General features: G+C 39.0%; 3 protein-coding genes across 5 annotated transcripts in view; 2 read left to right on the top strand and 1 right to left on the bottom strand.

The window, feature by feature from the left end:
- Positions 1-23,020, bottom strand: part of ELOC (elongin C) — a 24,928-nt gene extending 1,908 nt beyond the window's left edge. Inside the window, exons 1-3 of one of the 3 annotated variants that reach the window (XM_025923036.2) lie at positions 22,921-23,020; positions 11,179-11,232; positions 6,692-6,835 (exon numbers count right to left, since the gene is read on the bottom strand). In XM_025923036.2, the coding sequence (XP_025778821.1) occupies positions 6,692-6,835; positions 11,179-11,182 (148 nt within the window). In that variant the 5' untranslated portion in view covers positions 11,183-11,232; positions 22,921-23,020. Of the gene's footprint in view, positions 1-6,691; positions 6,836-8,139; positions 9,434-11,178; positions 11,233-22,744; positions 22,896-22,920 lie in introns of those variants that run through there. The other 2 variants (XM_025923035.2, XM_086695765.1) reach the window with 2 other exon arrangements.
- A 3,793-nt stretch (positions 23,021-26,813) lies between these two features.
- Positions 26,814-33,804, top strand: TMEM70 (transmembrane protein 70). The gene is made up of 3 exons (XM_025922623.2): positions 26,814-27,133; positions 28,317-28,422; positions 33,159-33,804. Exons 1-3 carry the CDS (start codon positions 26,924-26,926, stop codon positions 33,614-33,616), a joined length of 774 nt encoding a protein of 257 aa, XP_025778408.1. The 5' UTR covers positions 26,814-26,923; the 3' UTR covers positions 33,617-33,804.
- Positions 33,805-39,337: 5,533 nt separating this feature from the next.
- On the top strand, positions 39,338-67,366 carry LY96 (lymphocyte antigen 96). Its single transcript, XM_025922745.2, has 5 exons — positions 39,338-39,580; positions 49,693-49,782; positions 57,346-57,474; positions 66,216-66,268; positions 67,237-67,366. The coding sequence occupies exons 1-5, from the start codon at positions 39,469-39,471 to the stop codon at positions 67,333-67,335; spliced, it is 483 nt and encodes a 160-aa protein (XP_025778530.1). The 5' UTR covers positions 39,338-39,468; the 3' UTR covers positions 67,336-67,366.
- The last annotated feature ends 4,577 nt before the right edge of the window (positions 67,367-71,943 follow it).

The following is a 71,943-nucleotide window of genomic DNA, read 5'->3' as shown; positions in this document are numbered from 1 at the left end:
TCCACAATTCCCATGTTGGGAAGTTCTAACCCTCAGTACTTCTGTGACTATATTTAGAGATAGGATCCTTTTTTCCTCTTTTTTTATTTTTTCTGTGCAGGAAGTATTTTTAAAGAGATAATTAAGGCCAAACAGGATTATCAGGGTGGACCCTAATCTAATGACTGGTATTGTTATAAGAACAGGAAGTTATAGATCAAAGATGCACACAGAGGGAAGACAATGTGAAGATACAGAGAAGACAGCCATCTACAAGGCAAGGAGAGAGGCCTCAGAAGAAACTAACTCTACCAATACCTTGATCTCAAATTGCTAACCTTCAGAATTATGAGAAAATAAATTTCTATTGTTTAAATAACACAGTCAATGGTACTTTGTTACAGCAGCCCTAGCAAACTAATACAACGTGAGAAGAATAAACCCAACTAGCATCACATGAAATAACTTATTCTGATTTCTGAGTATAAATATAAAAAAGAAATCTTTATTAAGATAGTATTTGAGATTAATCAAGACTAATTTTAAAATTCTAATTTTCTTCCAAGGACTTTGGAAATTTTAGCTTCTCCTAAGAATCATGGTGGGGGCGCCTGGGTGGCGCAGTCGGTTAAGCGTCCGACTTCAGCCAGGTCACGATCTCGCGGTCCGTGAGTTCGAGCCCTGCATCAGGCTCTGGGCTGATGGCTCAGAGCCTGGAGCCTGTTTCCGATTCTGTGTCTCCCTCTCTCTCTGCTCCTCCCCCGTTCATGCTCTGTCTCTCTGTCCCAAAAATAAATAAACGTTGAAAAAAAAAAAAAAAAATTAAAAAAAAAAAAAAAAAAGAATCATGGTGGCATGATTAAGTAAAGGCGAATAGTATATAAAAAAAGACAATCTTGGGGCGCCTGGGTGGCTCAGTCGGTTAAGCGTCTGACTTTGGCTCAGGTCATGATCTCGCGGTTTGTGAGTTCGAGCCCTGTGTTTTGGGCTCTGTGCTGACAGCTCAGAGCCTGGAGCCTGCTTCAGATTGTGTCTCCCTCTCTCTCTGCCCCTCCCCCGCTCATGCTCTGTCTCTCTCTCTCTGTCAAAAATAAATAAACATTAAAAAAAAATTAAAAAAAAAAAGAGACAATCTTTTCGAAGATTCAGTTTAGGGAATCAAGTCTTTATGTATCATCAGGAGCCCTGTGCTATAGTGAATTGCCATATAAAAATAAATAATAAATGTCTGTTTCCCCCTTTAGTTTTTAAAAGTATGATTATGTTCATGAGATCTCCTCATAAGTTACTTTTCTTTGTTTTAGTAACACTTTATGAACTGTTTTTAATGATCTCTCAAAATTTCTTTAGCTATATAAAGGTTATAGCATTTAGCATTTACTATAGGGATAAAATAGTTTCTTACCAGTCTAGCACGAGTACTGAATATAAAAAGTAGAAAAATATACTTTGAGAATGTAGTAGTATTTTAAAAGTTTTCTAATAATTGTTGCTTGGGGGTGGGGTGGGAAGAAAAGAGAGCAGGATTGAATGAGTAATTCACAGCAATGAGGTAAATTTTGCTTTGTCAATGACTAAAATTCTCTTTCTTGAATATACGTATGAAATACTACCAATAGACACTTATTAAGCCTTTGATACTAGACAAACATTAGGGTTTCTTTTTTTGAGGTGAAATTCGTATAACATAAAATTAACCACTTTAGCGCATACGATTCAGTGTACATACACAATGTTGTGCAACCACCACTGCTATCTAGTTCCAAAACATTTTCAGTATCCCAAAATAAAATCCTAAACCCTTTAAGCAGTTATTCCCCATTTTCCCAACCCTCAGCCTCTGGCAAAAACCAATCTTTCTGTCTCTATGGATTTATCTATTTTGGATATAAATGGAATCCTACAACATGCGACCTTTTGTATCTGACTCCCTTCACTTAGCATATTCTGAAGGTGCAAGTATCTGTAGCTCATTCTTTTTTATGCAAACATTAGTTCGGGGCTGCAGATATATTAAAGGAGACCACACTTACAAAAAACAAACATCCTTTAATCTTAATTTTTAGTTAAAATTTGTTGGCACCCATGATTTTATTTTTCTAAAGTAAATCCTAGCTCTATCCAGTAGAAAAGTCTAAACTTAATTCATCTCACGAGCAAGGAGTACTGCTAACAACCAGATTGGGGTCCTTAAGGCCCATTTTCCATTAGGAGAAAATGGCTCTTTGGAAAAATGGCTCTTTTCCAGACTGGAGAATTATGTACCAAATGAGCCTAGGAAATCTTGTCATTATAGAAAGTAGTACAGCTATCCCAGATTACCAGAGCCAGGTCAAAAGGACACAGAAGCCAACCTGATGTGGCTCCTTCTGAATAAAAATGGAGCAAATGGGGGCAATTTGAGCATCAGTGAGAAGGACTACACTAGATTAAAAAAAAACCTTAAATAATAAAAAGTCACAAGAAAATGAAACACAAAAAAACAAAAAAACCCCAAACACTTTTTGCTACTGGAGGATGCTGAAGAATAATTTCATTATTCAAAAATTATATGTAAACAGAAAAAAATCAAGCACTTATTTTTGCTATACAGAGTATATTTCAGGGTAACCAAATATTTCTTCATAGGAGAATTCTAATAAATGCACAAGAAATGATAAGAATTAGAAAGTCACTGTTTTGTAATTCCAAATGAAGTAAATCTCAGCAGTAATCACAATGAATGCTAAAAGCATATGAAAATCTAACTGCAGAACTGTTCAGAGATGAATCAGCTTACTAGCCCTGTAACCTACTAAGCTATCCTGACATTGCTAAAATATTGATACAACAGAAATACAGCAGTACTGCCTATAAAGTATACTTGCCTAGAAAAATGAGCTGGATTCTAATCAAGCCTCTAGAGTTCTAATTTATAAGCTTACAAAATGAAACATTAAGTCTAATCCAGATGTGAACATTTTACAAATAACTTGGTTCTCCAAAAAGTTCATGGTCTGCAAAAAAAGGGAGAGTGCAGGGGGGACTATCATAGATTCTGCAAGTGAAATGACACTGGCAGGATATATTTGCTTGAAATACTCTTTAAAAAAGTGAGGATGATAGGGGTGCCTGGGTGGCTCAGTGAGTTTAGCGTCTGGCCTTTGATTTCAGCTCAGGTCATGATTTCAGAGTTCAGGAGTTCGAGCCCTACGTCGGGCTCTGCACGGGCAGGGTAGAGCCGGCTTGGGATTCTGTCTTTCTGCCCTTCCCTAGCTCGCGCTCTCAAAATAAATAAACGTTAAAAAAAAAAAAAAAAAGTGAGGAAAATAGATGAAATGAAATTGGCAAAATATTGATAAAACTGAAGCTGGAGATGAGTACATGCAAGTGTATTATACTAATCTCTCTGTATATGTTTTAAAATTTCCACAGTAGGGGTGCCTGGGTGGCTCAGTCGGTTAAACATCTGACTCTTGGTTTTGGCTCAGGTCACAATCTCACGGCTTGTGAGTTCAAGCCCCACATTGGCTCTGCACTGACAGTGCAATGCCTGCTTGGGATTCTCTATCCCTCTATGTTTGCGTCCTCTGTCTCTCTCTCGCTTAAAAAAAAAAAAAAAAGTTAAATAAATAAAAATTTCACAGTAAAAAATATGGAAAAGGAATTACAAGTGACCTTAAATAGAAACAATCAAGAAAACTAAGGGGCGCCTGGGTGGCTTGGTCAGTTAAGCATCCAACTTCGGCTTAGGTCATGATCTCACGGTCCGGGAGTTCGAGCCCCGCGTCGGGCTCTGGGCTGATGGCTCAGAGCCTGGAGCCTGTTTCTGATTCTGTGTCTCCCTCTCTCTCTGCCCCTCCCCTGTTCATGCTCTGTCTCTCTCTGTCTCAAAAATAAATAAATGTTAAAAAAAAAATTAAAAAAAAAACAAAACTAAAAGGCAACCTATGGAATGGGAGAAGATATTTGCAAATGACATATCTGATAGTATCCACAATATATAAAGAACTTATAAAACTCAACACTCAAAAACTGAATAATGTAATTAAAAATGGGCAGAAGACATGAATAACATTTTCCCAAAGAAGACATAGAGATGGCCAACAGACACATGAAAAGATGCTCAACATCACTCATCATCAGGGAAATGCAAATCAAAACTACAATGAGATATCACCTCACACCTGTCAGAATAGCCCAAGTTAACAACACCACAAACAGGTAGCTGGCAAGGATGTGGACAAAGGGGAACGCTCGTGCACTGTTGGTACAAATGCAAACTGGTGAAGCCACTCTGGAAAACGGTATGGAGTTCCCCAAAAACGTAAAAATAGAACTACCCTATGATCCAGCAATTGCACTGCTAAGTTTTTACCCAAAGAATACAAAAATACTAACTCAAAGGGATACATGCACCCCAATATTTACAGCTGCATAATCTACAACAGCCGAATTATGGAAACAGCTCAAGTGTCCATCAACTGATGAATGGATAAAGGAGATGTGGTGTGTGTACGTACACACACACACACATACTGGAATATTAACAATGAATGAAAGAAATGAATGAAAGAAGAAAGAAATGAATGAAATCTTGCCATTTGCAACAACCTGGATGGAGCTAGAGTAATACGTTATATGAATTAAGTCTGAGAAAGACAAATACCGTATGATTTCACTCATGTGGAATTTAGGAAACAAAACAAATGAGCAAAGGGGAAAAAAAAGAGAAAGAGGCAAACCAAGAAACAGACTCTTAACTATAGAGAACAAAATGATGGTTACAAGAAGGGAGGTGAGTGGGGGGGATTGGTTAAATAGGTGATAGGGATTAAGAAGTGCACTTGTGATGAGCACTGGGTATTGTAGGAAAGTGCTGAATCACTATATTGTTCATCTGAAACTAATATTACACTGTGTATTAACTAGAATTTAAAGCAAATCTAAGAAGACCCAAAACAAGTGACCTCAAATAGCCAAAATAATCTTGAAAAAATAAAACACTTCCTCATTTCATAACTTACTACAAAGCTATAGTAATCAAAATACTGTGGTATTAGCATAAGGACAGATCAATGCAATGCCACCCCCCCCAACCCCCGCCCTGGTTCAGCGGGTAGAGCATGCGACTCTTGATCTCAGGGTTGTGAGTTCAAGCCCCACGTTGGGTGTAGAGATTACTTTAAAGAAAAAAAAAAAGATCAATGGGGGAGAGTTGAAAGCCCATACATAAACCCATGTGGCTATGGTCAACTGATTTTCAACAAGGGTGCCAAGACCATTAAATGAGGGAAAGAACAGTCTCTTCAACAAATGGTACTAGGATGCCCATATAAGAAAGAATGAAATTGAATCATTACCTCACATCATATACAAAAATTAAGTGAAAATCAAAGACCTAACTGTAAGAGGTAAAATCAGAACTGTTATGGGGCACCTGGGTGGCTCAGTCGGTTAAGTGTCCAACTTTGGTTCCAATCATGATCTGGTGGTTCACAAGCTCGAGCCCCATGTTGGGCTCTGTGCCGACAGCTTGGAACCTGGAGCCTGCTTCAGATTCTGTGTCTCCCTTTCTCTCTGCCCCACTCCTCTCCCTGCTCGTGCTTTGTCTCTCTCTCTCTCTCTCTCTCTCTCTCAAAAAAAATAAATAAACATTAAAAAAAAAAATCACAACTGTTGTAAGAAAATATTTGCATATCATATCTGATACGGGTCTACTGTCCAGAATTTATAAAAAAAAAAAAACACTTACAACTCACTAACAAAAAGACACACAACTGAATTGAAAAATGTGGGGCGCCTGGGTGGCGCAGTCGGTTAAGTGTCCGACTTCAGCCAGGTCACGATCTCGCGGTCCGTGAGTTCGAGCCCCGCGTCGGGCTCTGGGCTGATGGCTCAGAGCCTGGAGCCTGTTTCCGATTCTGTGTCTCCCTCTCTCTCTGCCCCTTGCCCGTTCATGCTCTGTCTCTCTCTGTCCCAAAAATAAATAAACGTTGAAAAAAAAATTTAAAAAAAAAAAAAAAAAGAAAAATGTGCAACAGATTTGAATAGACATTTCTCCAAAGACGATATACAACTGTATAGAAAACACAAGAAGTGATGTTCAGCACCGTTAGTCCCTACGGAAGAGTTAATCCAAACTATAATGAGAAACCACTTGATACCCATTAGAATGGCTAGAATCAAAAAAAAAGGGAAAATAAGTGTCAGTGAAAATGTGGAGAAACTTGAATATTCATACAATGATGGTAGGAATATAAAATGGTGCAGCCACTGTATAAAGTTTGGTGTTTCCTCCAAAAGCTGAACACAGAATTATTGTGTGCTCCAGAAATTCAAATCCTCAAGAAAAATTTTAAGGTAAAAAAAAAAAAAACAAACCAAAAACCTCTCAAGGGAAAAAAAAAAAGAAAATGGTAAGAATAGATGTTTGGGAAGTGGTAAATTTCTAAACATAAACTTTATACGTAGTTAGGAGCACACATCACCATCAGAGTCCTACTGTGGTGAAGAAATTAAACATGGAAACTAATGTAGGGAAATGATCCTATTAGGGTAAATAACTGAAAACAGGAAATGGCAGGAACCAATTTTTCCAATGCAACACAATCATGAAATAATGTTAGAAAAGTTACTGTCTCTTTCCTTTAATGTTATGAATCGCTTAATTCAAGTTAAGAACATACTGAAAGTAAAGATTTATTAACAGAAAATAAAGAAATGTACCTACCTGGGCCACTCAACATGGCTTTTATTGTTCCAGATGTTAGTGCGTGTTCTCTTTTTACAATAAATTCATGACCATCCGAAGATATCAATTTGACATACATGGCATCGGGGCCTTCACAGCCGCCATAGGTTTTCTCTTCTCCATCTAAAGTAAGTAGTAAAATGATTTTTGAATCACAAAATTAAAATAAACAGGTTTACCAAGGTTAATTTTTGAATAACTCAGACCCAAAACATTTCTGGATGGTAAGATCTACCAAGATTTTAGTTTTTTTTAATTCCTTGTTTTATCATTCTCTAAACATTTTCCAATGTCAGAATAAACTACATTTAAGAATATTATTTTAGATGAAAATTTACTAGTATTTTTCAAAGAAGTATTAACAATTTTTTTGTGAACACAGTAGCACATTCAAATTTAAAGTCTCAAATAAAATAAGCAAATAGTAAAACTTTAAATCACCTGAAATACTCATCTTAAAAATATGACACATTGTGTGTTTATGAATGAATGTTTATATGTCATGTGAATTCAACTTCCCTGATAAGCTCCTAATTCTAAAAGTTAGGGCTTCCTTTTACTCAGCATCTTGCTCTTGGTCCGTATTAATAATCCAAAGATTTTACTGCTGAGTTTAAATTACTGCACGATTGAAGTAATGAATATAGACAAATACCAGTCTTTGAAAATTCCAAGTGGAGGTGAGGACACAGAGCACGTAGATGTTACTCCACTGCCAGCTATCCTCATTGCCACCACAGCTTCTGCCACAGTAGCTAGCTCAATATAACTTTTCTGGGAGTATGCATTTTTGTATATCCCCATAAGATCTTTCTAACATCTAGAATTCTCACAGTATTGTACTGACAGAATTATTTTTATGGTTACCAATATCTGAAAGAAAATATCTTAAGGCTTATTCTAAAAACTTACGAAGCCCAAGAAAAAGAGTACAGAGGATAAAACTGGAGTATTCAAGCTATAAACATCCATTTATTTATTCATTAGTAGTTAATTTAAAAATCCTTCCAATTAGGATTAATAAATAAAAAAATCATTAATGTTCATCTGCTGTCCAAAATGTTTAATCTGAATCTAATCAGGAGTAAACAACCCAGACAAATCTAAATTTTAAATGGTCATCAAAGACCTCACTCCTCACACCCCCAAAAGGAGGGAACTGTTTAGATGAGATTAGAGAGACAAATTAATGCAATACGTGATCCCTGACTGGATATAAAACACAGGCATACCTCAGAGATAACTGTGGGTTCAGTTCTACACCACCATGAAAAAGCAACGCAAAAGTGAGTCAAATCAATTTTCTGGTTTCCCGGTGAATATAAAAGTTTGTTTACAGTATACCATCGTATGCAATAGCATTATATGTAAAAAAAAATGTATATTATCTTAATTAAAAATACTTTATTGCTAAAAAAAATGCTAACCATTGTCTGAGCTTTCAGTGAGTAGTAATCTTTTTGCTGGTGGAGGTTCATGCCTTGATGTTGATGGTCACTGACCGAGCAGGGTGGTGGTTGCTGAAGGCTGGGGTGGCTGTGGCAATTATATAAAATCAGACAATGAAATCTGCAGCATTGATCAACTCTTCCTTTCAGGAACGATTTCTCTGTAGTACATGATACTATTTGACAGCATCTGACCCCAGGAGAACTTCTCTCAAAATTGGAATCAATCTTCTCAAACCCTGCCACTGCTTTATCAACTGAGTTTATGTAATACTCTAAATCCTTTCTTGTCATTTCAACAACTGTCACAGTATCTTTACCAGGAGTAGATTCCATCTCAAGAAACTACTTTCTTTGCTCATCCATAAGATGCAACTCCTCATCTGTTAAAGTTTTATCTTGAAATTGTAGCAATTCAGTCACATCCTCAGGCTCCACTTCTAATTCAAGTTCTTGTTATTTCTACCACATCTGCAGTTACTTCTGCCACTGAAGTCTTGTACCCCTCAAAGTCATCCATTAGGGTTGGAATCCACTTTTTCTACACTCCTGTTAGTGTTTATATTTTGACCTCTTTCCATGAATCACACGTGCTCTGAATGGCATCTAGAATGGTGAACCTTTTCCAGAAGGTTTTCAGTTAACTTTGCCCAGATGCATCACGAGAATCACTATCTATGGCAGCTATGTATTTCTTAAGTAACAAGACTTGAAAGTCAAAGTTACTCCTTGATCCATGGGCTGCAGAATGGATGCTATGTTTGCTGGCATGAAAACAACATTAATCTTGTTGCACGTCTCCATAAGAACTCTTGGGTGATCAAGTACGGTCAGTAAGTAGTAGTATTTTGAAAGGAATCTTTTTTCCCTGAACAGGAGGTCTGAAGAGTAGGCTTAAAATATTCAGTAAGCCATGTTGTAGACAGATGTGCTGTCATCCAGGCTTTGTTGTTCCATTTGTAGAGCACAGGCAGAGTAGATTCAGCATGATTCTCAAGGGCTCTAGGATTTTCAGAATGATCAATGAACATTGACTTCAACTTAAAAGTCACCAGCAGCATTAGCCCCTGACAAGAGAGTCAGCTTGTCCTTTGAAGCCAGGCATTGACTTTTCTCTACAACAGTCCTAGATGGCATCTTCTTCCAATACAAAGTGTTACATCTCCACTGAAAATCTGTTGTTTAGTGTAGCCACCCTCATTAATTACCTTCGTTGGATCTTCTGGATAACATGCTGCAGCTTCTACATCAGCACTTGCGGCTTCACCTTTACAGTTTTATGTTATAGAGCCAGCTTCTGCTAGCTTCAGACTTTTCTTTTATAGCTTCCTCCCCTCTCTCAGCCTTCACAGAATTGAAGAGTCAGGGCCTTGCTCTGGATTAGGCCTTGCCTTAAGGGACTGTTGTGGGTGGTCTGATCTTCTATCCAGACCACTCAAACTTTCTCCATCAACAATAAGGATGTTTCGCTTTATTATTTGTGTGTTCACCGGAGTAGCACTTTCAATTTCCTTCAAGAACTTTTCTTTTGCATTTGCAACTTGGCTAACTGTTGCAAGAGGCCTAGCTTTCAGCCTGTCTCAGCTTTCGACATGCTTTCCTCACTAAGCTTAATCATCTCTTGCTTTTGACTGAAAGTGAGAGATGTGCAAGTCTTCCTTTCACTTGAACACTCAGAAGTCATTGTAGGGTTAATAACTGGCCTAATTTCAATATTTTGTGTCTCAGGGAATAGGGAGGTCTGAGGAGAGAGAGAGAGATGAGGGAATAGCTAGTCGGTGCAGCAGTCAGAACACACACAACATGTATCGATTAAGTTCCCTGTCTTATGTGAGCATGGTTCATAGTATCTCAAAACAATTACAACAGTAGCATCAAAGATCACTGATCACAGATCACCGTAACAGATACAATAATAATAATGAAAAAGTGAAATATTGTGAGATTACCAAAATGTGACAGAGACATGAAATGGGCAACTGCTGTTGGAAAAATGGCACCAATAGACTTGCTCCACACAGGGCTGCTATAAACTCAGTTTGTAAAAAAAACAAAACAAAAAACAAAACCAAAAAACTGCAGTATCTGTGAAGTGCAATAAAGTGAAGCACAATAAAATGAGCTATGTCTATAATGTACCTGCTGTAAAGAACACTACTGAAATAACTGAGAAAATTCTGAATATGCAATGAATTAGGAGATGCCTACTCAAGTATTTGGTGTGAAGTGATACTGCACAACTAAATAAATGGTACAGAAAAAAGCAAGCATGTGTATGTGGATATATAAATACATACATACACATACACACACACACACACACACACACACACACACACACACACAGAAAGCAAATGTGGCCAAACATTAACAATCACTGAAGGCTATGTAGTGTATGACTCTCACAATTTTTCATAATAAAAAGCAGGGACATTCATAAAGATGCAAGTAACTTTTAAATTATAGACTACTCAAGCATACAGATATTTAGCAGGTGTTATCAATCCCTTAGAACAAAAATAAAAACAATTATTAATTATTTAAATTTGCAATTCTTGTGGTTTTTTTTGCAAGCTAAAGCATTTTATATGCTTGTTGGGAAAGTTTCTAATTTCTTAAGGTGCTATTTCTTACTAGCGATCACAAATATATTTGGCACAAAAACATTACTTATCTGCCTTTCAAAAATATGTACAGGCATACCTTGTTTTTAGCAGGTATTATGTTGTGTTTTGTTTTTTATACATAATGTTATTGCACACTTAACAGACCACAGTATAGTATAAACATAACTTTTACAAGCACTGGGAAACCAAAGATCTCATTTGACTAGCTTCATTGCTGTGGTCTGGAACCAAACCCACAATATCTCTGAGGTTTGCCTGCAGTAAGCAGATGCTGTAGATTTAAACAACTGATTTCAGTCTATTCTGATTGCATTCACCAATGTCAAAGGCCTATCTTTGAGAAGACCAGCTTCTACTATTTACAATAAAAAATGACTTTTATGTAACTTACCCATTATGTTCTTATGAAATTCTACTTTACTTCCACAGGAACTTTAGTAGTTTCCTGAAAATATAACAATGCTATTTTAAGATTAATGCTGGAATAACATGTTTTCGCCCATTACTATTTAATATATCCTTGGTATTACAAGTTTAAAAACTCTCTCTCTGCTATGCAGGAGTTTCCCAGCCACCATAAATGGAACAGTATCAAGTTTCTGAACATGGGAGGAAAAGATGATCACCTTCAGAATGGTGGGCTGTATAAATACAGATTTGATTTTTTCCTTCCCTTTAAGGTAGCTATTCTGACAACAGTTTAAAAATACAGATGTTGTTCCTTAGGAGTTGAATTGAACTTGAAGGAGATCGTTGACCTTAATCATCTTTGTATACTTGTATCTACTAGATACTAGCAGACACTAAAGCACGTATTTGCTAAATCAATGATAACATGATAAATCCAAGGACATGAAGTAGCCTTCAGAAAAATGAAAAAGATAACGCTTGCCCTCCTCTTATGTAATTGTGCACATTTATAATACATTTCACTGTGGCATCTTTTCTGCAGTCTATGGAAGTTCTAAAGTTTAACAGTGAAGTTGTAGAAAATCTTTAATATTCTGACAAATCTTAAATTTTACAAAGATGAATGCTAAAGGAAAAGGGTTCATGTTTTGAGTAACTTTTTATTTTTATATCATTTCTTCCAGATTTCATTTATACCAGTATTTTTATGTTATTAATGGGAAAACATCTGTTCTCTAAGAAATTCCTGACCAGTATTTTATCTAGCCTTAAGGGAAGGGCCAAGAAAATGAACCATAACATTTTATAGCAGGAAAGAAACTTGGAGATAACCTATGCAATTCCTCATTTTAAAAAATAGTAACATCACTGATGTAATAAGGGAGTTGAATGATTTGTTCCAGTAATGACAGAGTAAGAGTAGGAATCAAATCTATTTGTTAGTCTAGAATGCTAAGCATGGATATGTAAGTACCATTTCTAATACGAGATAAGGGCAACAGGGGCAATGTCATATTATTACCAACAAGTTGTGGGCCTGATAAGTGGTAAACATTGCACTACATGCTTTACATACATTATTTTAAAACAACACTTCCACAAGGGTATTATTATTCTCATTTTAGAGATGAAGAAACACTAAGAAGCTGCTACTTGCTTAAAGCTTCTACAGCTCAAGTGGCAGCAAGAGGATTTAAACCTAGGTAGGTCTGCTTTAGGGCCTGCACTCCTTTCCATTATTCCATGCTGCTATGGTAAAAAATTCTGGCTCCCATTAAAACTTGTTTTCCACTGCTGCTAGGTAAGAGCTGCTGATAGAAATCCTTAGATACTTATTGAAAGTGTAAGTACTAAAAGCAGTACTCTGCCACTTTATGGTAATAATAGCAGATAAAAATTCATTGGTCATTATTACTGTATTCTGTTCATACTGCTTTGTAATCATTCTAAGAAAACAAAAAAGGAAAAAAACGATAGAAAAGCTAGAACAAGAACTTCAAGTGCCAACTTCCTATCTGGAAAATCTCCAGAGCCAAACATCTAGGATGTTTACTTAACTAGCAGTAGCTATGCAACCATGCAGTCACATTTTAGAAGCCCTTTGTGTAGCAACAGCTTCTCTATAGACTTCTTAATATAGTAAATCAATTTCACCATTTATTCAAGGATTAAAGATGGGTGGGTGGGGGAAGAGAAACTCCCCATCACTAACAACAACAACAACAAAATCCACAGTATATTAACACTAATAGTTGAGTAAATCCTAATTCTTAGGTAGAAGTTAAAAATATTTAAAGTGTGATTAAATTGGGATGTAACCTACAAATTACCTACATAAGTCTAAGTTTGGGTTTACAGAATTCTCAGGGTAAACACTTGAGTGTCTATTCCATAACTGAGCTTAGTTCTGGAAATATGAATTAGGTAGGTAAACACACGTGGTTGAGCAGTAGGTTGAAAATATTTCTAGGCAAAAGACACAGTATGAACAAAAAGTCCTCAGATATATTGTGCTTTTAGTGTTATATATAAACATTATTCTTTTATAGTTTTTTATTTTTTGGGAACCAATAGAAATTCTAGGTGAGCCTAGCACCCACAATCAGTTTTGAATCTAGTATTACTGAACATTGAAAAGATCTTTGAACAGCCAGCCCATCCTTCAAATTTGAAATGTTACTGCATTTACTATTAAAGGAATTTCTAGACTATACTCTATCTCACTAACCTGTTTAATACCTAAGATATCTACTGTTTTCATTACAGTCAGTGTGATAAACATGTTCTAAGTGGCCAGGCAAGTCCCATTTTATCAATACACATTTCTTTTTACGTGGACTTTTAGATACTTTATAGTTTTTATTATGAATTCTGTCTGTTTTCCTATTATACTTTCTGAAAGATTATTGCTGGTGTTTTAAAGAAAAGCTTTTAAATCCATTAAAAGTTGATTTGTATCCCATCACCTATGCAGAACTCTCTTATTAGTACTAATAGTTTTTCAACTGATTGACTTAGGTTATTAAGTAGATGACAGCAGCAGCTACAAATCTATTTTTTGTATGCCTCTTTACATTCACTATTTACTTGGAAAAAGTAATAAGGTTAGGGGCGCCTAGGGTGGCTCAGTCGGTTAAGCGTCCGACCTCGGCTCAGGCCATGATCTCGCGGTCCATGAGTTCGAGCCCCGCGTCAGGCTCTGTGCTGACAGCTCGGAGCCTGGAGCCTGCTTCCGATTCTGTGTCTCCCTCTCTCTCTGCCCCTCCCCCATTCATGCTGTGTCTCTTTCTGTCTCAAAAATAAATAAACGTTAAAAAAAAATTAAAAAAAAAGTAATAAGGTTAGACATCTAACTGATACCATTCATAAAAAATATGCTACAGATTAAAGAAACAAAGATAATAAAACTCACTGAACTCTGGAAAAATAACAGAAGAAAAAAATAAAAATAGCTCATAGACCTGTACAAAAAAAATGTTTGATCCCAACAGTAATCACCAAACACCCAAACTAAAACACCAAAATGTGCTAAGAATCAAGTGGTACAGAAGAGGAAGAGGATAATACTAAATATATAGCACAACAGTTTTTGGAAGGCAGCAGCACAATCATCAGGAGGCTAGCAATAATTCTCCTTCTTGGTATCTATTTTAGAGAAACACTAGCTTGTGCACAAAGGCAAGGAGAAGAATATTGACTATAATACGTGCACAAATGAAACATTGGAAAAACCCCTGAAAAGTTCCCAATTAGGGAATGACCTAAATAAAAATAGTATATCTACAATTATTGATAGTTATTATGGGCAGTGAAAGGGAATAAATTAAATCTATGTATGTATGAAATACCACCAAGATTAATTTTTTATTTAAAAAAAAAATTTTTTTTTTAATGTTTATTTATTTTTGAGACAGAGAGAGACAGAGCATGAACAGGGGAGGGGCAGAGAGAGAGGGAGACACAGAATCTGAAACGGGCTCCAGGCTCTGAGCTGTCAGCACAGAGCCCGACGCGGGGCTCAAACTCACGGACCATGAAATCATGACCTGAGCCGAAGTTGGATGCTCAACCGACTGAGCCACCCAGGCACCCCAAGATTAATTTTTTAAAAAGCAGATTAGAATGATAGGTATAGTTTGGTGCCATTTATGTAAAACAAGTGGCTTCCTGCCTATTATGTTTTCTGCAGAATAAATAAAATGCACAAAAATACATGTTCAAAGTATAAATAACTAGGAAACTGTAACTTTTTTAAAAGAAAACTATGGTTTAAATTTGTTTTTAAAGTTTATTTTGAGGAGTGCCTGGGTGGCTCAGTCAGTTAAGCGTCCCACTTTGGCTCAGGTCATGATCTCATGGATTGTGGGTCTGAGCTCCAGGTGGGGCTCTGTGCTGACAGCTTAGAGCCTGGAGCCTGCTTCCAGTTCTGTGTGTCCCTCTCTCTGTGCCCCTCCCCTGCTGGTGTGTGAGCAGGGAAGGGCAGAGAGGGAGAAAGAGAATCCCAAGCAGGGTGAGCCCTGTCAGTGCAGAGCCGGACCAGGGGGCTTGAAACATGAAGTGTGAGATCATGACCCGAGCCAAAATCAAGAGTCACCAACTGAGCTTAACCAACTGAGCCACCCAGGCGCCCTAAATTTGATTTTTTAAAAAGAAACAAATAAACGTATGGAACCAAACAGCTCATAAGGGAACAATGGTCAGCCTGATGATTAGTTCCTAACTATATGTAAAAATATGATTAATTTGGAAAACAAAGTAATACAAATTGACAGAAGTTAGAAGGCAATTCCAATTTGTAATAACACATCAAAATATCCTGCCCGAATGTGCTTATAGTGTCACTGGATGTATGTCTCTCAAGAGGAGTTAGAATTTCTCATTCTGGCCTATTTAACTTATAACGATGCTCCTATATCTAATTCTTGCATAGACTCTCCTAATACTTTTAGCAAATAGTACTACTCCTCTCCCATTTTTCCTCCATTGTGGAATTTATAGTTTTCTTTACTATTAGATGCAAATGCTTCAAAGTGTGTCTTTTTAGATACATTTTGTCTTGCTTACTAACCTTAAGTTTCCACAAGGCAAGATTCTCTCTTTATGACCCAGGTATCCAACACAATGGTAATTCTGTGGTAATGTTAACAGGGTGAAACTTCATACAATAGTGTATCTGGCCAAGGACACAGATATTCCTATTCTGAGCTTTCTGACAGAATAAAGTTATTCAAAGGTACAATTCTTTTGACCAAGATTAATTACTTTTATGTTTTCCCATGATGTTGGCATTGAATCAACTTACAGAACTTTTAGACAAGCATCATGAAAACTATTCTATTTAAGTTTATTGAAACATTTTGGGCTATACTGAGGGGAGGGGGTGACGAAGGAAGGAGATGGTATTCCATCTTTCACAATAAAATTTAGTCAATATGAATTCTTGGTTCTTAAAATAATTTTTATTTTAAAGACTTCAAGGACATAGGTCACAGCCACATTTTATGAAATTACGATAACCAAAACGCCAGTCTCACAATTTTGCACTGACTACCACAAATTGTTAATTATAAATGCAAGTGTATGAAACATATATTTCTGTACACGATCTCCAGAATTTTATGTTTCCTGGAACGAATTCAGTTATCTGAAAATGTTGTGTTTGATAATGTCCTCAAATCTCCTGGGGTTAAAATGTGCTTCCAAACATCCCTGAGTTTAAGAACAAGTTTTGTTCTCAGTGGCTGTCTACACACACCAACACTAGCTCAAAGAGGGTAGTTCTTTGCCTTTACTAAGGGAATCTATTAGGTCATTTAAAGTAAAAGCACTGACCTCAATTTTCAATCTATTTCTGATAGTTAACAATTAGTCACAGCCTAATTGTTGTCCTAAATGGTCAAGTTTTTACTATTAAAATAATAACTCACCTAATAATACTCAGTAATCAACTGCATTATAATATTCCATCAGCAGGGCTTCATTTCTAGAAACAAACCCTCACAAATGTCTGCCCTATGTTCTGCCTGTTGTGAACTATGGGCCTTTAGGAATCTAGATTAGAAGAGATCCTTCTGATATTTAAGAACTCTATTTTAGACTCGCCCCAAATGACCAATCAGAAATATTACACAGGGTGATGCAGACCACAGCAATCATTACAGTGATGTTAAGTGGACTTCAGATCACTGTGAATGATGGTTCTCAGTTACTTATGTTTTGGTAAGTTATAGCTTACTAATTTACAAGTGGCAAACTGATAAACAAGTCTTTCCTAAATCCTCACACTTGATTTCTAAGTATTCATCCAAGAAATAACTTGCCCACAAAATAATTTTGTACAGAGCGCCTGGGTGGCTCAGGCGGTTAAGCGTCTGACTTGGGGTCAGGTCATGATCTCGTGGTTTGTGAGTTTGCGCCCAGCACTGGGCTCCGTGCTGACAGTGTAGAGCCTGCTTAGGATCCTCTGTCCCCCTCCCTCTCTACCCCTCCCCTGCTCGTGTATGCACACGCGCTCTCTCAAAAATAAATAAACATTAAAAAAGAAAAAAGAAAAAAATGTTTTATGGAAGTGTCTAGAGCAGCTTTATTCAAAACAAATGAGAAACTATTCTGATGACACATAAGCCGTGATATATTTGTACAGAGGAATACCATTCGTAACAACAAGCGATGATCTACTGGTACACAAGACATAGGTGAATACTAAAAATATTATACTAAATGGAAAAACAAAAAAGTACATACTGCATTATTCCATTTATATGAAATTCTAGAACAAGCAGAATGAATTATGGTGATAGATCAGTGGTTGCTTCTGAAGGAACATGAGGCAACTTTCTGGAAAATTAAATGGTACACTATTTCAGGGTATGTCAATTATATCTCAATTAAAACAAGGTTAGAGTAAGATGTTTTTAAAAATTTATTGATTTTTCTTAAATTTAGGTATTTTTCATTGTAAAGATATCAATCCAGAATGGTTTTGTCTCATTAACCTTTCAAAAGATACTGATGCTGATAATAAAACTAATCCAAATTCTCTAGATTTGCAGATGCTAATAGAGAAGGAGTAGGACTATGGGAGTCCTAAAGAAGTAAATCTTGGACTATGAATCTCTTAAGTGAATGGCCACAAAAGGAAAGTAGGTTTTGATCTGGGTCTCAATGTAAGGAGGTATTTTTACCAAGCAGAACTGGAAGGAGATCCAAGCAAAGTAAACAGTATAAGCCAAATCAGGAGAGAGGTGGGAAAGGCCTTCATACAAAGTAGAAGTGTCACTGGAAGTCCACATCTAAATTTCTGCTCTCCAAATTTCTATCTTGAGACCCTGATAAATTAAAGTGATAATACTTGTTTATCTCCCAAACACAATGGGCTAAACTGTGTCTAAAAGTGCCTTCCAGAGCCACTATTTCATGACTATACCCATCTGAAATTCTTCATCCCTCTACAAATGCCTGTAACTCCAATTTCCCATCTTTATTCAACAGAGTTGTTGCGGTCATACACCAGAGCACTTAAGGACTCCAGAGCGCTACGTGCTTCGACGGAGTCTGTCTTCCTCACTCTTGTAAAGTACCTAAACTCCCTCTTAGACAATGATCTCCAAACTCCTTTGTTTTGGTTTAAAAAGGTTTGAGCAAATATTCCCACTATATACTCTCTAATTAGATTCTACATATTATAAATTAATTTAAAAGAACCCTTAGAATAATGGGCCAAAAACAAATATAAAAAACAAATAGAAAACAAGTTCTGACCTTGCTTAATCCCACTGAATTCATCAGGATTGGCACCATGCACATCTCACAGTCTTTATACCCTAAGTCCCTGCCCTCCCCTCCCCTCTGATGTATATGCCCACCCACATCCCAATCCCGGGCAAACCCAATTCTCTGCCTAGCTCAAGCCTCAACCAAGAGATGGATGTGGCTGGAAAAAAGACACAACCATTTTGACTGACCTCAACTTTAAATTTGTGACCACACACTTTAAATATGCACCTGGCATTGTAGTGATCCTGGTAGTAACTGGCTTTTCTACTCTGAAAAAAAATCCTAGCTTCTCCTAAACCTCCAACACCTTCTCCTCCCTGCCCTGACAATTTACTTATTTTATCAAGAAAACAGAAAGATATCACTTCAATTACCTTGTCTTTCTACCTTCATTCTACTTGCATGTATATACCATATCTTCTATCTACCCTCCTGTTTCAAAAGCTGAAAAACCATTCTTCCTGGGGCACCTGGGTGGCTCAGTTGGTTGAGCATCCGACTCTTGGTTCAGCGCAGGTCATGATCTCATGGTTCATGGGTTCAAGGCCCACACAGGGCTCTGTGTTGACAGGGTATAGCGTGCTCGAGATTCTGTCTCCCTCTCTCTCTGCCCCTCCCCCAGTGGCTCTCTATCTTGCTCTCAAAAATAAATAGGGGCACCTGGGTGGCTCAGTTGGTTAAGTGTCCCACTTTGGCTCAGGTCATGATCTCAGGGTCTGTGAGTTCAAGCCCTGTGTAGGGATCTGCGCTGACAGCTCAGAGCCTGGAGCCTGCTTGGATTCTGTCTTCCTCTCTGTCTCTGGCCCCTCCCTCACTTGTGTACATTCTCTCTCTGTCTCTCTCAAAAATAAACATTAAAAAAAAATCCTTCTTATCTAAGGCCAACCCTTCCATGTAAGCACACCTCTCCAAGGACTTTGTTCTATTAGTCCTACCAAATTCCTATTATTCCTATACACATCAAAATGCTGTAACATCATTACTACCATCCACATCTCCTTAACCTACTCTGATCAGACTTTTGGCCCACTAATCCACTCAAAGGGCTCATCACATTTCAATTACTTTACTTGTCATCTCTTAGCAGGGTTTTACAGTTGGCTACTACCTCCTTCCCAAAACAGTTTCTTCCCTCAATGTTAGAGATGCCACATCCTCCTGCCTTTTCTGTTTCTATCACTGTTTGCTCCTCTTCTGACCAGAGTACTCCCAGTCATCTGCCCTCTTCTCCATTAACACTCTCCACTTGATGTCCTCTGGTCCACAGGTTTAAATATTACCTATAAGACTCTGCCCCCACACAATAGTTGTACATATCCAACTTGCCTACTTGCACACATTCTGAGCTGTACAATAATTATCAAACTCCTGACTTATTCCTTTACAGAATTCCAAGTTTATTCCTCAGAAACCAGTGTACCCTCTTGTCTTCCTCATCTGAGTAAATGGCACTACTGGTCACACAGATGCTCAGCAAAACTGTTGATTCCTCAATTTTTTTTCTGTCCTAGGGTGAAGGCAAGACCCACCTGGCTCTGTCTTCAAATGATATTCCAAATCAGACCATTTCTACTAACTTCCACACCACATCTCTAGTTCAAGGTACCATATCTCAGTTGGACTACTACAAGCCTCCTTAGGAGCTGGTTTCCCCACTTTCCTCCAACTTGGTCTATTTGCCACCCAGTAACTAGTTATCGAAAGCCTAAGTCAGATGTTACTCCCCTGCACAAAATCCTCTAATGGCCTCTCATCACAAACAGAAAAAGGACCATAAAGTTGCATCTTATTTAATCTTTACTATTCTGATTTTCATCTTCCATCATTCTTGCTTCACTATGCTCCAGCTATACTGGCCTTCTCTGTATTGTAATAGGTCAAGTTCATTCCCCTCTTAAGGTCTTTGCATTTTGCAGTTACTGCTATCTTAAAAGCTCTTCCCTCAGATTTTCCTCATCATTTAGGTTGTCCAAGCAAAACCATCAACTCCTCAGAGAGGCAGATCTTCCTTGCTGACTCCCCTATCAAATTCGAAACCCTTACCCTGGTCACCTAGTTTACCCTAACTCTAATCTTGATATAATCTCTTCACATCTATCACCACTTGAAACTATATTTCCTTATACATATACTTATTGTATCTCTGCTTTCCCCAAGCTCCATAAGGGCAGGACTATAGCAGGCCTGGCGTATAGCAGATGCTTGATAAATATTTCTTTCTTTTTTTTTTTTTGATAAATATTTCTTGAATGAAAGGTAATATTGTTTTCTTAATTTCAAGGCTTGAAATTTCAGGTATGACTATATGGGCTTTTTCTGATCTTATTTAAAATTTTTTTTTTAATGTTTATTTACTTTTGACAGAGAGAGAGAGAGAGAGAGACAGAGCATGAGCGGGGTAGGGGCACAGAGAGAGGGAGACACAGAATCCAAAGCAGGCTCCAGGCTCTGAGCTGTCAGCACAGAGCCCGATGCGGGGCTTGAACTCACAGACCGCAAGATTGGACGCTCAACCGACTGAGCCACCCAGGTGCCCCTTTCTGATCTTATTTAATAATGGAACAGTAAACTTTTTTTTTAAATTTTTTTTGGAGAGAGAGACACATGCAAGAGTGGAGGTGGTACAGTACAGGGAGAGAGAATCTTAAGCAGGCTCCATCCCCAGCGCAACACAGGGCTCGATCTCAGGACCCTGAGATCACCATCTGAGCCTAAATCAAGAGTCATATGCTTAACCAAATGAGCCACACAGGTGCCCCTGGAACAGTAAACGTTTACTACAAGTGAGCCAAAATGCATTTAGACAGATCAATGTAAATGCAGAGAGTTTCCAGATTATTTTATAGTACTGAAAAACCTATTTAAGGAAAAAATACCAAAGAAAGTACCTTATAAGGTACACTCAAATATTACTTTAAAACTTAAAAAAAAGAAAAACTTGATATATAGGGGTGTGTAGATGTGTCAGTCGGTTAGGTGTCTGACTTCAGCTAAGGTCGTGCTCTCACAGATAGTGAGTCTGAGCCACGCCTTGGGCTCTCCACTCTCAGTGCTGAGTCGGCTCCGGATCATCTGTCTCCCTCTCTATCTGCCTCTCCTCCACTCACCCTCTCAAAGATGAATAAACATAAAAAAGAAAAAAAAAAAAAAAAAAACAACCAGAACTTGATAAATAGGGTTGACTATAACCTCTGGCTACTAACTACTAATTACATTACACAATTACCATAATGTAATGAAACCGGCAGCTGAGTTGAAATAAACTTAAAAAAATATGTATATATATTTTGAAATCGTAGTTACTAAATACATTTCATACTTAAGGGAAAAAAGAATGACCATTTGAAAACTAATAATGAACCCCAAATCATTACTTGGCAATTAGCAATAAATATCCACGATGACAGGGATCATAGCTGTTTTCTTACCACTGTATCTCTAGAATGAATGAATCCACCTGTGATGTTTCAACATCATGAATTATAATGTAAGCAAGATCAGCAATTTATCATCTTAGTCTACTATACACTAAAGGAAACAACTTTTGGGGGGTCAAAAAGCAAATATGGCAGTTTTCATATAAGGATTTAAAAACTCAAACTAAAGGATTTCGGTTGTTCCGTACACTGAAGGTGATGCAAAGTAGAAATGCTCGCACTAATGACATGAATTCCACAGCTACAGATTACTAAAGAGATTTTAGTTCCGTAAGAGAAATTCAGCGGCCGCCGTACTAAACACGTTTCAGAAAAACTGAAGGTAGATGCACGACAGTTTCAAACTATCAAGTCGGGTAGGGATCGACCGACAAGTTGCCCAGAAGGTAAACTTGTCGGGGTCCTGCAGCTGGAAAGAGGGGGACGGTGACTGTGAAAGACTGTGAGAGTCACTCCTGTGACTGGGGACGGACTCCAAGAAAAGGACTTATCCGAGTGCACCCGGGGAAAGCAAAAAGGGAAAGAGACAGAGCTGCCATGCTCCTAACTCCACCCTCCCCGCGCTCAGCCCGGGGAAGGCCCAGACACGCTGGCGACCGCCCCTCCTTCTCCCTCTTCCAAACCCACCGAGAGGCGCCTGGAAAGGTCCCGCAGCCCTCTTCTCCCCTCCCCCAAACCAGGAGCTGAGGAGGCCCGGGGAGGTTAAGAGCTTCCGTTGCTTCCCCGCCCAAATGGGAAGGGGTGGGAAGTGGGACTGTGAGCGTGCCCAGTACAAGCCTTCCTCGTTCTCCATACGAATCTGGAGCTCCGTTCCCATCCCAGCCCAAGACTCACTCGTCAGCCCTGAAGCCACCGCAGCCACCGCACCGGGTCCCCGCGCACCGCCACAGCCCCTACTCCAGGGCCACCCCCCCACCCCCAGCTGCCTGCCGCCGTGGGTTCCGGGGCAGTTGGAGGAATCACTTCCGCCGGGTCATGGACGCTTTCTACAACGCGCGGGAGATCGGTACCTGGTAAGGCAGGGACGCAGTCTATTGCCGGCTTCCGTGCACAGGAAGTGCGCACGCCCTCCTCCCTACTCCTACAGTACCACTGACCGCGGTCATTTGCAAATCTCAACCAATCGGATTCTGAGTCTCTGATTCCCAGCATGCAACGCCGAGCCTGATCTGATTTCCGCAGGGACAACATTCTGAAAGAGATGCTCGGAGTTCCGTCGCAGCACTGCATCCTGGGATTTGTAGTTACTCTGGCAGGTACTCTCCACGGCAGCACTACACCCTGGGACTTGTAGTTTCTCACATTGGATGTTAAGATCTTTGGTAATTTTAGAGGTTGTCTCTGCCTCTGGTTTGGGGGTACTTGTGGGGGCTTGGAGATTACAGAGAAAAAAATTGCAAAGTGGAAGTGCGGTTTCTATGTTAACAAGATCGTGGTCTTTAAAAAGCAGCATCTGTCTTTTGTGAAAAGTTGCTAGAGCATCTCAACTGTTCACGCAAACGGGTGGCCTCATTTCCTCTCTTTCAGATACCGATTACTGAAAACTAATCACGTCCCCACCCCCAGGATTGGGGCTTTTCCCCCTCCCCACAAAACCCTCCCTGCATTCCCCTCCCAGCCCGGGGTTGTTCAGCTGTCCTGAATTCTGAGATCTTTCACAGAGATTCCAGGCGTCTGCCGCGGATACTGAATTCTGAGACCTTCTTTAACACTCCATGCTCTCTCTGCCCCAGCATCCTTCCTCCCTCGCTCTGTCAGTCGGCCTATCCTTTTTACTTGCTTTGCTGTGGTTAAATTCAGGCACCCTTCCAGAAAAGCTGAAACAGCTAAATAACGTTTGCACTTTGTTTACGGGCCGTGGCACGCAGGGAATGTAGGGCCAAGACACTCGCCATTACAAGTTGCTCAACTAGGCGCTTGTTGTGTTAACAATATACACGAAAGGAAAATAGATACAGGCGATCCAGTTTGTTGACCTAATAACTTTCGGCTGAAACACATGTTTTATTGATTTGGCAGATAAAAGTTCTTGCTTTTTGCAAACAGATTGTTCTGTTACTTTTCAAAGACTTTGCAAAAATCATTTTTGGAAGTTTTTGGTTTTAATGGTGGCTCAGAATAGAGTTTGGCAGGAAGGAGAGGCAATGGGTTGAGGAGAGGAGGCTGTGGGCCCATTTTCAATCAGACTTTTCCTCCTTTACTTCAGAAGTGTTTTCTCCCCTTCTGTCTTCCTCTTTTCCTCATTGCATTATCACCCTCTAAAGGATCATTATATTCGTTGCTTAGAGAATGATAGAATTTTCCAGATGAGGATACTGAGGCTAGCTAATGCCAGATTTAGCGCTAGAACCTAGTCTAGGATAAATTTTTATTTACATAGTCAATATAATATGCTTACTGTGCTTATTATATTGCTTATTATGAAAAAATATAGATTGCAGATAAGTTTTTTTCCATGCATTTTTACATAATCATACTGTGTATATGTGGTTCTATATTTTGTTAACTTTCCAACTGAACTCTGTAGCCAAAGTTTCAACAGGCATCATTTTTAGCATCTGTATAGAAACACATTGACTAAATGTGATTTTGATAATCTGTTGACAAATTATTTTCTAGAAAGATTCTTCTGTTTATGTTTTAAACCAGTAATGTATAAAGAAATATTTTGGGTTCTTATCAGTGTATTAGGTTTACCGATTTTTTTTTCTTTTTTCCATCATGCCATTTTGCCCTTAAATTCACCTTAAAGGAAGAAAAGAGAGCTGGTGGATGGGGAGGAAAGACAGCTAAAAACAGACAAAAAGGACATACAATAATGGTGGCCATACATTCTACAAGTGATAATTGTTTTTCAGTTTTACATCAGCCTCCATTTTTTTTTTTTTTTTTAATGTTTATTTATTTTTGAGAGAAAGAGCATGAGCAGGGAGGGGCAGAGAGAGAGGGAGACACAGAATCTGAGGCAGGCTCCAGGCTCTGAGCTGTCAGCACAGAGCCCCACGCAGGGCTCAAATTCACAAACCACAAGGTCATGATCTCAGCAGAAGTCAGACGCTTAACCAGCTGAGCCACCCAGGCATACTTATCAGCCTCTGTTTTTAAAGGGAACCTCTTAGATGATATGAATGGGTATCAAGTCTTATTTTTAAAGTCTTAGTATCATTCTAAAATCCCATTCAAGTAGTTTATATTCAACAAACGTCTATATTACTAGAACTGGGAAATCTAAGCATAAATAACAATTCAACGTAATTCTACAGCATAGAATTTTCAGAATATGATCTCAGTTTAGCTATTTTGAAACCCTGAAGTAAACCAAATATTATTTTTATTTGCTTATAGTATCTGTTGGGGAAAAAAAACTAAGCCTAACAGAAGTTAAAATTCAAGTTCTCAGTATATTATTGAAGTAATCAGTCAAGGACGCTGTTAGACTGAGATGGCTCTAATACCTTGATAGCCTATGTAAGCAAACCAAACCTAAGCCAGAATTAATTCCTATAAATGTCTAAGAACAACCAATCACAAACAGCCAACTAGATTTCCCCAAATAATGCAAATGCTTAAACTATAGCAAATGAAATAACTTCCTTGCTTTGCTTCTTCGTCTTCTCTGTGTTGCCTCTAGCTCCTCTCATTGGAGGACTCTTAACCACTTTCAGTTTGGTGCTGCCCAATTTGAATAAATTTTTGCTCAAATAAATGAAACATTTCTAATATATCTCACTTTATCTTTGTAACAATATTAAAACACTATATTAAAAGAAAATTTTAGACATATATCAGTAAAATGGAAAATTGCTATTTGCAGAATCAATTACACTAAACAGAAGAATTTTAAAAGTCTAAGTGGAAGAGGGAGGCCTGGGTGGCTCAGTCTGTTGAACGTGGGACTCTTGATTGCCGCTCAGGTCATGATCTTGCAGTTAGTGGGATCCAGTCCTCCCCACCCCACCTCAGGCTCTGTGCCCTGACAGCAGACCTGCTTGGGATTCTCTCCCTTCGTTTCTCTCTGTCACTTCTCCAGTCATATGCACGCATGTGTATGCACTCTCTCTAAATAAATAAACTTAAAAAAAAAAAAAGTAAGTGGAAAATAACTTTAAGAAAATGAAGTTATTCATAAAGAAGCAGTGTAATTTTATCCTTTTGGATACCCAGGAAAAAAAAAGTAAACAGGATCTGGAGTTCTCAAGAACTTTAGTTTAGACTTTTAGTTTGATCTTCTTACATGCAAATAGCATCTGGAGTCAAAAACATTGTTCTGAAATAGTAAACAAAGGTGTGTCTACTAGTTGGATGCTCATCCTTCAAGACCCAGCTGACCAATTTTATGCGGTCTCTTTATATCCTCTGCTCCTTAGTCTTCACAATAGGTCTTCAATACCTCTTAAGTAATGAAGAAACGTGTATATGGATGCGGAGGATTCCAGAAGAGGTATTTGACAAGTATCTGCATTATATGAATGAATTCCATTCATTTTCTCCCAATCCAATGGTTGGATTAAATTACCATTCATTTTTGTCCAAATCGCATTATTATTCTGTGGTAACAGGCCAGAATCATTTTCCGGAAAGAAGATAGTTTTGGGGGCCTAGAAAATGACGCCAACTAAGAATGAAAGACTTTAACCCTGGCTTCCAGGCGTTGTCCTCCGCTCATGGCTCTCCCTCTCCTCTGTCCTTCCACATTCTCCTAAAAGGCGCTGAAGTATGGGAAAGTAAAGCTGCGCCCAGGATGGTCGTCGGCAGATCCCTGCAACCAGACTCCGGTGGGCGGTGTTCAGAGCTCAGTCCGCAGGGAACGCGCGTGGCCAAGGTTGCGGGGAGGCCGCGAGTTCTGCGCACGCGCGTGAGGCCAAGCCTGCCCGCCCCCCCCCCCCCCCCACCGGCCCGATTTCTGGAGGCGGAGCGAACGCGGCTGGTCCCAGCTGCGGTCGGTTTGGGAGCTGGGCCTCGCGGTTCCCGTTGCCGCCGTTGCGCCGTCGGCCGCCAATTGTCACACGCGGGATGCTGCTTCTGGCTTTGGGCAGCCCGTGGACGGCCGGACTTCGGCTCGGCGGGAAGAGGACAGTGCCGTGGGCGGCTGCCGCGCTCCGAGGCCCTAGCGCGGCCTCGTCGCGTGTGGCCTCCTGCAGCGGCTCCGCGGGGCTGGTTGGCGGTGGAAGCGAAGGGCTGCGGGGAGCCCGGCCGTTCCTCGGGAGTCGGGTGCGAACGCAGGTCGGCAGTCTGAAGGCTTGCGGACCGAGAGAGGATGGGAGTGGAGGTGGGCGGTGAGGGTGGAGGTGGGGGAGTGAGGGTAGATCGGGCCTGGGGAGCCCCCGCCCCGGCGGCCTGGTGACCCTGGTGCGGAAGAAGCTCTCTGAGGGCAGTGCAGAAGTACCGGGCCTCGGCCTCGGGAACCGGCCCGGGATCCCGGGGTTTACAGCACCCACGAGTCTAGGAATATCCGTTGGAAAGTGGTCATTTTCTGGGCGGTTCTGAGTAATTTACAGGTGGTTGCAAACCCAGCTCGTGGGTGCCTACTCTTCTCTTTCTATCCTTGAGCGGAAGCTCGGAGGGGTTAATCTGCAACATTACAGGCACCATCTGGAGACTGAACTGAAAGAACTCAGATAACCGGACTTTAAGTTTGTTCTATTTTTTTTATTAGGTGAGCTTATTGTAAGGAATTATTTTGCTCTTTGGAAAAAGGGGTTGGGGACGTTAATACTCTCATTTTATCTGAATAAATTGTCTCCTAATCCTGCCCTGTAAAGTATCAAGATTAGTAAACAAGATTGAAACTTGGAAATGCCCAATATGGGAATTGGAATTTCATTAAATTTCAACATAAATGGATCAGGCATGCCTTTTACATTTTGAAGTGTGTGTACTGTGAAATAAATTTTTAGACATTCGGGGAACTCTTCTGTGAAATGTGATACAGGATTTCAAGTGAAGTATTAAGAGGAACAAGGGAAGCAAGGAGATGTAGAAGTATTAAAGACGGTCTGGACTTCAAACAAATTGAATTTGCAGTGTTTTATTTACGTCACATTGAGGATTTTGTTTTTTGAAAACTAATACGCTTAAACTTTTGACATTTTCATTAGCCATAGAATGGAAGAGACTGTTCCACTGAAGTTTTTAGTTGTTCAAAGTCATGCTTTATCTAGAAGGCTTTGAGCTGGGGTGCAAACCTAGGTCTTCACTCTCCAACTCCGCAGGTTGTGACTGGCGTTCAGGAAAGAGATTTTGTTAGTTTGATTTCTTTAGCTCTGAGAATTCCTTAAATAACCGTATGTGACAAGTTCTCTTTTACTCTTCATTATAATTGACAAAATACACTTAAAGAAAATTAAAAGTTGGTCTAAATGCACTTCATTATGTACTCACATTATAATGGTCTCTGTTTCAATAGATACCTCTTTGTTGGGAAAGGTGTGTTCAATGCTTACATACACAGCTTGAAAAATCAGAAGATGGAAGGCTGATTTATACTGGGAATCTGGCCCGCACAGTGTTTGGTGGGTAATCAAAAGTGAGGGTAATTTCCTTTGTAAAATGTACTCAGGATGTTACCTCTTATTTTAGAACCTCTTAATCACAAGATATGAGGAAAAATTAGGTTATATATTTTTTTCTTGTGTCCTCTTAATGCAAGATTCAGAGGTTGAGACCCTTGCATTTCTAGGAGGTTTAAAAAAGATTTTTGAAGACTGTTAATGGCTGTGCGATCTTACGGCTGGGTGCTAAAGCTTCCATCCTTTGGTCATCTCCCAAGGTGTTTAACAACAAAGTAAAACAGAACAAGAAGTGTGCGTTTATTTGTGTAATGTTTGAGTATGCGGAGAAAAAATGTGGAAGAATACCCCTTAAAGAGTAGTTATTTTGAGAGACTACACATTTACTTCATATATTTTTAAATTTGGCAGCTAAAATGAGCATATAATACTTTCATAATTAAAAAAATACATTACTTTTACAGCTTTTCAGTTCACCTTAGAATTTTCAAGAAACATGTTTAGTGGCTTTTGTAGGTGGTAGAGACTAATAGGGAAGAAAAACTGTATTAAATGACTACAAGTTTGAAGCTCTTTCCTTAGCTCTTAATTTGGTATTTAGTATGGAATAATTTATTAGGGAAGGTCAGAAGAACTTAGGTATGTGATTTGTTCAAGTTCCTGAGGTTGTATCTCATTTTAATAATCTTAAAAGAATAACCTGAAATATCCGAAGGATTACTTTATAGCCAGGTCAGCCACAAGATCTCAGCACCTTCATTTGCATTCCTGTTTTTGATTATGCTGGTGTCAACTGATCATCTAAAATTTACTCTGCAGGGGCACCTGGGTGGCTCAGTCAGTCAAGCGGCTGGTTCTTGGTTTTGGCTCAGGTTGTGATCTCGCGGTTGGTTGGTTTGAGCCCCTTGTGGGGCTCTGTGCTGACCATGCAGAGCCTGCTTGGGATTCTCTCTCTCCTCTCTCTCTCTCTGCTCTTTCCTGCTCACTCTCTCTGTTTCTCAAAATAAATAAATTTCCAAAAAAATTTTTTTAATTTACTCTGGGAATCTGTAAGTTCTCAAGTGTGAGGCATCAAAATAGACTGTGTTTAGAGGACTGTATAGATATTTAAAACTTTGGCAATAAGGACTGAGTGTAATCACTATTGAGAAGAGTTCTGAAGTTACTGGAAAAATTAATTTTCAGTGGTTAGAAATTCCTCTAGGAGTCAGTACATAAGTAGGCCACTGAGCATTTGTCACATTTCTGACATGAGATACCTGGATTTAAACTACTAGATATGTTAACAGTGATACCCATAATACCCTTTGTTCTGAGCAGACCCTTACTTCAAATGCAGGGAAGGCTTACTAATTTATTTATTCCCATTTGACTTCCTTCTTTAAAGATGAGAATATAAATGGTTAATTTTCATGTGGTTAGGATGTCATATTTGTGGAAGAGCATAGCCATCCATGGTATTCCAAGTTCTAGAATTGTAACTTCTATAAGAATTTAATGTTTGAGTTCTTTCAACATTATGGTGATAGAAAGTCACTGTATATACTTTATAGAAATTGCTGTTTTATTTCTTTACTTATTTTAAAGTTTATTTATTTGTTTTGAGAGTGAGTGAGCTCAAGCCAGGGAGGGGAAGAGAGAGAGGGAGAGACAGAATCCCAAGCAGGCTCTGCACTGTCAGGGCAGAGTCTGATGCGGGGCTGGAACTCATAAACCGTGAGATCATGACCTGAGCCAAAATCAAGAGTGGGATGCTTAACCAACTGAGCCACTAAGGCGCCCCTGATTACTATTTTTTTTATGTAGGAACTGAGAGAGAAATACTTTTTCTATGTAAAACTGAATGAGAGACATAAAGATAGAGGTAACATTCTTGAAGATTCTTTAAACTACCAAATGGATCCTACTTTAAAGACATTTGAAGAGTCTTTTAGTTGACTGTTCCTTTTAATTCCTCCACAAATAATTAACTGATGTCACAGTAGTCTCATTTTAGGTTGAGAAGAATTTGAACATGAAGAGGTGTGAAAGAAGGGCATCCCAGGCATGGAGTAGTATGAACAAAGACATGAAGCTGGGAAAGTCCAGAATATATTGTTTAGAAAATGACAGTTACGTCAATCCAGGCAAAATAAAGTATATGGTACATTAGTTTCCTTGGACTCTTGTAATAAGTTTCCACAAACTTGGTGGCTTAAAGCAACAGAAATTTGTTCTCCGTGTTCTGAAAGCTAGAATTCTGAAATCGGTGTTGGGAAGGGCCATGTTTTCTTTGAGTCTCTGTCATGTTTTATCCTTACGAGGATATTCTCATTGGAGTCATGGCCCACCCTGTTCCTGGATGAACTCATCTCAATTTTGATTGTCTACAAAGACCCTATTTCCAAATGAGGTCACATTTGGAGGTTCTGGGTACACATGAATTTTGAGGTACACTATTCAACCCACCAGAGTGTGACAAAAGTCTTGGGGAAAAAAGGGTAGTTGGAAGGAGTAAGGTGGCTTTTATAGAAGGCATCTTGGTCCGCATTGTATCCCTATTGTATTGTATTGTATTGTATTGTATGTGTACCAGTGTCATAGCAACTACCTGTGGGAGGAAGGAAGGAATTATTTTTAAATTACTGATGCAAGATAATTAAGCCTGTAACCAATAGCAATGTATGAGACTGTGTTACAGCCTCATTAACAGTATGTTGTCAAACTTGGTTTTTGGCAGTTTTGGAGGAAAACAATATCTCACCGTGGTTTTAATTTCATGTTTCTTATGTTTGAGGTTTATTAACATTTCTTCTGTTTAAGGGCTGTGGTTATTTTTGTTTTAGTGAGCCATCTGCTTCTATTTCTTGCATGTTTGTGGACAGGGTTATTGATCTTCTCATATCCTAGTAACCTTTTATATGTTGGGGATATTAACACTCTGTGATATAAGTTGCAAATATTTTTCTCATTTGTCTCTACTTTGTTTATGTCCATGTACATTTTTAATCAGATTTACCTTTCTCCTTGATTGCTTTTGTGTTTTGAGTCATAATTAGAAAAGTTTTCCCATTCTCAGATTATGAAGGACTGCATGGATATTTTCTTCTTCTATCTCTATGATTTTATTTTTTACATTTAAATATCAGGATTATTTGGAATTTTCCTAGTAGATGGTATGAGGGATGGATTGAGTTTTTATCTTTTTTTATATGGCTATCCAGTTGTCCTAGCACCATTTTTGCCCACATATTTGAGATGTATAGTATATAAATTTATAGTATATAAATTTCCGTATGCAGTTAGGTTTATTTCTAGATTTTCCATTTTGTTCAACTGATCTGTTTTATTGTGCACCAGGACCACACCATTATAATTATAGACTTATGTTTTAATATCTAACTTCTCCCACCCTTTTTTCTTACTTTGTTTTTCCAAGTTAAATTTATAACCAATTTGTCTAGGATCTCAACTTGTCGATCTTCTAGAAATTTACATTTTAAGTCACTTATTGTGGTAAAATACATGTAACATAAATTTACCATTTTAACCATTTTTATTTTTTAAATGTTTTTTATTTTTATTTATTTCGAGAGAGAGAGCATGCACAAGTGGTGGGGTACAGAGAGAGAGAGGGGGAGAGAGCACTCCAAGCAGGCTCCACACCTCAGCACAGAGCCTGATGTGGGGCTTGATCTCACCAACCATGAGATCATGACCTGACCAAAATCAAGAGTCAGTTGCTTAACCTACTGAGCCAGCCAGGTGTCTCTTAACCATTTTTAACTATGCATTTCAGAAGTCATTGATTTTTAATGTTTTAATGTGACAGGTAAAAATATCTCACTGTTTTAACTTGAATGTCTTTCATTGGTAAAGAAGCTGAATATATTTCCCACGTGTTTCTTTCTTATTTTTTTTTTTAAGTTTTTATTTTGAGAGAGACAGATAGAGCATAAGCGGGGGAGGGGCAGAGAAAAAGGGAGGGAGAGAATCCCAAGCAGGCGTGGAGCCCGTTGCAGGGTTCTAACTCACTAGCTGTAGGATCATAACCTGAGCTGAAACCAAGAGTCAGATGCTTAACCAACTGAGCCACCCAGGCGCCTTATTTCCCATGTGTTTCTTAACCACTGGTGTTTGTTTTGTTTTGTTTTCGGGTTTGTTTGTTTGTTTTGGTAGTTTGTTTTAATCCTGGGCACTTAGCCTGATAATGTTACCCTCATATGTAAACATTTAATGTTAGATATGTGGAAGTGCTTATTAATAGAGTTTTATTTGATAATCTGCTGGCTGAATTAACTTTTATAGTATTCATAAGGATCTTCGAGTAATATTGAATCTTTTCTTGGGGAACTGAGGTAGAGGGCCAGTTAACCCTAAAGCAGATTTCTTACCTGGAGAGGCAGTGCAGTGTATTGGTCAGTGGCCTGGGCACTAGAGTCAAATTGCCTGGGTTTGAATCCCAGTTCTGCCACTTGGTAGCTCTGTGATATAGACCAAGTGCATTGTTTTTCTCATGTCTTAAATGGGAGTGATGATGATAAGTATCCGTCTATTTCATAGTGCTTTTTCAAAGATTTCGTGAATAAAATATATAAAGTATGTAAAGACAGAGCCTAGGAAATAATAATCACTATATGTGTGTGTTGATTTTATTGTTTTGGTGATGCTATAAGAAGGTGGAAGTATTAATTGAATAGGTTGATTGTTTTATAAAATTTATATATATTAATCTTTTCCCATTTTTTTTTCCTATTTAGGTGTGAAATGTTTCTCTTATTCTACAAGTGTCATCAGCCTTGCATTTCTACCATACATTTTTGCACAAAATAATATTATATTTGGAAGTCTGCCTTTGCAAATATTATTTTATGGCATCATAGGAAGCTTTACGGTGATCACTCCAGCACTGCTTCACTTTGTTACAAAAGGCTATGTCATTCGGTTGTACCATGAAGCTACAACAGACACTTACAAAGCCATTACTTATAATGTTGTGCTTTCAGAAACGAGTACAGTGTTTCACCAAAATGACGTGAAGATTCCAGACAGCACACATGTGTTTACCACGTTTTACGCTAAAACAAAATCACTGTTAGTTAATCCAGTGCTCTTTCCAAACCCTGAAGATTATAACCATCTAATGGGTTATGACAAACCATTCACTTTTGAAACGGAAGAAGACAGTGAAAAGAAACAAGTCAAAGATGAGAAATGAGTCTGCTGTTTTCATGTTTGTGCTTAAATGTGATTTATGTTCCAATGTATAATAATTAAATTGCCTTTTGTTTTCTGTTAGTGACTGACTGTTAAAACCAATTTGAAGTTGTATCAAACAACTTTTAATTAATTTTCAGAGAATTAACGTTTCTGTATAATAAAATAAGCTATGTTTGAAAAACAAAACGTAATATTCTACCATTTATGTTTTTAAAAAGTGAGAATACTAAGTGTGGCTGCCTCTAACCTGGGGATCAGATGTCAGAAGCAAATAGGAGAGCTGTTTTTTGGGTTTTTCTAAGTGTATAGATACTAACTTTACCCACATTAAAATATCTATAATTTTAAAAATTAGAGTAATAATTTCAAAAATTATAGGAAGCAGTGTTAATCTTCCTTTGGTTCAAACCACAAGTTTTTGCCTATCTTCTCTGGCATAGTTGCCCATAATAAGAATCTCCTTGTCCAGTTGAGTATGATAGTTACAGGAGAAATGGTGATCTAAGTAGCGATGTCTTTGGTGGTCCCAGTTGTCCCTCTGTGCACTCTTCTCCTTTGATGTATCCTATCAGAGCAGGAAAAATCATAGGTACTAAATAGATGACAGGACCTTTTATAAAATGGCAATCTTTATGATAACTTTATGAAGTCCTGGCATTTTAAGATTTTTAACCTCTAGTTCTAAAATCAAAGTTGGTCCTTGTGAAGGATTTTCAGCAAGGAGCAAAAGGCCTTAAATCATGCTAGCTATTTATTTATTTATTTATTTTTAATTTTTTTTTTTTAACATTTATTCATTTTTGAGACAGAGACAGAGCATGAATGGGGGAAGGTCAGAGAGAGGGAGACAGAATCCGAAGCGGGCTCCAGGCTCTGAGCTGTCAGCACAGAGCCTGACGCAGGGCTCGAACTCATGGACTGTGAGATCATGACCTGAGCCGCAGTCGGACGCCCAACCGACTGAGCCACCCAGGCGCCCCCATGCTATTTAGATCAGTAGATAACTTATTAGGTGCCCAGTGTGTGCCAGGTACTGTGCTAGTTGTCAGTCAAGTCAAGAACAAAATACCCAGTCTGTGTGGAGCTGCCTCATGTCTCCTATCTGCCATGATGGTAAATATCATGGCTTATCTGTGTTTGAGGAAGGTTGATGGGGAAGGAGGAAGGAGCATCACTAGTTGACCGATAGGTCTGAAGCTGCTAGGGGCTTGTAGGAGGGAGGGTAGGGTAGAAAAGTGCTCCCATTTCTGAGACCTAGAGCACCCTCTGCTAGGATCAGCCAGTTTATGATCCTAGTAGAGAGCAGGCTCTAGGTCTCAGGTGAACAACCTGGTGCCGTCTCCATCCTCGGGTTGGGCCTCTGCCTGCTCCTCTGTCCTATGTCACTTAGATCAATACCTGTTGCTATCTTGGCAGTTAATGTGATTTGTAGATTTCTATTAAAAATTATTCCATAATCAAATGCTCATCAAGTATCAGAAAGTAGAAGCAAGAAAAAAGAATCACTTAGTTCCACTCTTAGAAGAAAAAACAGTATTGTTAATATTTTCGTTTTCTTCCAAGTGTCACTTCGTTCATAACTTGTTTTGAGTACCTCATATCTCTTTCTTTAAATGTCCTGTATCCATATAACCATTTTGCCACCTGTGTAGTGGAGTGAAAAACCTATTTTTATTAGTATCATCATAATTCAGAAGACAACTTGGTTGTTTAGGGAAAAGAAGCCTAAAATACTGAGAAAGAGGACTTCTCAAGTGCATGGTATGGAGTGACACCAAGGAGTAGAAAAGGAACAGCATGTGTAGAATGTGATTCACCACTGAAATAAGTCAGCAGAAACAACTCAGACCAAGGTGAGGAGGAGAAATTTATATACATCTCTCTTATGCCACTTTACTAACTTCACCTCAGAGTAATCTTGGAAAGGTTGGGGAGGTGAGGAGTGGCCCACTACATATAGAAAGGGCATTGAGTCAGTTTTATTTGAATCTCAAAAGGCAGGATGATCCTGGCTTAACGTCTGGGTTACATCAGGTAATAAAACCCGTTGGTAATAAAATATTTTGTAATCCTTTTTTTCAATACCAATTTCATCATCCTGAAAGAATCCAGCTTTTGGAAGCAAAAGTAACAATGGCCATTAGGTCTGAATGATACAGTTTTTAAAACTATATTTGATTTACTCAGAACAGTTTATACATTGTTGGCTTCCTTTTCATTGAGAACTTCAATCATTCAAAAGTAGGAGTACAACGAATCAACATGGCTATCATCCGGATTCAACAATTACCAACCGATTTGTTGTCAGTGTTGTTTCATCTACACCCCAACCACTTACTACTTTGGAAGCCCTCTACTTATTTGGAAGCAAATCCCAGACATCCTAACATTTATTTCTTAAATATTTAATTTTGTAACTCTACCAGATAAGGACTTAAAAAATTATAATACCATTATAATACCCAAACCTCTGCCCTCTCCCAGAGTTATCAAATATCCAGTCTGTTCAAATTTCCAATGCCTCCCCACATTTTGTTTGGATTAAGATCTAGGAAAAGTTCATACTTATTCATACCAATTTACGAAATGTCTTTTCAGACTCTTCTATAGGCCCCTTCATTTCTTTCACTTTGTTTTTTTCTCCCTTGTAAATTATCAGTTGAAGGAACAGAGTTGTTTGTCCTTTACATCTTTTCCTGGTCTAGATTTTCTGATTGTATCCCTGAGGTGTAGTTTAATGTGTTTCTCTGTCCTCTGTATCTCCTGTAAATTGGTAGTAGGACTTGAAGCTTCATCATACGGAGATTTCTTTTTTTTTTTAATTTTTTTTTAACGTTTACTTATTTTTGAGACAGAGACAGAGCATGAATGGGGGAGGGTCAGAGAGAGGGAGACGCAGGACCTGAAACAGGCTCCAGGCTCTGAGCTGTCAGCACAGAGCCCAACGCGGGGCTCGAACTCACGGACGGCGAGATCATGACCTGAGCCGAAGTCGGCCGCGTAACCGACTGAGCCACCCAGGCGCCCCTCATCATACTGAGATTTCATTATTTTGGACAAAACCATTTCATAGGTAATGTTGCTTGTATTAGTTATCTATTGTTGCATAAGAAATAGCCCCTAAAAGTCAGAGGTTTCAAACATAGCACATTGTGCCTGTTGATCCAGTATCTGGGAGTGGCTTAGCTGAATGCTTCTGAGTCAGCTTCTCTCATGAGGTGGCAGTCGAGATATCAGCTGGCGCTGCTATCATCTGAAGGCTGAACTGGGGCTGGAAGAACTGCTTCCAAGATGGCTTGCTCACATGACTGACAAACCGGTACTGGCTTTTTGGCAAAAGGGCTCGGCTTCGCACCACGTGGCTCTCTCCTTAGGGCTACCTGCTCCCCCTAGAGCAAATGATCCAAAAGAGCAGGGTGGAAGCCACAATGATGTATATGATCTATCTTGGAAGTTGCACGCAGTAATTATGCAATATTACACAATCAGCCTTATTCACTGGTGGAGAGGACTACTACACAAGAGTTTGGGTACTAGGAAGTAAGGATCATTGGGAACCATCTTGGAGGCTGTCTACCAGTGTTCATCTATCAAGAAATACAGTCTTTCTGTCTCTCTCTTTGTGCAGTTAGTAATCATTGATGTTCAGTGCCTAAGTTAAGTAATTCCTTAGGTGTTGCAAAATGGTTATATTCTATTATTACTTTTTTATATATTAGCTGAATACTTCTAAAAGTAGAGAAAATAGTATGAGGAGGCAAGGGAAACTTGCCCCATCTACTGTCTGGTTACCAGTAGCTGAGTTTCCATAGAGAAGTCAGGATAAATATTTGATTCTTTCCCTTTATTTACTGGTTTTTAAAAGAGCTGGCTTCCTAGCATCATCTGATGATTAGACTTTAAAAAAATATGAGCTCACATTTATATACAAATATGTATACTTCATTGCAGTTAACTATCTTAATGTTTACATAGTAGGCTGAATAATGGTCCCCCAAGATGTTCATGTCTGGAAACTGTGAATGTCATATGGCAAAAGAATTTTGTAGATCGATCTTGGGGAGATTATCCTGGATTATCCAGATGGTTCTAGTGTAATCACAGTGTTCTTCTAAGAAGGAGTCAGGAGGTGAGAAGGTCAGAGGAGAAGGTGATGTGATGATGGAAGCAGAGATGGGAATGCTGAACTTTGAAGATGGAGGAATACAGACGTTGGAGCTCTCTAAGATGAGAAAGGAAACAGAGTCTTCTCCCAGAGTCTCCAGAAGGAACCAGCTTTGACTTTGGTCCAATGAAACTGATTCCAGACTTCTGCCCTCCAGAGCTGTAAGAGAACACATTTGTATTGTTAAGTCACTAAGTTAGTGGTTATTTGTTACAACATCGATAAGAAACCTATCTTTGGTCAGTGGGGACTGTCTTCATATTGGTTATCTAATGTGATAAGATGTTCCAGGCTCCATCTTGTGCATTTTCTGCCCCAGACCTGGAATCAGCAATTTCTCCAGTCTTTGTTCCTTTTAATGGGGAATGGTATTTTGAGACCATTAGGGGCATTCATAGGTTCTTCTCCTCCTCCCCCCCCCCCCTCCTCCTCATTTTTCTTACTTTTTAAATGTGGTGAAAAATATATAATATAAAATTTACTGTCTTAACCAATTTTAAGCATAAGTTCAGTAGTGTTAACTATATTTATATTGCCGTGCAACAGATCTCTAGAAGGTTTTACCTTGCAAACCTGAAACTCAATACCCATTAACTGCTCCCATTTACCCCATCCTCCCATGGATTTTTGCCTTTCTAAAAATGGGAAAGCAGCCCAGTTCTTTAGTGGAAGCTTTTACCAACATATGATTATTTTCCTCCAAACTTGTAGAGTTTCAGGCCTTGACTCCATGCTATTTTGGCTACTAATTCCAAACTATGTCCATTGAAGGATTTTAAGTAGTGGAGCACCTAAGTGGCTCAGTCAGTTAAGTGTCTGACTTCCGCTCAGGTCATGATCTCTTGGTTCATGAGTTCAAACCCTGCAACAGGCTTTGTGCTGTCAGCATAGAGCTGCTTTGGATCCTCTGTCCCCCTCCCCCACCCCGATTGTGCTCTCTCTCTGTCTCTCTTAAATAAACTTAAAAAAGTTTTTTTAATGATTTCAAGTAGCAAAGTATCTAAAAGATCACCTATTTTTTCTAGAACAGAGTGAGAACTTTGAAATTCATGCCGCATGCAAAATAATGACCATTTCATTATCAGGGGTCAAAATATTCCCTGGAGCTGCAGTTTGCTTAAGTAAGTGCATTCTCAAGCCTGGTGTGGCCCCTGCCCACAGCGCAGAGCTATGGTAATATCCCGTGTGTGGGGTCTCATCTAGTCCGGCTCTGCTCTGTGGCTGCACCTATTGTGGAGCAGAAATAGTTTGCATAAGACTATTAAGTTCAGACCCAAAGGTCCAGCTCCCTGGGCCATGAGACACTGTCATCTAAAAAACTTGTAGGAGAGAACAGCAATACAGATGGAAAAAGACATACCAGTCTGTTGGGATTCTAGGGGAGACCTACAGACTGGTTCTGTTACTATTGAGTGAGAAGTACCTTGTTTTGTTTTTAACGGTTTGTGCTCTCATTTGCATCAAGTGTTCTAGAAAAGTATATTCTAAATCACTTCCCTCTCTCCCCTTTCCGGAAGTACTCAAATACTAAATACAGACACACAAAAGAGGAAACAGTTGGACAGAAGCTCAGAAATCATGTGACCAATGACTAAGTTAAATCTTTTCTGCTTACTGAAAGGAAAGAGTCTGATGATTACTTACTGATTCTCCTTGCGTTTTTAAAGTTTTGGGGATATTGAATCATGTTTCCATTTATACTTTTTTCTACTCTGTTTTCTTCCACCTTCACTGAACCTGGGGAGCTACAGTGGATCTGCAACTCTTCTGATTCCAGTGTTTGGTATTCCCACTGTGGTAAGTAAAACAGCAACAAATGCTTCAAGGGTGAGTTTTTACAGGAACGAACGTCACTTTGCTGTCGCGGGAACACAGGAAATGACAGTGTGTTCCAGCTGCTGCTGCTGGCAGCAAATGTGATGGCAGGTGACTGTCCATGTGGATTTTCTTCATTTTTCACAGACTTCCCAAGTCTCTAAACTGTGTTGAACTTGACCTCTGAGTGCTTCTGTTGTTCCCTGTGGTCAGCTCTCTCCACTGTGATCCCAGTTTCAGATTCTTCCCAGTTTTGGCAGAATTCTTTGCTGAGTTTTTGCCTCAGACCCATACTTACTGGTTCTTCTTGAGAAGGTAGAATCATCCTACCTGCCTTTTGGAATTGATTATTGCTCTGGTATGTGATTTTTTTTTCTTCAGCAAAGCAGTGGGCATGTAACCAGTGCTTTTTAAGTGTTTCAGGCTGTGACTTTTGAGGGGTCTTGGAATTACCTCCCTAAATGGATGTTAGCCTGGTTCCGTCAGTTACAAGCTGTGTGACCTTCAGCAAAAAATATTTAGCCTTTCTGTGTCCCAGCTTTTTTATCGGTAAAATGAAAGTGATTAAAAAAAATTTTTTAAATGTTTTTATTTATTTTTGAGAGGAGACACAGAGTGAGTGGGGAGGGGCAGGGAGAGAAAAGGAGACACAGAATCTGAAGCAGGCTCCAGGCTCTGAGCTATCAGTGCAGGGCCTGACTCAGGGCTCAAACACATGAACTGTGAGATCATGACCTGAGCTGAAGTCGGATGCTCAACTGACTGAGCCACCCAGGCTCCCCAAAGTGAAAGTGATTTTAAAGCTGTTTTACAAGGATTGTTGTAGGTTAAAATTTTAGCACATAGCCATATAGAAACAACAGTACTGAGTACTTAAAAAATCAGCCATACCCTAATGCTATTAACTAGCTGTATCACTGTTTTTTTGTTTTTCCTCCCTATTTCTTCACAAATGTCTGCCAGACTGAATACACAGCATCAGGGCTTGACTGCTGTTTTGGTTTGGTACTTTCTATTGCTTTGCTTATCATGGGTTGGCTGCCCTTTTCTACCTATTAGCTATATCGGGAAGGTTTGATACCTTCCACAAATGCTAGCTCTTTGAGATTCTGTTGGGAAAAAGGATTGGTGGTTTAATCATTTGGGGGAGATTTGCAAACGTACTCTGAGTTCTGAAAAGTTCTGTAATTAAAAAAAAAAACCTATTTAATCCCCAGATTTTCTGTTTTATTGTATTTTTGGAGTGTATTGACTGTCCTGGAAAACACACTCTGACAAATGCTAATATAAAGTTACTTCCAGGGCATTAGAGTAATTGCCAGGTGTGAGAACACAATTCAGCTGTGTGATCAATCTTTTACACTTGTGGCTTTTTTCCATGTGTGGATTATACTGAATTCCCTTTCAGTTTATCTCTGAAATTTCTCCATCATAGAAGATCAGTTTCCCCCTTCAGGAAGCCTTCCCAGTGAACTCTGCGGCCAACTCTCTCCTCTCCTTTGACTTCTGTGTACCATACATTGATTATGTCACCTTCTTCTTCTTCTTTTTTTTTTTTTTTTTAGATTTTATTTTTAAGTAATCTCTATACCCAGCATGGGGCTTGAACTTACAACCCTGAGATCAAGAGTCTCATGGCTCTACGAACTGAGCCAGGCTGGCACCCCAATTATGTTACCTCTGTGCCATGTTTCATGTGTCCTTATTTACTTTATACTTATTATCATTCTTCAGTTTTTTTTCTTTCTTTCTTTTTTTAGACAGAGAGAGAGTACACACAAGCCGGGGAGGGGCAGAGGAAGAGAGAGAGAATCTCAAGCAGGCTCCACACTGTTAGCTTGTCAGCACAGAGCCTGATGCAGGGCTGGATCTCACAAACCCTGAGATCATGACCTGAGTTGAGATCAAGAGTTGGTCGTTTAACTGACTGAGCCACTCAGGTAGCCCAATTATTCAGCTTTTATTCTTTTAGTAACAAAAATACGATTTGTCTTTTGATTTGATTTTTGAGGGAGGATTTTGTGTCTTTCTGTCTAATGCTGAGAAATCCTGTGGTCCTTTCCTGCTGCCTCACTGATGTAGGGACTGAGGGGAGCAAGCCGAGTACACAGCTACAGCGGTGCAATGCCTACTGCCATGTCATTTTCTTCCCCACCTCAGAGAATCTGTCCTGGCTGAGCCCAAAATGCATGTGCAGGAAGCACTGATTCCTGTAGGTATTCCTGTGAGGATGTTGGTAACAAAAACAACACCCTATTTAGTCTTTCCGTGAGGATGATTTCCATTTGGTGAAGCTATGGGATATTTACAGTGTATTAGTTTGCTAGGGCTGCCGTAACAAAACACCAAAGACTGGATGACTTCACAGAACTTTACTTCTCACAGTTCTGGGTGTGGAAGTCTAAGATCAAGAGTCATCAGTTTTGTTTTGTTCTGAGGCTTTTCTCCTTGGCTTGTGTATGGCTGCCATCTTGCGGTGTCTTATATGGTCTTTTCTCTGTGTGCACTCAAACCTGGTGACATTGTCTATGTGTCTAAATCTCCTCTTCTTATAAGGACACCAATCATACTGGAGTAGAGCCCACCCTAACAGGTTCTTTTTAACTTAATCTCCTCTTTAAAGACCCTATCTCCCAACAGTCACATTAGAATTTCCACATATGAATTTGGTGGTGGGGAGGGGGGTTCAGCTAAAAACCTACAGAAATGGCAAGAATTAGCTGTATGTTCCTCAGCTTTGGAAAAGGTAGAAGATGTGGGTGTGCAAGTCAGTCTAAAAGACCCTGGACACATGCCCCCTTGTAACTGAAGTCATCAGACTCTGATTCAGTTCTAGCCTTCATTTTATTTATTTATTTATTTATTTATTTATTTATTTATTTATTTAGCTATAGGTAGTCCAGAAACCCAAGAATTAATGGATTATTGAAGTAAACAATTATTTACTGAGCATCTAGCATGTCTGTTCTGAACATTGAGGATATTATATAGCAGCAAACAACAAAAACAAAAGTCCCTGCTCTCACGGAGTTTTTATCAGTAAAATATTCAGCATGTCAGATGGTGGCAGTTGCTGTGTAAGGAAAATAGAGCAGGGGAAGAGACAGAGTGCACAGATGGGGAAGGGTATTGCATTATAAAGTAGCATGGCCAAGGAAGGTCTCCCTGGGAAGGTAACATTTAGCAAGGGCCTGGAATAGTTGAGGGAATGAGCCATGCAGATATCTAGGGGAAGAGGTAGAGCACAGGGCACACACAAAGGTCCTGAGGTGGGGACATGTCTGGTGTGTTGGAAGGATAGCAAGGAGGTCAGTGTGGCTGTGATGGGTGAGTGAGAGGGAAGGCAGTAGAAGATGTGGTCATAGAGGGAAATGGAGAGGAGGTGAGGGCTTTGCAGGTCAGGGGCCAGATTATCTTTTACTGCAAGCAAACCTTGGTCTGGCAGCTGTGTTGACAATAACCTATAAGAGGGCGAGGGTGGGGGAACATGTTTTGGGAGGCTGTTGCGAAATAACCCTGATGAGAGAGATAATGGTGACTCAGACCAAAGGAATAGTGGTGGAGGTGATGAGAAGATTCTGCAAGGATTCTGAAGGTGGAGCTGACAGGACCTACTGACTGATTGGGCGTGTGCTTGTAGCATGGCCCTTCCAGCTAAGCAGGTATATCTTGGTATGTTGCATGATACCCCACTCTGAGCAGGCCAGCCTCTTCTCTGGCCTTTAGTTGTACTTCTGCTGTTCTGTAACTTGAAATATCTGTATTCATCTTTCTGTTTCATGCAGTCATTTTGTGGTCCATCCAAAGCCCTATGTGCCCTACAGAGCCTAGTCAAGTCAGCTGAATTTAATGCAGTTTAACAAGCTTTATTTAACAGGCATTAAGTTTAGTTATGCTAAGGAGCACTGAAAATGCAAAAGTTAGGTAAGCTATGGCTGATATCTCAAGGAACTTCTGGCTTTTGTCTTATGTGTAGTAGGATGAATAACTGTACATGACCTGAGGATTCATTCATTCATTCTGTAAACTGAGCATGGCCACTGGTAAGTCCAATAGCCATTTGGAGCTAGAACTCTTGACTTATGCTGACCTAAGCCTGTTTATTCCTATATTTCCCATCTTATCATTCACCTAATTCCTTATGCCCCAAACCAGGGGTACCTTTTAATTATCTCTTTTACTGGGGTACCTGGGTGGCTCAGTCGGCTAAGCATCTGACTTTGGCTTAGGTCATGATCTCAGTCTGTGAGTTTGAGCCCCACGTCGGGTTCTGGGCTGGCAGCCCAGAGCCTGGAGCCTGCTTCGGATTCTGTATCTCCTTTTCTCTCTGCCCCTCCCCAACTTGTGCTCTGTGTCTCTATGTCTCTCAAAAAATAAATAAATGTACAAAAAAAAAATTAAAAAAAAATTATCTCTTTTCCTTATCTTCCACATTCAATTTATTATTGGTGGTTCACATTTTCATTATCTCCAGAATATATTCTAAAGCCAACTACTTATGACTATCCTCTGCTTACCACTCACACCCCTGTCTCTCCTTTGGCCTTTGTAGCAACCTCTCAGATTCTTCTCTCTTCACTTCAATTCTTGCTCTTATGTAATTTGTTCTCGGCACAGGGGCCAGAGAGGTCTTCTGAAAATGTAAATAAGTCAGACAATGTTACTCTCCTTGTTTAAAACTGTCCAGTGGATTTCCACTGCAATTAGAGTGAAATCCCAACTTTATAGCAAGACCTCCAAGACCCCTTAAGATTGCCCCTGCCTACTTGTCTCATCCCTATGATTCCCACCCAGCCTGTTTCATAACTTTCATTCACACTGGCCTTTATTATCATTATTGTTTATATTACCAACATGGCAAACATAAGAGTTACCCCTTAAACCATTTTTAAGTGTACAATTCAGTGGTATTAAGGACATTCACAATGTTGCATAATCCTTACCTCTATCCCATTAACAGAATTTTCATAATCCCTAAGAGAAACTCTGTACCTATTAAACACTAATTCCCTATTTCTCCCTCCCTCTAGTTCCTGGTAACTTCCACTCTGCTTTCTGTCTCTGTGAATTTGCCTATTCCATGTACCTCATATTATGGTCTGTGTGTATGTGTCTGTGTATGTGTCTGTATGTGTATGTTTTTGTTGTTGTTATTGACATGCCAAAGTCATTTCACCTCTCTAGTTAGTCTGCACTAACTAGAATTCCTTCTGATTAAAACACTGTTTCTCCAGTTTCCACAGGCCTGGTTTCTTCCTGTCACTCCCTGAGTAATGTAGTTGAAGTAAGTCCATCATCCCTAGCCCCCACTCCTCTGTTTCCACCACACACACTCTTTATCCCATGACCCTATTTGATTTTTTTATTGGTATATACATTTCTCTTTTAATTTTTTATTTTTTAAATGTTTATTTTTGAGAGAGACAGAGAGAGAGAGAGAGGGAGAGAGAAAGAATCCCAAGCAGGCTCCACACTGTCAGCGCAGAGCCTGAGGCAGGGCTTAAACTCATGAACTGTGAGATCATGACCTGAGCTGAAATCAAGAGTCAGATACTTAATCAACTGAGCCACCCAAGTGCCCCTTGGCATTGTACATTTCTCAATAGCAGGGCCCATGACTTCTTGTTCGTTGTTGTTTCTTTGGTGCCTAGAGAGATATTTGTCACATAATAGGTGTCAAGCAAAAGTAAGTAAGCTCACATTTCTCATTTGCCATGTGCCCGGCACTGTGCTCTGTGCCAGAGACATGAAAAACAAATGAGACCTTCTTCCTGTCCTGAAGGCTGATGCTGTTTTTATGAAGAAATAGGTATATAAATGAATAATTGTAGTAAAGATCTACAAATGACCATTGAAAGATGGTCAAATACTATGAATGATTGTGTGTTTGTGACTGTGGGAGTAAGGAGGTGTGGGGGAGTCCGTGAAGGCTTAAAAGTGTTGATGATATTTGAATACATTTTGAAGGAGGAGAAGGAATGTCTTGACTGATGATGACAAGGGCATTCCTGTCAAAAGGGACTGCATACTTATGTACTGGAAATTCCATTGAAGAGGTAAAATTAAGTGCCACGATGGTTCAACTCCGGCCAACATTTCCTCCCTAGACCTCAAAAAATACTTAATGCCAGCACTCAGAGTGGCATTAGTTTCATTTTCTGTGCCAGCTGCCATCGCCTGGAATGATGGGTTAAGAAAGATTCTGAGGCAGTACTCAGTAGGAAAAAGTGCTATGATGAATTAGCAATGCTGGCCTTTACGGCTGCAGGTAAATTGGAGCCTCTTGTTCTGTGCATTTGTTGAAACTGGTTACCACTTTCTGTAATAAACCAAACATAGAACTTGATCACATACATGGTAACTCTAAAATAATGAAGCTATCGTCCAATAGTTCCCAAACCCTTGTAAATAATAAAATCACATGCCATACAGTGTTATACAATCTTTTGATTCTTACATCTAATTATTTTTTGTAAGTTGGTCTTGTCTTCCCAGAAAAATCATAGACTTCCTTATGTTAAGACTAAGCCTTATATCTCTGTTCCCCACTCTCTAACACCTGAGGCCCCTGCCCACCTGCTCTGATGCCTAGCCCCATACTGAGCACCCACAGGGACTCTCTAAACATTTGTCTGATTGTATTGAATTGTTGATCTTGTCATCATAATCAGACAACTTCAGACATGTGGGAACCTTCATTGGAAATACTTGCACTCTGTGTTTCTCTGCCTCTCAAAAATAAAGAAACGTAACTTAAAAAAATTAAAAAAAAATGGCTCTCCTTACAAGTGTGAGGTGATATCTCATTGTGATTTTGGTTTGCATTACGCTGATACTTTATGATATTGAACATTTTTTTCATATGCCTGTTGGCCATTTGCATGTTTTCTTTGGAGAAATGTCTGCTCAAGTCTTCAGCCGATTTTTTTTTTTTCAACGTTTATTTATTTTGGGGACAGAGAGAGACAGAGCATGAATGGGGGAGGGGCAGAGAGAGACGGAGACACAGAATCGGAAACAGGCTCCAGGCTCTGAGCCATCAGCCCAGAGCCCGACGCGGGGCTCGAACTCACGGACCGCGAGATCGTGACCTGGCTGAAGTCGGACGCTTAACCGACTGCGCCACCCAGGCGCCCCTTCAGCCGATTTTTAAATCAGGTTACTAATTTTTTTATAATTGAATTATTATAATTATATGTTTTGGACATTAACCCGTTATCAGCTATGTGGTTTGCAAATATATTCTCCAATTCTATAGGTTGCCTTTTCACTCTGTTGATTGTTTTCTGTGCAGAAGCTTTTTCGTTTGATACTGTTCTATTTGTTTACTTATGTTTTTGCTGCCAGTACTTTTGGTGTCATAATTATAAAATCATTGTCAATACTGATATCTTGAAATTTTCCCTCTGTTTTCTTCTAGGGTTTTTATAATTTTGAATTTTATGTTTAAGTCTTTAGTCCATTTTGTGCTGATTTTTGTGTACAGTGTATTATAAGGTTCTAATTCCATTTTTTTTATTAAAAATTATTTTACATTTATTTTTTGAGAAACAGAGAGTGAGCTGTCAGCACAGAGTCTGATGTGGGACTTGAACTCATGAACCACGAGATCATGTCCTGAGCTTAAGTCAGAGGCTTAACCGACTGAGCCACCCAGGCACCCCCGATTTCATTCTTTTGCATGTAGAAATCCAGCTTTCTCAACACTATTTCTTCAAAGGACCATCCCTTCCCTATTGTGCATTTTTGGCACCCTGTCAAAGATCAGTTGACAATATATGCATGAATTTACTTCTGGGCACTCTGTTTAGTTCCGTTGGTCTCTATGTCTGTGTTTATGCCAGTACCATACTGTTTTTATTACTATAGCTTTATAATATAGTTTGAAATCAAGAAGTGTGATGCCTCCAGATTTGTTCCTCTTTCTCAAGATTAATTTGACTATTTGTGGTTTTTGTAGTTCAATATGAATTTTAGAGTTTTTTTTTCTGTAAAATAATGCCATTGAGATTTTGATTGGGAATGCATTGAATCTGTAGATTTCTTTGAGTAATGGACATTTTAAGAATATTAATTCTTCTAGGGCATCTGGCTGCTCAGTTGGTAGACATTATGACTCTTGATCTTGGGGTTGTATGTTCAAGCCCCACATTAGGCGTAGAGATTCCTTAAAAATAAAATATTTTTTTTAAAAAAGAAAGAATATTCATTCTTTTAATCAGTGACACAGGATGTCTTTCCATTTGTTTGTGCTTGCTTAATTTCTTTCATCAGTGTTTTATTGTTTTCAGTATACAAGTCTTTCCCCTCCTTTGTTTAATGCCAAGTATTTATTCCTTTTTTGTGCTATTGTAAATGGGTTTGTTTTCTTAATTTCTGTTCAGGTAGCTCATTGTTAGTATATAGAAATGCAACTGATTTTTGTACATTTATTTTGAATCCTGCAATTTTCCTGAATTTGTTGATTAGTTCTAACAGTTTTTTAATGGAGTCTTTAGGATTTTCTATATACGAAATCATGTCTTGGGGTGCCTGGCTGGCTCAATTAGTGGAGCAGGTGACTCTTGACCTCGGGGTTATGGGTTTGAGCCCCATATTGGGTGTAGAGATTACTTAAAAATAAAATCTTAAAAAAAAAAAGGAATCATGTCTGCATGCAAGGAAAATTTTACTTCTTCCTTTCTGATTTGCATGCTTTTCTGTTTTTTTTTTTTTTTTTTTTCTTGTCTAATTGATCTGACTAGGTCTTCTGGTGCTATGTTAAGAGTGGGTGTCCTTGCTTTGTTTCTGATCTTAGAAGAAAACTTTCAGTTTTTCACTACTGAGTGTAATGTTAGTTATGGGCTTTTCATGTATGGCCTTTATTATGCTGAAGCCATTTCCTCTAATCCTAGTTTGTTGAGAGTTTTTACTACAAAAGTGTGTTGAATTTTGTCAAATTCATTTTCTGCATCTATTGAGATAATCATGTGATTTTTATCCTTCATTCTATTAATGTGGTATATTGCATTAATTGATTTTCATATGTTGAAATATCCTTGCATCCAAGATTGAATCCCACTTGGTCATGGTGTATGATCCTTTTACTTTGTTGTTGAATTTAGTTTGCTAGTAGTTTGTTGAGAATTTTTGTATCCATATTCGTTAGAGATATTGGTCCATTGTTTTCTTGTGGTGTCTTTGTCTGATTTAGTATCAGAGTAACAGTGCTTCATAAAATAAGTTTGGAAATGGTCTCTTTCATTTTTTTTTGGAAGAGTTTGAGGATTGGTATTAATTCTTATTTACATGTTTGTTAGAGGGGTGCTTGGGTGGTTCCGTCAGTTAAACATCTGACTTTTGATTTCACCTCAGGTCATGATCTCACTGTTTGTGATTTTGAGCCCTCCATTGGGATCCATGGTGCCAGCGTAGAGACTGCTTGAGATTCTCTCTCTCCCTCTCTCTGTCCCTCCCCTACTTGCTTGTACTCTCTCTCTCTCTCTCTCTTTCTTTCAAAATAAATAAATAAACTTAAAAAAGTGTTAGCATTTCCCTGTGAAGCTATCTGGTCTTAGGCTCTTCTTTGTTGGAAAATTTTTGATTACTCCTCAATCTCCATACCAGTTCTAGGTCTGTTCAGACTTTCTAATTTGTTAGTCCTTGGGTATCCACCTTGGAGGAAACTTGGATACAGGAACCAACCTCTTGCCTCCTGAGTGAAGCTGGAGGGTAGGGGATCTTTTCCTGATGGTGCTGTGCCAGGTGCAGGGTTTCTGATAAAAGGAGGTCCTCTACTGACTCTAGTGAGTCTGATTTCACATTCTCCTGGGATACAGAAAACTTTCAATTAGTTTCTGATTTCTCTCAAAGGGAATTTGTCCATGAGTTGTTGTTGAATTGGTATGTTTATGAGGGGAAGGAGGGTCTTGGACTTCTTACTCTGCCATTTTGCTGATGTCATTCCCTCAGGGAGGGAGATGTTTTTAACTGCCTTCAATTTTTCTCATTATACAATTTTAATGGCATCTTTTGGGGAATGATATTGAGAATACTCTACTTACTACAAATGATTTATAATAATTTATTGACATTACCTTTATTCTTCCATTTAGATAACATGAAAGTCCCTATCTCAATAGCTATTCAACCCTGTATGTCAATGAAGGGAAGCCGGGGATACTTGCATCTTTCCTTCATTCCAAGTAAGTCCACTGTTTTGTTTTTGTACTTCAATGAAAAGGGTTCAATAAGTATTAATGATAAATGATTGTGTTCCAAATGTACATGTATTTATTTTCTATTTCCATGTAACAAATTACCACAATTTTAGTGGCTTCCAACAGTACACATCTATTATCTTGCAGGCTTTGTGTGTCAGTCATGTAGGCATGACTTAGTTGTGTCTGCTTCAGGATCTCCTGCAAAGGTGCCAGCGAGGAATGGAGTTTCTTCTGAATGCTCAAGTATAGCAGAATCCACTTCTAAGCTCATGTGGTTGTTGGCAGTATTCAGCTCCTGTCTGGCTATTGGACAACACTTAGTTCCTTGCCATATGGGCCTTTTCAATATGGCTTCTTGCTTCGTCAAAGCCAGCAAGAGGGACAGTCAGCTAACAAGATAGAAGTCACAATCTTATGTAGCCTAATCATGGAAGTATCACTCTATGGCCTTTGCTGTATACCACTTGTTAGAAGCAAGGCACTAGATTAGCTCACACTCATGGGGGAGGGGATTACATAATGACACGGAGGTAAAAATGGAAATAACGCGAGACTTCGAATAATGTAATAGGTATATTCTTTGTCAACCATTAACTATTCAGCTCATGAGTAAAGTTGGGTTTTCACTAGTGAAAGGTCTGTATATGAGTAGGCCACAACTTTTTTTTTAAACATATGAAGATGAGGGGCGCCTGGGTGGCTCAGTCGGTTAAGCGTCCGACTTCAGCCAGGTCATGATCTCGCGGTCCGTGAGTTCGAGCCCCGCGTCGGGCTCTGTGCTGCCAGCTCAGAGCCTGGAGCCTGTTTCCGATTCTGTGTCTCCCTGTCTCTGACCCTCCCCCATTCATGTTCTGTCTCTCTCTGTCTCAAAAATAAATAAACATTAAAAAAAATTTTTTTAAACATATGAAGATGATCTTTCTAGAAAAAACTATGATGATGATGGGATAAAAGAAGGCAATATTTTTTGTTTTGTTTTGTGTTGTGTCTTGTTTTCCTCTCTATGATTTCATTTGTCATCAGTTTAGTAAAAACTAAGTTGGGTAATGGTGATAGCATCAGGATGGATTTGAGTGTCTGTGAAAACACAAAATTTGCTTCCTCTCCTGCTAGTCAGCTCTGTTCCCTGTAAGCCCTAGGATCCCAGGAAACTTCAGTTCTAATTATCATCATTATCATTGTTGTTTTCATCATCGCCATCATTTACATCCTAACCTATATTTGGAGCTTACACTTTAAAAAAATGCTTTCACATAAATAAACTTAAACATTTCTCCTCTGATTTTAGTTCTCAGTTTACAAGACAAAAGTTTGCTGAGAACCCAGAAATAATACACGATAAACTTGTGTTTTATTTCTCCTGAATCTAATCGTTTAACCTGTATTTTGAAACTTTGTTTCTGCATTCATGTATTCATTAAAAAATATTTAGAAATGCATAGTATATTTTAAGTAGTGTGATAAGTATTGTGAATTCATTGATAAATAAGACTTTCTCTTGACCCTCAAGAATCAGTGCAATGGGAGAGAGAGATCTGTAGATAATATGGTACGGTAAGTGAAATGATAGCATTAAGGCTTAGTGGTAGCACAGAAGAAAGAATAATCAATTCTGTTCACTCCACTTTCTTGGCCATGGGCGAAAGAAATAATCTAAGTTTTTGCCTGGCTGATGTTCTATAATTTCTTCCTCTTTTCTCAGGTTTTGTTTACTGCTTTATGTGGTGTGCTTTATCAACCACCCCCCTCTGCCCACATTTGGCAGAAGTGATTATTTACATAACAAATGCCCTCATTTTCAATTGAACCTCTTGCCCTTACATACAGGAAGCAGATTGTATCCTTCCAGGCTGAAGTAGTAATACAATACAGAGTCACTTAGTGTTCTCTGGAAAGCAGATACCAAAAAGGAATTAGACATACAAGAGATTTCTTAGGGGAAATGATGTGAAAAATAAAGTGAAGAGGAAGCCAGAGTAGGCAAGGAGCAAATTCAGATTGAGATGCAGGTCTGATACCTTTGAAATGAGAGAGGAAAGGAAGGAGTATCTGGTAAGAGGGTCATCAGACCAAAATGCATCCCTGAGATATTCTGAGCCAGGTAACTGGGGAGCCTTAGAGCAAAGATTGCTGTCACATCACAGGTATCCTGAGACAGATAGGGGTAGTTTGGCTCTAGTGACCTTGTGGAGTTTGGTCATTATAGGAGCAGCTTTGGTCATGATAGGAGCATTATAGGAGTTTTGCTTCTGGATGACTTCTGAGATAGATCTGAAAGTGTAGCAGCTGAAGGCTGTCTGCCAACTACCCTTCTCCCAGTAGGTTCTTTGGAAGGGAGATTTGAGTACCTTACCTCTGTGGCCACCACAAATACCTTGATTGTTCACTAAATATAACATTTATATAACATTATGTTAATTCAGCAACAAAAGAATCGGTCATATTTTTAAAATTGGATTATTTATATTTTTTGGTGTTGGTGTATACGTTCTTTATAGTTTTTGGATATTAATCCCTTATTGAATATATCATTTGCAAACATCTTCTCCCATTTAGTAGGTTGTCTTTTTGTTTTGTTGATGGTTTCCTTTGCCATGCAAAAGCTTTTTATTTTGGTGTAGTCCCAATAGTTTAATTTTGCTTCTGGTTTCCTTGTCAAAGTAGACATATCTAGAAAAATGTTTCTATGGCCGATGTTAAAGAGATTACTGCTTATTTTTTTCCAGGAATCTTATGGGTTCAGGTCTTATATCTAGGTATTTAATCCACTTTGAATTTAGTTTTGTATGTAGTGTAAGAAAGTGGTCCAGTTTCATTCTTTTGCATGTGGCTGTCCAGTTTTCCCAAAACGATTTGTTGAAGAGACTGTCTTCTCCCCATTGTATATTCTTGCCTCCTTTGTCATAGGTTAATGGACCATGAAACTGTGGGTTTATTTCTGGGTTCTGTATTTTGTTCCATTGATCTATGTGTCTATTTTTGTGCCACTACCATACTCTTTTTTTTTTTTTTTAACGTTTATTTATTTTTGAGACAGAGAGAGACAGAGCATGAACGGGGGAGGGGCAGAGAGAGAGGGAGACACAGAATCAGAAACAGGCTCCAGGCTCTGAGCCATCAGCCCAGAGTCTGACGCGGGGCTCGAACTCACGGACCGCGAGATCGTGACCTGAGCTGAAGTCGGACGCTTAACCGACTGTGCCACCCAGGCGCTCCCACCATACTCTTTTAATTATTATAGCTTTGTGGTATATCTTGAAATCTAGTATTGTGGTACATCTAGCTTTGTTCTTTTTTAAGAGGACTTTGGCTATTTGGAATCTTTTGTAGTCCCATACAAATTTTAGGATTATTTGTTCTAGTTCTATAAAAAACGCTGTTAGTATTTTGATAGGGATTGCATTAAATCTGTAGATTGCTTTGGGTAGTATAGACATTTTAACCATATTTGTTCACCTAGTCCATGAGCATTGGAATATTTTTCCATTTGTTTGTGTCATCTTCAATTTCTTTCATCAATGTTTTATAGTTTTCAGAGTATAGGTCTTTCACCTCCTTGGTTAAGTTTATTCCTAGGTATTTTATTTTTTTTGGTATAATTGTAAATGGGATTGTTTTCCTAATTTCTCTTTTTGTTATTTTATTATTAGTGTATAGAAATGCAGTATATTTCTGTATATTAATTTTGTATTTTGCAACTTTACTGAACTCATTTATCAGTTCTAGAATTTTTTTGGTGGAATTTGTAGGGTTTTCTTTATATAGTATCATGTTATCTGAAAATAGTAAAAGTTTTACCTTTTTCTTACCAATCTGGATGCCTTTTATTTCTTTTTGTTGTCTGATTGCTATGTCTAGGACTTCTAGTAGTATGTTGTATAAAATGGTAAGAGTAAACATCCTTGTCTTGTTCCTGATCTTAGAAGAAAAGCTCTCAGTTTTTACCTATTGAATATGATCTTAGCCATGGGTTTTTCACATAGAGCCTTTATTATGTTGAGGTATGTTCCCTCTAAGCCTATTTTGTTGAGTTTTTGAATGTTGTACTTTGTCAAATGCTTTTTCTGCATCGATTGAAATGGTCGTACAGTTTTTATCCTTTCTCTTGTTAATGTGATGTTTCATGTTGATTGATTTATGAATATTGAACCACTCTTGCATACCTGGAATAAATCCCACTTGATCCTGGTGAATGGTTTTTTTAATGTATTGCTAGATTTGGTTTGCTAATATTTTGTTAAGGATTTTTGTATCTATGTTCACCAGAAATACTGGCCTGTAGTTCTCTCTTTTTTTGTAGTGTTTTTATCTGGTTTGGTATTGGAGTAGTACTGGCCTCATAGAATGAATTTGGAAGTTTTCCTTCCTCTTCTATTTTCTGGAACAGTTTGAGAAGAATAGGTAATAACTTTTCTTAAATGTTTGGTAGTATTCACCTGTGAAGCCATCTGGTCCTAGACTTTTGTTGTTGGGAGTTTTTTGATTACTGATTCAATTTAATTGCTGATAATTGGTCTGTTCAAATTTTCTGTTTCTCTCTGATTCAGCTTTGGAAGGTTGTATGTTTCTAAGAATTTATCCATCCCTCTAGGTTGTCTAATTTGTTGGCATATAATTTTTCATAATATTCTCTTATAATCCTTTGTATTTCTATGGTGTTGGTTGTTATTTCTCCTCTTCCATTTCTGAGTTTATTTATTTGAGTCCCTCCTCTTTTTTTTTTTTTAAATTGTCTGACTAAAGTTTATCAATTTTGTAAACTTTTCAAAGAATCAACTCCTGCTTTCATTGATTATTTAGTCATATTTTTTATAATTTTTACATATATATTTTTATATTTTACATACATATTTTTATAATTTTTACAATTATGACCTGAGTTTTCCTAGAATGTATTAGAATGTCTGTGTAAAGTTTGGGGCCATATTCATAGAAATCAACCTTATTTTTATGGGCCTATAGCTACTTCAATTCAATAAAATTTATAATAACTTGAACCAAAAATAGGTTAGGGATGGAAATTATTTATTTTGAGGCTTTATAGCTTTTCTGGTGAATTATTTATTTATTTTTTTTTTTAAATTTTTTTTTCAACGTTTTTTATTTATTTTTGGGACAGAGAGAGACAGAGCATGAACGGGGGAGGGGCAGAGAGAGAGGGAGACACAGAATCGGAAACAGGCTCCAGGCTCTGAGCCATCAGCCCAGAGCCTGACGCGGGGCTCGAACTCACGGACTGCGAGATCGTGACCTGGCTGAAGTCGGACGCTTAACCGACTGCGCCACCCAGGCCCCCCTCTGGTGAATTATTTATATGCTATTAACTGATTAGTAAAAAAATAAAGCTGGACTTTAAGCCTCCTTCAAAGTTACATCTGAAAGTTCTTGGAGTTGTCTTAGCTGAACTCAAAAACAGTTCTCTTTGTTATACATGTTTCTTGTCTCTCACTCTGATACCCACATTGGTATTCCTGACCTACTGATTCATACAAGTAGTACCTCACTTTGACCATTGTTCATGTGTCCAACATGACCACAGTGATGTCCAAGGGCAAAAACTTCTCAAGATGTAAACTGCTTAGATGTCAAAGCAGCACTTCCTTTCTTGGAGTCACTGAAGACTGGCATCATGCTGTGTTCCATGCAGAAATTAAAAAAGTTTCATTGTCCTGCATCACCACTGGTAGCACTGCAGTACTGCCATATACCCATGTCTCAAGGAATTCCCTGTGAAGACACCTCTTCAACTTCTGCACACATCCCTGCTTTTGGAGTGGTGCCAGACACAGTTCATGGAGTGGACCATAGAACCACTGTTTGGAACAGACCCTATGATGTTCTTTTCCACATTTTACCCTACAAGTAGAGAAGTGGAGACAAATTAGGAAGTTGGTGGTACTTAGGCTCAGAGTGATGAGGGCCTGCATTTAGAGACTGCCGATGGGGATAAAAAGTGGGCTAGTGAGATTTACTGGAGTTGGGGATTCTAGTGCCTATATGGTGGTGAAGGTGAGGAAATCAAATTTTGGATCTGTTGGGTGAGATAACGGAAAACACTTGAAGACAGATATTGAATGCATATGTGGGACAGGTGGTTAGAAGAAAAGTTGAAACTAAAGATGATGATTTGGGAATTATCACCTTATGTGGCACTTAAAGCCAAGGAGAGTGTGCAAAGTGAAAATTGAGAGCTGAGGGTACAGCCCTAAGAAAGAGAAGTCAATGAGGAGAAGGAGTCAGAGAGGTTGGAAGACAACTGAGAGAGAATGGTAGCACCAATGCCAAAGGAAGGAGTTTTGAGGAGGGAGCTGGCATTTCTGTTAAGCACACCAAGTTCAAGTTAAAGATGGAAAAATTTTCTTTTGATTATGGCTACAATGAGTCATGGTGACTTTATTAGGAAAATATTTTCAATGAGGTAGTGGTTATAATAAATTTTTTAAAAGTAATCTTTACATCCAACATGGGGCTTGACCTTATCACCCTGAAATCAAGAGTCACATATTCTACTGATTGAGCCAGCCAGGAGCCCACAATAATTGTTTTTATCATAAAAAAGATTGTACATATTTTCCAGTTGGGCTAACTGAATAACTTAGAAGAGGTGAGCAAAATACAGTGTTTACTGGAATTTTCCATGTTAAATGGTAAAAGGGAAACCATGAAAGAATAATAAGATAACTCATACATATAATTTCTAATCAAAAGGTTCAGTTTTATTCTCCAAGAAGTCTTTCATCAAAACTCCTAAGGGGTGCCTGGGTGGCTCAGTTTGTTAAGAGTCCAACTCTTTTCTTTTTTTTTTTGAGAGAGAAAGAGAGTGTGAATGGGGGAGGGGGGCAGAGAGAGAGAAGGAGAGAGAGGATGCCAAGCAGGCTCTTCACTGTCAGTGCAGACCCCAACATGGGGCTCGAACTCAGGAAACCATGAGATCATCACCTGAGCCAAAGTCAAGAGTCAGATGCTCAACTGACTGAGCCACCCAGACGCCCCTCCAGCTCTTAATTTTGGTTCAGGTCATGATCTCAAGTTTCATGAGATTGAACCCCACATCAGGTTTTGCACTGACAGCATGGAGACTGCTTGGGATTCTCTCTCTCCTTCTTTCTCTGCTGCTCCCCCACACATGCTTTCTCTCTCTGAATAACATTAAAAAAAACTCCTAAAATATGGGAATGAGTTGATTATCCTCATTTCCTTTCCTTTTTCTTGAACTTCGTAGCAGAACTGGAACTAGAACTGGAAATTTTACATACCCACCTGATAGTTTTCTCAAACACATAGGTTCCTCTATTTTTAGGACTAGGGCACATAATTTTCACTGTGAAATATTCTGTTGGGTTACCGTCTATTAATTACCCTCTGAGCTTCAGTGTTCTCATCTGTAACACAGGATAACAATACCCACATAGCAAGTTGTCGTGATTACATGAAATAATGTAGGAAAAGTAAAAGACATATTTTAAGTGTACAACACATGTTAATTATTATTTATAAAAGAATCTATTATTTGAGGGACTAATGAGATTTGTTTTTCTTTTTAAGGAAGAGATATTAAAAAGTTATATTTCAATCTCTATTTATCCATAAACTCCATGGATTTGCCAGTACGCAAAGAAGTTATTTGCCGGGGATCTGATGATGTTTATTCTTTTTGCAGAGCTCTGAAGGGAGGTAAGCATTCAATTCATATTACTTTCAGAATAGAACATAATAGTTTGTGAGAATGTTCTGAATGTTAAATGCACTGAAAATGTGAAATTCCTTTTCTAATCATTTTTTTATCCAAAGATTTTTACTTTAGCAGCTTAAACAACATTTTGTAATTATGTTACTGAATTATTATTAAGATGGTACTTATTTGAGTGTGTTAAAAGGTATACTAAAATTTTTACCTTGTTCAGATTAATATTGTACATTTATCCTTGGTTGTGGATCCCTTTTTCTAAACATTACACTTACTATTTTTTATAGAAACTCACTAAACCACAGCCAAGGGAACAGGCTTGGTGGAATCAGCAGGGAAAGAAAAAAAAAGTACTTTTTAAGAATTTTATTAAAAAAAAGAAAAGAAACTCACTCGATTTTTTTTTTTTTTACAGTGGTTTCCTCAATATCTTCCCCTGCTTTTTTCTGCCCTGATAATATTCACAGAATAAGAAAATTTCAGAGTTCAGGACCTTAAAGGTCACTTACTGTAAATCAAGTAATTTTTAAACTAGTATTTTAAATAGTTTAAATGTTTATAAATATTATACTGTCACATTACCAAAAAATTGGAAAGTATAAAAAAAAGTCAGAGAATCTTATTTCCAAAGACATTTTAGAGTATTCCCTTCTGAGTTTTCAATGTATGTACATTGTTTATGTACTTATAAGTATGCTACACTATAATCGTTTCTTTTTCTTTTTTTTTAATTTAAAGATTTTATTTTTATTATTTTTATTTTTTTTAATTAAAAAAATTTTTTTAACGTTTATTTATTTTTGAGACAGAGAGAGACAAAGCATGAATGGGGGAGGGTCAGAGAGAGGGAAACACAGAATCTGAAACAAGCTCCAGGCTCTGAGCTGTCAGCACAGATCCCGACGCGGGGCTTGAACTTATGGACCGAGAGATCATGACCTGAGCCGAAGTCAGCCGCTTAACCGACTGAGCCACCCAGGCACCCCTAAAGATTTTATTTTTAAGTAATTTCTATACCCAATGTGGGGCTTGAACTTACAACCCAAAGATCAAGAGTTGCATGCTCTACTGACTGAACCAGGCGGGCACCCCAATAATTTTCTTTTTATTTATTTTTTGTTTGAGAGAGAGAGTCGGGGGAGAGAGAGAGGGTCAGAGGGAGAGAGAAAGAACCTCGAGCAGGCTCCATGCTCAGCACTCATCACAGAGCCCGATGCAGGGCTCTATCCCACAACCCTGGGATCATGACTTGAGCCAAAAGCAAGAGTCAGACGCTTAACCAACTGACCCACCTAGGTGCCCCAATAATTTTCTTTTTAAAAGTTAATGTATTTCATTTTTTGACTAGATAATTCATGTGGTTCAAAAATTGAAGTATAAACATTACATAGTGAAACATCTCCCTTAGTGGGTATGCTTTGATTTATTTAACCATTCTCCTATTGGACAATTAATTACTTTCCTTCTGACATTTTTACTATTATAAATAATATTGTAATAGATATATCTTTGTATATAATCTTTCTCATATTTTAGATTTGAATATGTTTGCAGGGGTTACATATAACTGCCAGGGAAATATCCAAGCTTAATTGGGTTGACTGTATTTGTGGTTTTGTTTACATAAGGCCAAATCGCTTTTCTAAAGGAATCTACCCTTTTATACATTATGTCACCATCAACATGTATGTATTTTAATCTCTGTAGTTTAATCTCAGCTCTTGTTGATAGTGGGCATTATCATTTTTAAAAAAAGAAGTTTTAAAACAACTATTAGGTTTAAAAAAAACCCAATTGTTTTATTAACATTTAAAAATTACTATTGCAGTTGCATATTTTCTTATATAATTAATTACCATTAACTTGTACCCTCTCTTGTTTAAAAAAAAAAAGAGGTAGTTTACATGAATATATTAAATTTAGCAACATAGCATAAATTAGATATAGATGGGACAAAAACTGGAAAATAATGGCTGGGAATGAATGGAATGAGACTAGCATAAAAATTCATAACAGGCTTATACCGTCTCTAACATCGACATCAGTTTGATCTTGTGTTTCCTAGCATTCAGTAAGAAAATTGCTTCTAAGTACATTAGTTTTTTTGCTGCAAGTGAAACTTCAAGATACATCTTCCAGTTGACCATCTCTCCACAGCTCTGACTTGTCTGCCACCCCCAAACCATATGCAAATAATGGAGTTGGCATTGCTTATTGTCTGGGCTCAGAGTTGGAAAGATCTGAGGCTCTGTCCCAGCTTTTCCATCTACCAGCAATGTGAGCTTGTGTGTGTGATTTAGCCTTTATCAGCCTCATTTTCCTCACCTGTAAAATGGGGACCGTGAAACCTGTTGTACATGGTTTTAAGGCTATAATTAGAAAATGTATATAAAAAGGTTAGTGCAGTACTTAGAATAAGAATTCAAGAATTATAGTTATCGAATAATAGATATTGGTATGGGTATTAGGAGTCGTTTTGTTCCTGATTTTACAGTCCTGTCATTTTTACAAGTGAGGGAACTGATGCCTGCAGTGGTTCAGGAACGTGTCCTTCGCCATTTGGAGAGCTAGTAACAGAGTAGCCTCATGACTCTTAAGGCCCAGTCTTCCAGTGTACCATGCTTTCTCTTGGGAAAAAAACAAAAAACAAACAAAAACCCTTTTGGCAGATTACTTTTTTTTAAAGCAACTGTTTCACAATCCCACCTAATCTCTGATAGATTATGTTGACATTTTATCTGAGTTTTCAAAGTTTCACTTTCTTGAGATCTAAAATGTGTCAGACTCAACCCAGTCTGCTGGCTTTTCCTTCCCTCCTGCATTTCCTTCCACAAACATCTGTTGAACCTAATTTGAGCAAGTCATGATTTAGGCTCCGGCGATCCAAAGTTGAATGATAGGGTCCTTCCTCAGAAGGTCCCTCTTTCTGGGAAAGACAGTCCTGGACAAAAATTAAAATAAAATGTCATAAATGCTGATAGAATTATATGCTCCTAGTTTAACTAGATAGTTACCAATTTACTATGACAGAACTCAGATAAGGTTTCAGAGAGTATTTTAGTAAAGTCTTGAATCTGAGAACATCAGAGAGGAGGAGGAAGGACATTCCTTGGAGAAGAAACAGCATATGCAAACACATATAACCCTGAAAGAATATGCCTTATTTGGAGAGTAGTTTTTTGTAGCTGGAGCAGAATGTGCTGTAGGGAATTGCTGGAGATGAGCCTAGGAAAGGGGACAGGAGCGAGCATGTAAGTCATGCACAAGATATTGGCTTGCATCTTGTCATCAGTGGGTAGGGATGACCCACTGAGATTTTCAGTTTTGCAGATAACTAGTGTCCATATGGAAGGAGGCGGGGGTTGGCTGAGGTAGGAAGCTGGGGCGGAAGGAAGTGTAGCCAGGAGGCTATGTGAGAGACCACAAGGGCTGAACAAAGATGGCGGCCTGGGAACAGAGGGGAGGTGAAGAAAGAGGGCATATTTGGAGACAGAACTGGCAGGACATTCTGACTGATTTGATGTGGCAGGCAAAGTTTAGGTAAAATCAAGGGCTGGTGGAGGGCCAGTGACTGGGATTAGTGGAAGTGCCATTATCTGAAATGATGTGTGCAGAAGGGGCAGATTTTTAAAGAGAAAGCAATGAGTTCTGGTTTAGGCATATTGAGCTCAAGGTAATTTTGGAACATTTAAGTAAACATGTCCATCTGGTAGCTGAGTATATGGGCTCAGAGCTCAGGACATTCTGATTTAAGAAGCATTGATGCTATCAAGACCCTTGAAAATTTGGGAATCAAATTAGTAAGTACCATACATATCTACTTTTAAAATAGTTTTCCTTTTGGTATTTGTTACAAAAGTCCTATATTTTTAGGATATGATATTTAGAAAATATAGGCAAGCAAAAATAAAATGAAAATTACCCACAGTATTACCACATCTTACACACACACACACACACACACACACACACACACACCCTTGTTTCTTTTTAAAAACACATTTGAAAATAAATAAGTGGCTATTTCAAAGGCATATTAAACTTAATTATCCATTAGACCTGTTTCCAGGGTTTTGCTTCAGTGGCTGTAACAAAATACCAAAAACTGGATGGCTTAGAACAACTGATATTTATTATCTGAATGTCTGGAAGCTAGAAGTCCAAAATCAAAGTATTGGCAGGGCTTTGCTCCCTCTGAGGGCGTGAGGGAAGGATCTGTTCCAGGCCTCTCTCCTAGCTTCTAAAGGCCCCAGGCGATTCCTGCCTTGTAGATGGCCATCTTCTTCCTGTGCCATTTCATAGTCTTCTCTCTATGATTTCTGTCTCTGTGTCTAAATTTCCCCTTTGTATAAGGACACAGTCAGATTAGAGACCACCTCATCTTGACCATCTGCAAAGGCTCTATTTCCAAATAAGGCCATGTTCACAGGCACTCAGGGTTAGGACTTCAACATCTTTTTGAGGGACACGATTAAACTAATAAAACACCATCTGAGGCTTGGGTCCTACATTCTACATGGTGGGTAGGAAAACTGTGCTGGACCACAAGTGAGCTGCATGGGAAGTGTAGAGAGGGGCCTAAACAGGGGCTCTGTCTTCCTTTTCTCTGGCCCTGCCTTGGTTCTCTCCTGGCTTCTTGAATGTGGGCAGAAGCTTCAAGCTAACTTCCCATAAGAATAGAATGGGATCTATGAGCAAACTATGAGCTTTCTAAGAGAGACAAAACAATTGAAAAAGAAGACTACTGTACAGAAGAGGTTAGTGCCCCTTCTTCCCACCTGACCTGGTAAACATTTGGGCAGTCTCCTCAGATAGAAATCTCAGAGTTACTCTTGATTTCTTTCTCAAATTCTCAAGTATCATCCATCTCCTTACCTTCCTCTCTCACACAAAGTTTTCAGGATTGGCTTCACAGCCAGGGCCTCATACTTAGAAGGGCTTCACATTTGGAGTTTAATATTCTCTGATCATAGACTTGAGATTCTTATTAATTTTATCTTTAAGTGTGTATTTTATAAGTGAAGTCTGATGGGACAGTGGGGCATGCATGCAGTTCCCCTAGATGGGTTCTTGGCTCCCAGCTGCCCACTTCTCTGCTGGCACCCTGGACCCTGCTTGGGACCCCCTCCCAGCTACAGCCAGTGACCCCTGCTGCCCTCTATCGCTGGTGAGGGCCTGTATGCAGGGAGGGTCAGGATCAGGTGCAGGTGCCCTGCAGTGTCTGAAGTGCAATGTGGCCATGACCCACCCCACCTGGACTGGCAGCACCATGGGTGCATGGGTTTTCCAACCATCAGTGGGTTGCCTCCCCACCAACAGGTAGCTCCTGGAGGTATTACATGGAAGTTGCAAAACGCTTGAAGGTAACTCATGTGACAGTGGGCCTTTGGGAAGGAAAGAGGCCTAATTTGTCTTCTTTGCCCCAAACTGAGGCATGAGGCACCTGGCAGCACAGGGGAGTGAGGCCCCCATCAGGCAGCTCTCAGGCCCACGCTTCACATAAGTGCCCCACTCATGGAGCAGCCCCCTGGGTGTCCCTGAGCTTCTATACTCACCTTTCACTCTGAGCCAAGAGACCATTCCCTTGGATCATTCCCTGCCTGGCCATATCTTCTCTTCCTTCTTTCAAATGTCCGATGTCAAGCTTGTGCTAGTTTTCTCTGGTCAGCTTGAAGCACCTTCTGGGGATGAGCCACCAAATACAAACTGTGTAATTTCAGTGATTCTGCCTCAGAGTTAAAAGCTCTGATGTTTGTATTTAAAACTGTCATTGTGCAGGGATGCCTGGGTGGCTCAGTCAGTTGGGCGTCTGACTTTGGCTCAGGTCGTGATCTCACGGTCCGTGAGTTTGAGCCCTGCGTCGGGCTCTGTGCTGACATCTCAGAGCCTGGAACCTGCTTTGGATTCTGTGTCTCTCTCTGTCTCTTTGCCCCTCTCCCGCTCACAGTCTCTCTTGAAAAGTAAATAAACATTAAAAAAAAAACCCGTCATTGTGCAATTTAAGATGAATGATAATTTAAAATTTTGTTTTACTTCAAATGAGATTAAATAACAAATAAAAAATATCATGGCAAGTCTAGAGAGAGACTGTAGAGGAAAAGAAAAAGCTTTATATTTCAGTACTTTTCATAGGATGTCTCTCCTGCCTTTTGAATAAGAGGCCCCCATTTTCATTTTGCACTGGGCTTTGTAAATTTTATAGCTGTTCCTGAAGCCAGGTACCCAGGGACCAGGTACTAGCAGTTGGAGATGCAGAAGTGACCAAAGCAAAGCCCCTGTCCTCATGGAGCTCATGAACTAGTAAACGAGATCATTACTAAGTCATGAAATAAGACAAAAATGAAATAAGATTCAGTTTCTGATAAGTGCTCTCAAGGAGAGCAGCAGGCTAATGAGATAGATCATAGTGGGGGAGGGCACCTGAGCTGGTGGTCATGGAAGGCATTTACCTCTTCTCTTCACTACTGTCACCACCTCCTGGCCTCTAACTGGTCTCCCTGACTCTTAGTGCCACCCTTAAATTCATGTGTGATATGGTCATGTGACCCACCTTTCTAAATAAAATCTGATCATTTCACACTCTTGGCTGTTCTTTCATTGCCTTCATTCTCTTAAATGTGGAACCTGAGTCCGTTTTTGCTTACTTCTTAGCACAAGATGTAGTTCTTAGCACTCCTGCTTCTCTTTTGCTTTAATAACGCTGAGCCTCTTGCAGGTGTATGCATTAGTCATACTGATTTTCACTTTCCTGCCTTTGCTCCTTTTTTTTCCTGCCACCTGGAAAATCCTTCTTGTCCTTCCTTCCCATCCTTTATGACAATTCAACCCACTTTTCTAGATTCCCTTCCCACCAGCATCTTTTGAATAACAGTCATTATCATATCAATGATAATATTAATGGCATCATTGTTATTCACAAGATGCCATGGAAAGAGGGTCTAGAAAGGAGAAGAAATAACATTTAATGTTATAATAGCTAAGATTTTACTGTTAGTAACATTTAATGAGTGCTACATTCCAAGCATTGTTGAGCACTAACATGTATTAACTCATATAGCCTTCATGATCCTCCTAAAAGGTAGGTGTTACTATCCATTGCCATTTTACTGAAGCACAGAGAAGTTAAGTGACTTGCCCAAGGCTACACTCCAAGTAAGTAGGAGAGCTGGGATTCAGATCTGGAACTATCACTCTTACCAAAATGCTATATTCCCTTAATCCTTACTGCATCTTTTCATTGCATTGTATTGGAATGGCTTCTTTGCATGCCTATATCCCCAGTAGACTTTAACTTTTGCCCTTTGTCTCCTCAATCCCTGGTATATAGTAGCTTTCAACAAATACTTGTTGAACTATTACATTTGAATTGGATTGGTCTTGAATGAAAAATCAGAATATCATGAGGACATGATCACTTTACTAGGCTCAAGAAATAACATCTCCGTGTGCTAACACCCCTAATAAGGATATACCCTTGTGAGAAGTGAGATGATTCATTTTCAGAAATGCCAAATAAAAGCTGTGCTGTCTAGTTAACAGTAGGTTTACAACCTGTTGGAAATATGTACAAAGCCCTCCCCATCACACAATGGAGCCCCAAACCCTTAGACATTTCACTTCCTGGTTCTTCTTCCTCTCTTCATTTCCTGGGCTTATTTTTCACAGGCTTTGCAATGACCATGTGCCAAAGAACTGAAGTCTCTGAATTACCTCAAGGAATATACATTTGTTCCAGTCAGACTACTTTTTGGCCTTACATGGGTATAGGCAACTTCCAGGCAAGGCTGTAACCTCTGTAGTCCTCAGCCAATGAGGAATCAGGGGAAGGACTTGCATGCTAGGAGATAAATTGTCTGTTGTAACTGCCCCAAGTGTGCCTGTCCATCAGATACCTGCTCTTTCAAGAATGTTGATTAAAGCCTCGCTTCACTGTGCTCCAAGTCTCCGTGTCCCTCCTTTGATTGGGGCAGTGGGATTATTTCTCACATCCAGAAGCAAATAGATGTTTTTTTGTGAAAATAGACATAATCTATTCATTTGCTATTAAGGATTTTCTTTGGCTAGTTAGGAGAACAAGAATGGTTATAGTTTGCACTTGACTATATTACTTTAAAAGATATTTTTGGCCACTATTGCTTTTGTTAGAGATTCAAAACATTTCTACTTTTCTATCCTTACCCTGTAAATTCACTCCTTTGGTGTTTCTGAGTGGGAGAGTAGAGTATGTTTTTTCCTGCACTTCTGACTCTGTCCACAACTTCTGCAGGGCCAGGTCCATGGCTGTGCATTTCAGCAGTGACTACTTAGGCTTCTCAGTGGTGGGATTGGAACGAGATTTGGTTTCCTGGCTGCCTCCCAACTCTCCTCCACCTTTATAAAGATCTATTTTACTCTGTTGAAGGAGTAGCAGTATTAAATATGCACACATGTAATTTGGGATGAAGCATATTAGCACTGGCTTATTCATTCATTCACTATTGAGACAAGTAGGCCTTAAAATTTTGTATCCCCTAAGGGATGAAATATAGGCTGATACTGAGAGATGCTTGGGGTGGCGAGGAAGCCATAGGAGACCCATAGCCGGGGTAGGAAGTTTGTTACTTCTCTACAATTCGCTTGGGACTGCTGCTGCCAGTAGCAGCATAAAAGGTACACTCCATACTATATTAAAACAAAATCACCCGATGACGACCAATATAATTTTTTGTATTTTGTATTTTGTTTGTAGAGACTGTGAATACAACAGTAGGCTTCTCCTTCAGGGGAATACGATTTTCTAAGGTATTGTTCAAGAGTCATTTTGTACTTTCTTAATCTTTTGCAGTAACAGATGTGTTAAGAATTTGAAACAAGCCGTTCACAACTTCAAAAATAGCTATTCAACCCTAAGGTGTTTAAGATTTTGGTTTTTGCTTTTATTTAGTTTGGGGTGTTTTGCTATTTCTTCTTTCTGTAGAATATGGAAATATGGAAAAGTAACACACAAAAAAGCTCTTTTTCACTTCATTTTTTTCCTCTAACATCCATGGCTAAAAGTAATGCAAATGCTCATAATTAATATGTTGAATATCTTTGGGTAAAAGCACTGAATGACTGCCATGTATAACTCAGTAACTGACCCCATGAATAGTAATGATGTAATTTTAGATATTTGCATTAGATGCCTGGCAAAGAAATTTTGGGTATGTTTCACTTTGGGTACCTATCTTATTTATTTATTTATTTATTTATTTATTTATTTATTTATTTAAAGTTTATTCTTTGAGAGAAAGCAAGTGTGAGAGGGGGAGGGGCAGAGAGAGAGAAACACAGAGTGAGAGAGACACAGAGAGAAAGAACGCCAAGCAGGCTCTGCACTGTCAGCCCAGATCCTGACTCGGGGCCCAGAAACTTAACAGACAGCCCTCTAGGCACCCTTGGGTGACTATTTTAAAATAGTCATTTAAAATGCATATTCCTTACCTATTTTTTCTAAGGATATTGTATGTTTGAAAATCTCACAGACTAGTTTCAAAAAACTGTTAAAAAAATATCCTCTTATAATATCCCTTTATAGTTGGGAAATAAATAGGTTTCTGCTCACTGGATTCAAAAGGCATACAAAATTTCATCTCATTAGGAAACTGAGAAAATGATAACCAATTTAATTTAAATGGCTTCCTCCTAATAAGACAAAATTCTTATAAAAGTCTTATAAAATAGAGGCATCTAACATTTTATTTACTTGTATTTCTTATTCCTCATTTTAGGGACGATACAGATGTGTTGCAGAAGCCATCACTGGAAATACTGAAGAAATGCTCTTTTGTCTGAATTTTACTGTCATACATGACCCTAATTTCAATTAGAATAAATGGAGTATATTTTTATTTTTCAAAAGTCTTATTGCTGACTTAAATTTTTTTTCCCACAGTGTATTAGTGTGCTAGGGCTGCCGTAACAAATAGCAAAGATGGGGGGGGGGCCTGAACAATTAGAAATTTGTTTTCTCACAATTCTGGAGGCTAGAAATCAGAGATAAAAGTGTGGATGGGTTTGGTTCCTTCTAGAGCCTCTCCCTTTAGCTTGTAGATGACTGCCTTTCCTATGTCTTCACATGGTCTTCCCCCTGTGTGTGTGTCCTCATCTCTTCTTATAAGGACACCAGTCACATTGGTTTAGGGCCCGCCCTACTGACCTTAGTTACCTCTTTAAAGATGCTACCTACAAATCCAGTCACATTCCGAGGCACTGGGGGTTAGGGCTTTAAGCATATGAATTTTGGAGAGACAAAATTCAGCCCATAACACATAGGCAGTAAAATTTTTTGAACTGGTTGACTTCTCTCCATTTCCTGCCTCTCTACTCTGGGGCAAGTTACCAGCATTGCTTCCCTGGACTACTCTGCTGCCTCCTGACTGATCTTCCTGTACTTGGTCAGGTGCCTTTGATGAAGTATTCTCCATAAGGATTGTTTTAATAATACTGTCAAAATACAGGTCCATTCATGTCACCACAATGCAAATAGAACAAAATGAAGCAAAACCAAACAAGATCCTTCCTGTGGCTTCTGATTCCTTTTAGGATAAAGTTGGAATCTTTTGGAAAGCCTGCCAGGCCTTGCCCACCCTTTCCCTTTCTAGCCCCTATTCCCACCACTCTCCCCTTGCTCTCTGTGTTCCAGAATGTGCCACATTTCTCCCTCTAGAACCTTCAGCCATTGTTTCCTGTCTTGACTCCACTCCTCCACTCCATTCTGCCCTTTCACCTCTGTAATGAGTGTGGATCCTTCTTGGTCAGGTACTACTTTCTCAGGGAATCATCAATAGGTAGTATGGAGTGCAACTCTTATACTTTTGATGCTGAAAAGAGGCAATCCTGAGCAAAAGATGATAGAGGAAATGATGTGAACTGATCTATGCTGGATATTTTTTGAAAGCAGAGACAATGGCAAAAATACTTTTGTTGATGGGTTGGATGTAGAATATGAGACAGAGAGAGGATGTCTCCAGCCTTTTTGCTTGAGCAGATAGAAGGATGGAGTTGCCATTACTTGAGATGGGAAAGTCAAGGAGGAACAGGTTTATTGGGAAAAATCAGGAAGTTGCATTTGCACATGTTGAGATATCTATTAGAAATACAGGTGGAGACTTTGAAAAGGCAGGAAATATAGGAGTCTGAAGTTCAGAAGAGAGTTCTGGACTGGAGGTGAACATTTGGAAGTTGCTAACATATGGAAAGAATAAGTGTAGGTGGATAAAATAACAGATTGAAGGACAGAGCCCTGGAGTACTCTGTCATCAAGGCATTGGGGGTGAGGAGGAGGCAGCAAAAGAGGAGTATCATGGGGGTAGAGGGATCATGAGGGTAGAGGGAAAATCTGGAATGTTGGTCTATGAAAAGCCAGTTTCAACTGTTTTCCTCTGTTGATAGGTTAAATAAGATGAAGACTGAGTGTTGATTTAGCAATGTGGAGGTCATTTGTGATTCGATAATGTTACCAATAGAGAGCCCTCTAAATTTAGTAGGCATCAGTTCCAATGTGCACCACTCCAATATAGAGCTCATATATTAAGCTCTCTGAGAAGCCTGGTGGAATCCCCTAAGGTAGGCAGGTCCTTACTTAGTTCAATTTCCTTCCCTCTTTAAGGGGAAGGGTTTGGGGAGGCAGCTCACAGGAAAGCTTTCTCCAAAAGCACCCTCCACAGATCTTCTCCTTAAAGGTCTTCCCTTGGATTAAATGGTCTCTTGACCTTTTTATTTACTTGATGCAAATACATTTTACTACTTGTTGTAAACACTTTATATACTTTTATGTAGTTGGTATCTGATAACTCATTCCACATCTCTTGAATTCTTGAGGGGCTTAAGAGTTGTGAATGGGTTACAGACATTTCCCATTCCCTGATTTTGTTCTGGTGCATGCCACATCCCTAGCTCTAGGAAAGGATCCTGACTTGCTAGATCAGCCAGTGTGAGGTATTCCCCAGAGGATTGTTATTGGTTCATATTGGATGCATGTCTGATGTTGGCTTAATCAGACTACAGTGAAGGACTAAAATGTCTTGGTTGTCTCACTGGATGAAAACAAAGAGGGATGTGGCCTCTTTTCTGCTGCCAGTCATGTGATGACTATAAGGGGAAACTGGCCTTGGGATGAAGCTGATGCTATGGACAGAAGGATGGGGATTTAGAAACAAACTGAAGGCCGCCTGGTGGCTCAGTCAGGTGAGTATCTGACTTCAGATCAGGTCATGATCTCACGGTTCTTGAGTTCAAGCTCCACATAGGGTTTGCTGGTGTCAGTGCAGAGCTTGCTTTGGATCCTCTTTGCCCTTTCCTCACTCTCTCTCCTAAAAATAAACATTTAAGAACCTGAAATTTTGCAGACACTGTTGAGTCATTGAATCAACTAAGCCCGGACCTTGCCCTATATCTGGACTTCTCTGTTACTGGTTTGGTGAATTGGAGTCAGGATTCTCTTACTTGCAGTTAAAAACATTCTAGGTGATTTACAGTTACCTTGTCTACCACATCTCAGAAGTCAGGCTAATTTCCAGTTCTGGCCCTCTATTTCCTGCTGACTTTTTCCATTGCTTTTAACCCATCCTTTGCTGATGCTTATGGGGCCAACTTATCTATTAGGCACAGTGGGCACAGTACTTACATTTATAAATATATATATTTGTGCAGGATGGGACCCATGAAAGTCATAAGGTGGCCCTGGGTGCTTGGCTACTACATACTCTGTTTTTTGCTAATATTACCAGGTTGCTAGGTGAATTGATTTCTTCAATATCTATTGAATGCCTACTGTTTTTCAGGCACTATGCAAGGCCTTGAGGATACAGAGGTGCACAAAACAAGAACAGTTCTTTCCTTCACAGAGTTTTTGACCTGGTAGGAAAATCAAACAAAACAAATGATTATTGGAAAATATGATGAGGGTTAAGTATGGAGTGATGAGGTAAGAGACATCATCTATGGAATCAGAAAAGGCCCCCTAGAGGCAGTGACATTAGGGTGAGTGTTGGAGGATGAGTATGGAATTAATTAAACAAAGTACATTCCAGCTGTAGAGAAGAGCAGGTGACAAATTCAGAAGTGAGAGAGATACAGCACATTTAAGATGTTGAAAACATCTAGTAGTGATATTAGGCATCGGTTATTGATGCTAAACATGTCAGGTGGTGGGTGCTTTTCTAGGCATTTTGCATGTCAAGAATTTAAGCAAGAAATACTATTATTATCCCCATTTTATAGATAAGGAAGATGGAGAAGATGAAGTATAGAAAATAAAAGTAACTTATTCAAGTTCATATATGTAGCAAGTGGCAGAGCTGGGGTTGGATCCTGACAGTCAGTCTCCAGGCTTAGATTTCTCATCTTCTTTCCAGATACAGATGGAAGGCAGAAGATGAGAGAGTTGTTGGAGGTGAGACAGGGAAGAGCACTGCATTGCTGGATAGTCCTACTCCTGAAATCCAGACTCTGAGTATGAGCCCTGCTTCTTCTTGACCTCCATTTTCATGTCACCACATCCACCACACCCTCTCTTCTTGGACCCTGCAGTTGCCTTCTTAATGATGTCTACTCTTCTATTTGCTTCTCATTCCCTAGACCCTCCATTGGCCTATGTAATCATCCTTGGAATGAAATTTCTCAATCTGGCCCATTAGATCTGACACCATCTAGTCCCAAAAGACCACCTTTCAATTTCATGACATTTCTCTTGGCATCTTTCATTTGGTTCCAACCACATGGTCTCTTTTCTCTTCCCTCACTATGTTTAGTACATTCTTATCTCACACCCTTGCAGTCATCCTTCCTTGAACATGGAACGTACATCTTCCAGATATTTGCATAACTTATTCCTTTTTTCATTCGAGTTTCTGCTCAAATACAACCTCCTCAGAATGTCCTTCTCTGAGAGTCTATATAAAATAGAACTATTACTTTCTGTCACCTTCTCTAGTTTATATATCTATTTATTTGTTTATTTTCGAATCCCCTCACTAAAATGTACTCCCTGGGGGAAGGGACTTTGTTTTGTTTATTGTTCTATGCCTGGGGAGTATATCACCCAATAAAGCATTAGTATTTCTACCTTGCCTCGGGCTCTCTGTTTCCTAGGCTAAGACAAACACAAAAGGTGTCAGAGAGGAGGCACCATCTTTCAAGCTCTATGAAAGTCACATGCAAAGATTGGTAGTTAAAAGCCAGGAGCCTGACTCTCTGATACTGTCATTGACTTGGATGCCATTCCAGCTCCAGACTGCCTACCCCTGTCTTCTAGTTTTGAGGGGAATATATACTTCTGTTTCGTTAAGCTGCCTTAGGTGGATTCCTCTCACATGCAGCCAAGTACAGTCCTAACAAATACAACCACTGCTTATTATAAGGGAAAAGGAGAAGAATTCAAAGATGACTCAGATTTCTGAAGAGGAAGGATCATGGTGCCACAAACATAAATAGGA

The sequence above is a fragment of the Puma concolor genome, chromosome F2, assembly GCF_028749965.1.
Source record: "Puma concolor isolate L17-30 chromosome F2, mPumCon1.1.hap2, whole genome shotgun sequence".
Taxonomy (NCBI): Eukaryota; Metazoa; Chordata; class Mammalia; order Carnivora; family Felidae; genus Puma; species Puma concolor.
The sequence above is the reverse complement of the archived record's forward strand: the minus strand, read 5'-3'. Positions and strand labels throughout refer to the sequence as shown.

What these genes read in the sequence shown, in the direction of transcription:
- TMEM70 (XM_025922623.2), top strand. Translation starts at nt 26,924, where the DNA reads ATGCTGCTTCTGGCTTTGGGCAGCCCGTGGACGGCCGGACTTCGGCTC. An exon ending in GGAGTCGGGTGCGAACGCAG is followed by an intron (nt 27,134 to 28,316) that starts GTCGGCAGTCTG and finishes CTGTTTCAATAG; the next exon opens with ATACCTCTTTGTTGGGAAAG. An exon ending in TCTGGCCCGCACAGTGTTTG is followed by an intron (nt 28,423 to 33,158) that starts GTGGGTAATCAA and finishes TTTCCTATTTAG; the next exon opens with GTGTGAAATGTTTCTCTTAT.
- LY96 (XM_025922745.2), top strand. Translation starts at nt 39,469, where the DNA reads ATGTTTCCATTTATACTTTTTTCTACTCTGTTTTCTTCCACCTTCACT. An exon ending in TGTTTGGTATTCCCACTGTG is followed by an intron (nt 39,581 to 49,692) that starts GTAAGTAAAACA and finishes TCTTCCATTTAG; the next exon opens with ATAACATGAAAGTCCCTATC. An exon ending in TTGCAGAGCTCTGAAGGGAG is followed by an intron (nt 57,475 to 66,215) that starts GTAAGCATTCAA and finishes TTTTGTTTGTAG; the next exon opens with AGACTGTGAATACAACAGTA.